This window comes from Suncus etruscus, chromosome 6, assembly GCF_024139225.1.
Source record: "Suncus etruscus isolate mSunEtr1 chromosome 6, mSunEtr1.pri.cur, whole genome shotgun sequence".
Taxonomy (NCBI): domain Eukaryota; kingdom Metazoa; phylum Chordata; class Mammalia; order Eulipotyphla; family Soricidae; genus Suncus; species Suncus etruscus.
Window position 1 is genome coordinate 68,799,134 of NC_064853.1, and position 72,089 is coordinate 68,871,222.

At 35.6% G+C, this 72,089-nt stretch overlaps 1 non-coding gene across 1 annotated transcript; it reads right to left on the reverse strand.

Annotated features, from left to right (window-relative positions):
• Nucleotides 1-16,845: 16,845 nt before the first annotated feature.
• On the reverse strand, nucleotides 16,846-17,273 carry LOC126012704 (small Cajal body-specific RNA 2). Its single transcript, XR_007497124.1, has one exon. It is a non-coding gene; the product is annotated as a small Cajal body-specific RNA 2 (non-coding RNA).
• Between the last annotated feature and the right edge of the window lie 54,816 nt (nucleotides 17,274-72,089).

Below are 72,089 nucleotides of genomic sequence, written 5' to 3' on the forward strand. Positions count from 1 at the left end.
GTCTCAGCCACTGCCAAGTGTACATGGGTGAAATTCCTGTGTCCTGCATATTGTCACTGACTGAGTGTCTGAATTTGGCCTGATCATTCTGCCTGCCTGGGCTTCCAAAACCTGATTGTATTCTGTCACCTTCCCCATCCTACAAGCTCTACCAGCCTCCAGTCAGTTGTTTAGGTGGATGAGCCCTTACCTAGTCTCCCTGGTCATATGCAAAGAGAAAAGGAGAGTGTCTGACAGAGGGCTTCCTTTTATCTGCTGCTATCTCGCACCCCCCCCCAACTAAGTTCCTACTATCCATTTTTGACTGGATACCTTTTTAGTGGACAAGATTTAAACTGACCAGCTAAATTCACCTAAACTCCATCCTTCCAATCTTATTGGATCAGAAGTACTTGAGGCAATTCACTAGGAATATAAAATGTCACTGGACATTTTGTGAAATATTTGAAAATTAAAATTTACTGGGGAAGGGAAGTTGCATTTGAGGCATATTTATTACTCTTCAAGGGCCACTTCTGGCTCGGAGCTCAAGAACCAATCCAGTAGTACTTAGTGAATCATATACAGTGTCTGTGATCAAACATGATGCCTGCATGCAAGGCAAATATTGAACATTTTCACTTAGGTCTTGGGATATATAATATAACCTTCTTAGGTTATATAAAAATGCAATACAAAAATCCCTTCCTTGCACCTATATTCATTGCATCCCTATTTACAATAGCCAGACTCTGGAAGCAACCAAGATGCCCTTAAGCAGATAAATGGCTAAAGAAACTGGTGCATATACACAATGGAATATTATGCAGCCATCAGGAGAGATGAAGTCATAAAATTGTCCCATTCATGGATGGACATGGAATCTATTATGCTGAGTAAAATAAGTAAAAAGAAGATAGACACAGAATCGTCTCACTTATCTATGGGTTTTAAGAAAAATAAAAGACATTATTGTAATAATGCCCAGAGATGAGGGCCAGAAGGACAGACTCATGATATGAAATGCACCTCAAAGAGGGGTGAATGCAGTTAGAGATAATAACACACCAACAACTACCATGACAATATTAATGAGTGAAAGTAGAATGCCTGTCTTGAATACAGGAAAATGTGGAAGGAGGGAGATAGGGGCCTCATTGATGGTGAGAATGTTGCACTGGTGAAAGGAGATGTTCTTTTTATGAATGAAACCCAACTAGAGTCATGTTTGTAGTCATGGTGCTTAAATAAGGATAAAAAATGGAGGCCAGCGAGGTGGTGCTAGAGGTAAGGTGCAAGTGCTAGCCAAGGAAGGTTCGATCCCCCGGCATCCCATCTGGTCCCCCCAAGCCAAGGGCAATTTCTGAGTGCTTAGCCAGGAGTAACCCCTGAGCATCAAATGGGTGTGGCCCGAAAAAAAAGGATAAAAAATGGGGTGTCCTATTGTTTCTCACATATTGCTTAATACCAAAAGTACACACACTTTGGTTTGAAAGAAGCCAAGTTGAATATCTTTAAACTCAATACTGAAAGCTAGATGGTATATAATCTATATATTGTATTTTCTGGAAAGACCATGGTTTTCCTTGAAGTCAGTGCATTCCTTTTCTAAACTGAACTGCATCACATGTGGCCAAGTGAGAAGGTTTGATTATGATGCAGCCTAAGGTTTGCAAAACACTTTCCCATACTTAATTTTCAGCTCTGTCTAATATGCAGGTTTCAGTTACCAAATGGCTAGATTTTAGTGAAAAGTAAAGTAACTTGAAATCATACCAGTGATAATTGTAAAGTACTTGTACTGAATCCCCCGTCTTAAATTCTACGTTCTGTGGAATGTTTATTAAGGAGGATAATGTGAAAATATTTAACACTACTATTTGGTAAAATACACAATTTTCAATTTACAGAATCTGAAATTTGAAAGTGACATAATATTGTTATTACATAATATTTTGTGTAAAATAATTCGACAATGATAAAATAAGCACTACCTGAGAAAAAAGATATAAATTCCATATACTTTTATATTACTGTGCTAAATAGTAACTGAAAGAACAGAAGCTTCATAGGGCAATGAAAGCTACTTCTTTTGTGTGAATGCAATATTAGACTTTAGAATAAAAAGGGGGAAAACAGGAAAAATATGACATTTTAATGGCCTCATCAGGAATGTAATAAACATCATCTGATCTGAGCTAAAACATTATTTTAATGTATAAGTTCCTTTAATAAATCTTATCAATATGAGTAAAATAGTCTGCAAATTTTGTTATATAATAGTCTTCTATAACATTTTAAGGCCCTATTTAATGATTAGTTAGTAAAAAAACTGTTACATATAAAAGCCTTATAACTTTATGAAAATCATGACACATTTCAATAAGATTATATTCATTAGATAAAGCAAATAGCTAAAGCACATCTGAAAAATAAGAAAAAGGCTTCAAGTAGGTCTACACTTTATTATTTCATTCTCCCAGGAGAGACACAACACTTCATGGGTCATCTGGGGCCTGAACCCAAAACAAACATGAAGACAGTAAATTACCCCAGCAGGTCCTCAATGTCTTTATCAGATTTGCCAAGTGTCAAGAAAAGAAAAACAGTTGCTAGCACATCAAGGGATTCATTTTCCAATATGTCAACTTTTTGTTGAAACATTATATATTAATAACTTAACATTATTTTTATATCTAATTATCTTAGAAAAGAGGGAGAAAATTCTCATGTGATTCAGGTGTAAGGGGTGATTGATTTATTACTGTGTCAATTAGAATTAGCCTTGTACCACTCTGTATAGATTTTCAATCTTCTAGTCATATAGTTTTAAATTTTTATCATATATACTATAGTATTATTACTTTTCTTTTAAACCTGGGAGTTGCTAAACATTTCCTGTGAAGATTCCAATCATAAATATTTAGAATCTAAGGTCACACAATTTAGATCACAACTATTCAGCTTTGCTGTTACATTAAAAAAATTGAGCAGGGAAATAAAGGGATGGACATGATTGTATTCTGATAAAAGTTGATAAAAGAGGACATGGGTTGAATGTGACACACTGACTGCACTGTTCCAATACCTATATTGGACAATAATGTGTCCTTTAGATAAATTAAGCAAAAAATACTAATAGTTACCCACAAATTTATTATCTCTTTAATGATTCCTTTCTTCCTGCAGATGTGAGCTTCCATCTGGTTTCATTTTCTTTCAGCTTAAAAATGACTTTTAGTGTAGGTCATGGGCAAGGCATATCCTTTTAGTTTTCTTTCATGTGAAAATGTCTTTATATTGCCTTCATGCCTGAAAGATGTTTTTGCTGGATATAAAATTCTACTTTCATAGTTATTTTTTCCTTTCAACACTTTAAAGATATTCCATTTTCTTCTGATCTCTATTGTTTCTGATGATAAGTCAGTGATGTGTAATTACTGTCCCTCTGTTCATCTTTAATATTACAATATTTTAGCTATACCTGGAGCATATTTTACTCTAATCTATATAGAGACTTGTTGGGGCATTTTCAATAACTACTTGATGGCACCATCAGAGCCTAATACTTGGTAATAAATAAGATTCAAATCACATTTTTTGCAATCAATTATGAAATTAATTCGTTCCCCTTAGTAAAAATTAATCTGTCCTAGACCTAGCATAGATTTTTTTCCCTGATATTCTGAGGAGTAAATTGTGGAGAATGAACTGTGTACTCTTTTTTGGGGGGAAGGGCACACCCATCAGTGCTCAGGGGTTACTCCTGGCTATCTGCTCAGAAATAGCTCCTGGCAGGCACGGGGGACCATATAGAATGCCAAGATTCGAACCAACCACCTTAGGTCCTGGATCGGCTACTTGCAAGGCAAGCGCAGCTGTGCTATCTCTCTGGCCTCCTACTCTTAATCACAACAAGTCTTCAGGGTTAAAGAAGAATGAGCTTTCTGCTTTCTATTTCTTCACCAACAAGACCATTTTTTGGCACCAAATATGGCTCTGCTTTCTAAAAACCTGTACTTCTAAGTGCCTCTACTAGTGATCCCTAAACAAAAAGCTAGGGGTAAACCCTAAACCTCAGCTGTATGTTGTTCAAATATCAAAACAACAAGCAAAAAAAAAAAAAAGACAGTGTCTTAATAATAATCTTCATCATGTGTCATGGATGCCAAGGGCCATGTGTTGTCTCACATGAGAGGGAATCCATCCTCACTTTTTTACTGCAAGAGATAAGTTCTGTGCACTATCTTTGTATTGGCCCAAGTTAAGGTTACTTAGTTTATAGTTCCTTTTCTGGTCATGATCATGAACTATCCTGAGGATATGTAGTCAGGTAATGTATATGATGGTTAAACTTCTTTTGTATACAAATAGAGGAAAGCAAAAATCAAACAAATTTCAGTGTTAATAAAAAGCAATTTATTGTATTAGAGTATTTCAAAATGTTTCCTGGTTGACAATATGGATGAATCCAATATGAATGAATCCCAGTCTCAATAATCTCAAGATACAAATTTAGTTCTAGCTATGAGCTTAATTTCACCAGGTGTGATATCACCTATTTACCAATTATTCATATATGGACATTTAGAGATGCTTTAAATCTGCCTGCCATACATTTGATCACCAATTCCATTCTATCATTGGCCAAGGGAGTGAGTACTACAGAACTAATGTCACATGCACTTGCTCTGTGCCCTTCCACAAATGTCTGACAGAGACAACACACCCATTCATAAGGAAGCACGGTATATTGGAGAAACATAGTCATGTGCCTATGCATCCGCATTATTTATTTGTTCACCATCACTAGTAGTTGGTTTTCTGTTGGCCTCTGAATTAAACACCTGAGCCTTTCCAATCTATAGGCTGTTTACTTGTTTTCACCTTTATTTACCTCAAAACTACATTGAGTTAGCCTCTCCTATAGTATTACTTCTCCTTATACCTGCACTTTGGTCATTTAATTTGCTTTTACTTTTTGTTACATAGGTGTGTAATGACCAGACTGTCTACATCTTGACCATTTTTGGCACCAAAAACGCTACAGCTCCCTAAAAACCTGTACTTCAAGTGCCTCTACTAGTGATCCCTAAACAAAAAGCTAGGGTAAACCCTAACCCTCAGCTGGATGTTGCCCAAATATCAAAACAACAAGCAAAAATTAATACATGTTTTGAAATAACATCATGCTCCTTATGCAACTCTTTACTTAACTCATTAGATAATTTGGATTAATTTCAATCTTCCGAAAGTGTTGATGCCTATGGTTTTAAAATACACAGTACTAACTTTACCTCTATACCACAACTCAGAAATATTTTTAATTTTATTAATTTATTTAAATGCCATGGTTACAAGGTTATTTATAATACAGTTGATTTTTATTCACAGATACAAAGCTATTCATGATAGAGTTTCAGTTATGCAATATATAACACCCCTCACCAATGCACATTTCTCACTACCAATAACCCCAGTTTCCCTCCTTCCTGCCTATGGGGCAGACATTTTTACTACTTACTCTCTGTTTCTCTTTCTTTCTCACTCTCACTTTCCCTTTCTCTTTTTCTCTCTAACACTCTTTCTTTTCCACCCTCTTTAAGACACTATAATTTGCAATATTTTTACTCAGGGGTATTGCATTTATCACTTTATCTCCTTTCAGCACCTAATTCTTGTCCAGTTATAATTTCCAATTATCATTGTCATAATAGTGCCTCTCTGCCTTAAATGCACTCTTCCACTATTTGTGGCAAGTTTTGTATAAATGGACTGGTCTTCCTAGCCCTTGTCTCTATTATCTTGTCAGAATTTATTGATCAATTTTTAACACTACCTCCAATATACCTCATCAGAGTCCCTGCACACTTCTCACTTTACTTGGGATATTTCAGTTGTAATTCAGGGTCAAGTATTTTCTATTATTTGATATTTTCCATTCCTTTAAATTTTTACTCTGTATACAACTCTATATATCACAGTGAGAAAACCTACTAATATACACTATATATAGTGGTATTACTGTGATAAAATTCAGTAATTTCTTCTTCCTCTAATTTACTTCAGAGTTCTTGTCATTTCTTCATAATATTTGGTTGTTAGAAGTTTTTTTCCCATCAGCCAGACATACAGAATTTCAGCACCAATTCCACACCAGTGTCAACTTCCCACCAATATTCCCAGATTCCTCCCATCCCATCAAAATCTGTTATCTTGACAGGCAATTTTTGTGTTATTGTTCAAGTTTAGGACTCATTATTTTATTATTACTTACTCTGTAGTTTGGATAACTAGCTGTATGTTTCCTTAATACCAATATGGCTTCAATTCCACTTTGTACCTGTCTTTCATTGCTTTTTATCTGTCTCCTCTACCAAATCCACTCAATTCCCTTCTTATACTCTGGGACAATGTGTAATCTAAGCTTCATCCCAATGCATTATCTCATATAATATTCTAAACACCACATAAAAATGATATCATACTGCGTTTATCTTCCTGGTTTCTTCATTTTGTATAGTATCTCTCAGTTCCATCCATGTTGCAGCACATTTCATGAGTTAATTATTTATTATAGTTACGTACTATCCTGTTATATATATACAACTTCATGTAAATGTTTAAAAGAAAAGAATACATTTTGCTCTTAAAATTTCTACACTAGGAAAATTTTTTACAGACACACTGAACTATTCACATTGGTTTCTGAATAAAAACTTATTGGGTAGCAGAGGTATGTCTTCAATAAAATAAAATCAGGCATACATATATATGTCACTTGAAGTGTATAAAATACTCATTTGCTTTGGGAATTTCCACATTTAATTTTCAGAGTAATTCTATTTAATAATTTTATTTTATTTTTAATATAAAAGTTTCTTATCAGTAAGGACACTTGCCTATTTCATTGAGGAAAAATAGATTCTTGAATAAACAAAGAATATATATCACCATATAAAGATATTTATATAAATACATACAGCCAGAAACTTAATATCATATTCTATGTTGGATAGCTGATATCCTATCAATTGCCTTTAATTTCCTACCTTCTTATTTTCCTATGTAAACTCTGTCTTTGTGTGTATGTCATGTGACTTGCATGTGAGTGAGTGTGAGCCTACATTCATGTGCTTCCTGAATCAAATTGTGTGATTGCATGTGCATATTTTGTGCTTATATGTAACAGTATGTATTTTAGACCATGAAAATATGTGTGTGAAATGGTTTGGGTTGTGTGTTCCACAATCCCCAGTGACAAAGAAGAATTTCCCATGCCTCAAGTACAAGTAGAACAAGAAGAGCAGATCCAGGAGCAATTTCGACGCAGGAAATAATTCACACACAGTTGGAAAGAAATAGCAGGCCAGAAACTCACACCACAAGCTGTTTACTCCTAAGACAGCTGTTAGGTGATATTTAACACATTGCCTCCTAAAGCCCAAATACACAGAATTTTCACTCTTAAATTTACCTGTGAAACTTTTATTATATTGGCTCTTTTCTATAAAATACTATATATAATCTCCTTAACTCCAGAAAAGTATTTTATTTAATCCTGTGGCACCCCAAATCACCAATTAACCCTACCCTAGCAGAGGCAAGTACTGAGTGATTGGAGGTCTACTATACTCCAGTATTATCCAAATGCAGAGTAAACATCGCGATCAACCAGTGATCAAAAGGCCAACAATCTAGACTTTCTCATAGGGAGGAATATTTTATTAGACACTGTCAACCAGGTGGATCCCTGTGGATCCACAAGTAGAACTGCATGAAAAAAATAATTTTATGTGTTTCCCTTAATATCAAGGAATATAGAAAAGTTATTCAATATTAGATTTATATCTATCTATAGAGGTCTCTGTGGATTGATACCAAAAAAAAGTTAACATAATATAACATAATAAAATAGAAAGAATTCTGAAAATGGCCTTGGTCATGAATTTGCTGTATGATTTTGGAAAATTAAACTTCTCAGGCTCCTTTTTTTGAGATTTTTTCATTCAGTATTTTCCAATATTTCATATTTCAGAGAAATATCATAGCTCATTAGTAACTCTCATTTTAGTTGTAATTTTCAACAAAGAAATAATAAAATAAAAGAATGTTCAGAATTTTGGAGAAACTATAATGGCAATTTGAATAATTTTCATCACAATTACTTCAGTCTATACATACTCACATTCATCCATATACATACTCAGAAGAAATATACACAATTTATATTAAATAGTTAAGATCATTTAAGATTCTTTGCTTTTTGCAATCTCCATTTCAAAGCTAGTTTTTTGTTCCAAGCTAGTTCAGGTCTTATCCTAATTCAGGTCTATTTAGAAAATTTCATTCAATAGTTTAAATTTGGAGATTACATCAGCCTCCTAAGTGAACTTTCTCATAAGTTGGCAACACAGACATCCATAATCAGATATAAGTAGTTCTCAGATGGGTGGCTTTAATAGTCTTCTCTGGGAATCTTTCTTAGAACAGGGTAGGGGGTGGGTATGTGTGTGAGAGAGAGAATGTGAGGAGGGAGAGAGAGAGAGAGTGAGAGAGAGACAATGTGTATTGGTGGAGGGTGTACTCTGGCAGAAGCAGGAGAAGAAAAAGCAGATTTTTATAAATTTATTTATGTTTGATTGAGGCCTTCTATCAGAATTCTATCCAGAGGGAATAGGCATGAAAGAAAATTATACATTTTAAAACAAAGTTCAATTCTTGGTTTCTTTTTGTCATTACTGTCTAAAGTTCATAGTCTACTTAAAGGCATTAATGGAAAAAAAGAAAATTCAATCATTCATATTTATTTATTCATATATTTATAGTGTATGAAGTCTTTTTGACGCAATTATTTGCTTACCGAATAATCCCAATAAAAATCACATTAGTAAAAATAAATCGCATTAAACATTTGCATACCCCGAGTAGTTCCATTCAGGGTATGCAAATGTTTAATGTGAATTTATTCTTACTAATGTGATTTTTTTCTCTTTTATTTAGTTTATTTGAAACTTTTTTCTTTATTTAAACATCTTGATTACATATATGATTGTGATTAGCTTTAAGTCATGTAAAGAACACCCCCTTCACCAGTGCAACATTCCCACCACCAATGTCCCAAATCTCCCTCCATCCCACCCACCCCCACCTGTACTCTAGACAGGCTTTCCAGTTCCCTCATTCATTCACATGATTATGGTAGTTCTCTGTGTAGTTATTTCTATAACTGCATTCACCACTCTTTGTGCTGAGCTTCATAAAGTGAGCTGGAAGTTCCAGCCCTCCTCTCATTGTCTCTGAGGATTGTTGCAAAAATGACTTTTATTTTTCTTAAAACCCATAGATGAGTGAGACTATTCTGCATCTCTCTCTCTCCCTCTGACTTATTTCACTCAGCATGATAGATTCCATGTACATCCATGTATAGAAAAATTTTATGACTTCATCTCTCCTGACAGCTGCATGATATTCTATTGTGTATATGTACCATATTTCTTTAGCCATTCGTCTGTTGAAGAGCATCTTGGTTGTTTCCAGAGCCTGGCTATTGTGAATAGTGCTGCAATAAATATAGGTGTGAGGAAGGGGTTTTTGTATTGTGTTCTTGTGTTCTTAGGGTATATCCCTCGGAGTGGAATAGCTGGGTCAGATGGGAGCTCAATTTCCAGGTTTAGAAGGAATCTCCATATCGCTTTCCATAGAGGTTGGACTAGACGGCATTCCCACCAGCAGTGGATAAGAGTTCCTTTCTCTCCTCTTGAAAGATTTGAAAAAAATTATTAGGAAATCCATCTGGACCTGGGCTTTTATTTTTGGGCAGATGTTTGATTACAGTTTCAATTTCCTCAGTAGTAATTGGGGTGTTTAGATATGCTACATCCTCCTTACTTAAATGTGGAAGGTTATAAGTGTCTAAGAATTTTTCCATTTCTTCTAGGTTCTCATGTTTAGTAGCATAAAGTTTCTCAAAGTAGTCTCTGGTTACCCTTTGGATCTCTGCAATATCTGTCATGATCTCCCCCTTTTCTTTTCTAATACAGATTATCAGATTTCTCTCTCTCTTTCTTTGTGAGTTTTGCCAATGTTCTATAAATCTTATTTATTTTTTCAAAGAACCAACTTCTGCTTTTATTGATTTTTCAGGTTGTTTTTGGTTTTCCACTTCATTGAGTTCTGCTTTCAGCTTCGTTATTTCCTTCTGTATCCCTATTTTTGGTTCCTTTTGTTGGTCATTTTCTAATTTTGTGAGCTGCGTCATTAAGTTATTCAGGCCCCTTCTTCCTTCCTGATGTGTGCTTGTAGAGCTATAAATTTTCCTCTCAGGACCACATTTGCTGTGTCCCATAGATTCTGGCAGTTTGTGACTTCATTATCATTTCTTTCAGGAAATTTTTTATTTCCTTTTGGATTTCATCTCGAACCCACTGGTTGTTCAGTAGCAGGCTGTTTAATTTTCAATTGTTAAAGTTATTCTTCTGTGTGGCTTCGTAGTTCACATATAATTTCAGAGCCTTATGGTCAGCAACGGTATCCTGCAAGATTTCTATCCTCTTGGTTTTATGGAGGTATGTTTTATGTGTCAGCATGTAGTCTATTCTGGAGAATGACCCTTGTACATTGGAGAAGAATGTGTATCCATGTTTTTTGGAATGGAGTGTCCTATATATATCTACTAGTCTTCTTTCGTCCATTACTCTTTTCAGGGCTAGTATGTTTTTGTTGGGTTTCAGTCTGGTTGACCTATCAAGTGTTAATAGGGCTGTGTTGAGGTCTCCCACAATTATTGCGTTATTATTGATTTATTCTTTCAGATTTGTCAGTAATTGTATTAGATAATTTGCTGGCCTTTCATTGGATGCATATATGTTTAATAGTCTGATTTTTTTCCTGTTGCACATATCCCTTCATTAGTACATAGTGTCCGTCTTTGTCTCTTACCACTTTTCTGAGTATAAAGTTGGTGTCATCAGATATTAATATGGCCACTCCAGCTTTTTTATGGGTGCTGTTTGCTTGGATGATTTTCCTTCAGCCTTTGATTTTGAGTCTATGTTTGTTCTGACTATTCAGATGTGTTTCTTATAGGCAGCAGAAGGTTGGATTCATCTTTTTGACCCATTTTGCCACTCTGTATCTTTTAATTGGTTAATTTTGTCCATTGATATTGAGAGAGATGATTGTCATAGGATTTAATGTCATCTTTTAGATAAATTTGCTGTTTGTTGGTCTCTCTTGTCTTAGAGTAGACCTGTCAGTTTTTCCTTTAAGTCTGGTTTATCATCTGTGAAGTCTGAGCTGTTGTTTATCCATGAATCTATGTATTCTTCCTTCAAACCTGAATGTGAGTCAGACTGGGTGCAGTATTCTCAGTGAAGCATTCATTTCATTTAGTCTTGTCACAATATCTCACCACTGTCTTTTTGCCTTGAGAGTTCCTTGTGACATGTCTGCTGTAAGTCTTAGTGATGCTCCTTTGAATGTAATTTCCCTTTTTGATCTTGCTGCTTTCAGTATTCTATATCTGTGGTATTTGTCTTGGGGTGTTTTTGTTGGGTCTCTTTTAGCTGGTACTCTTCGGGCATGCAGGATTTGATTGCATGTAGTCTTTAACTCTGGGAGTATCTCTGTGATGATGTCTTTGACAGTTGATTCTTCCTGGACATCTCCAGTCTCTGGGACTCTAATAATTCGTACGTTATTTCTGTTGAGTTTATCAAAGACTTCTATTTTCATCTGTTCGCATTTCTTGAGTACTTTTTCCATGGCCTGATCATTTGTCTTAAGGTTCTATTCCAATTTCTTCTGTTGTGTTGAGTTTTTCTGCATCATATCTTCCAGTACTCCGATTCTCTCCTCAGCTGCTGATACCCTGCTGGCGAGGCCATCCATTGAGGTTTTCAGTTGAGCTACCGTGTTTTTCAGATCTGTTATTTTAGTTTGGAGTTTTCTGATTTCTGTCTTTGTGTTCTGTTCAGATCGATCTATGCTTTCTTTGTATTCTTCAAACATCTTCCATATTGCTATTTTAAGTTCCTTATCTGAGAGGTTATTCAGGTGGTGGAATGTATAAGGTCATTTGAGCTTTCATCTTCATTCTCTGTGCATGGTGTTTGCCTGTGAGGTTTCCCCATCGTCACACTTGTAGTTTGATTCTTCCTGCATGTTGTTGTGGGGTTCATTGGTTAGAAGACCTCTAGTTGACAGTTCTTTGGGGGGTATTCTCCCTAGGCCTCTGATGAGACCTTCAGGGATTCAGAAACATAGGCCAGTGTATCAAGTCTTCCTGGGGTACTCAGTGCTTAGTGTTAGCTCTGCATTTAAAATCACTCCTGGTAGACTCTGGAGTCCATATTGAGTACCAGAGATTGAATCTGGATCAGCCATATGAAACGCAAACACCATTACTATTGTACTCTAGCTTCAGCACTCAATCATTCATTTTTTTCAAAAAGGTAAATAGTTTGTTTTTGAAAAGAAGTTGAAACTGCAAACTACTAAGTAAACTTAACTTGGGCCAATACAAATATAGTGCACAGAACTTATCTCTTGCAATGAAAAGTAAGGATGGATTCCCTCTGAATGTGAGGCAACATATAGCCCTTAACATCCATGACTCATTATGAAGATTATTATTAAGATGCTGGAGGCCCCTTATCTGATGGTATTGGGTGAATAGTTTCTCCCATTTTGCGGATGGCCTTTATGTCTAATTCACTATTTCCTTTGAAATGCAGAAGCTTCTCAATTTAATGTAGTCCTATTTGTTTAACATTGCTTCCACTTGTTTAGGCAGTAGTACTTCATCCTTAAATATGACTTTAGATTCAATGCCATTGAGTATTCTGCCTAGGTTTACTCCATGTACAATTTCTCAAGGTCTTTAATCCATTTTTATTTGACTTCTTTGAATTATTTTAAGAAGAGGTATAATTTCATTTTTTGCATGTTGTTGAAGAGTTTTCCCAGCACCACTTGTTAAAGGGGCTTTCCTTGCTGCACTTTGTATTTCTTGCTTCTTTATAAAAATTAATTGTTCAGAAACCTGCAGGTCCATCTCGGGATATTAAAGTAAATTCCATTGATCTGAGGATTTGACTTGATTCTAATCCTAAGCCCTTTTAAAGTCTGATGCTTTATAGTACAGTTTAAAGATTGGAAAAGTTATACCTACATCTTTTGTCCCCCAAGGATTGCTTTACCTGTTCATGGAAGATTGTTTCTCCATATAAAATTCAGGAGTATCTGATCTATAACTTTGAAAATTGTCTTGGGGATTTTTATATGCATTGTACTAAATTTGTATAATGCTTTAGGAGGTATTGACATTTTAATGAGATGTATATCTTTCTAATCCATAAGCAAGATATATGTCTCTATTTTCTTGTGTCTCTATTATTACTTGAAATAGTGTTTGTAGTTTTCTTTGTATAGTTCTTTAACTCCTTTTTAAGTTGATTCCAAGATATCTGATTTTCTGAGCATAAACTGTGAACGGGACTTTTTTTTAATATCTTGTCTCTTTAATTCTTTGTGTACAGAAAAGCTTGCCTCTTTATATTACAAGTCTATTGTTTCTAGAAGCTTTCTTGTAGAATCTTTAGAATTATCTAGATACATTATGTCATCTAAAATCAATGACAGCTTCATATACCCTTTCCTATGTGGTTGCTTTTGATATCTTTTTCTTGCCAAATAGCTATGTCTAGTACTTTCAGTACTATATTGAGTAGATGTGGTGGGAGGGGGCATACTTTCCTGTGCTAGATCTTAGTGTAAAGACTTTTAGTTTTTTCCCATTGACTATGATGTTTATAATGGATTTCTGAGAAATGGAATTGAAAATATTGAGGAACGTTCCTTGAATTTCCAGTGTTGATAATTTTTTATAATGAATGTGTGCTGGACTATGTCAAATGCTTTCTCAATATTTATTAATATCATGCAGTTTTTGTTTTTTCGCTTGTTAATATGGTGTATTATGTTGATTGACTTGCATATGTTAAAACATCCTTGCATTCCTGGATGAATCATATTTGTTCACAGTATATAAGCTTCATGGATTCTGAAGCTACCCAGCGAGCGGGTGAGTGAGTAAGAAATGGCTGACCATGGGGACTGCCAGGTGAAGTGCTGATTGCTACACCTGCGGAGTCTCTGCCTGGCTGTGCTTCTTCTGAGGAAACTGAGGACCTGAAGGGAGCCCTGTCCTGTGCTTCTCTGTCTTTTCTGAGTCCTTGAAGCTCTCCTCAGAGCCCTGGAAGCGAACCCCCAAAAACTGCATTCTGAAGCTACCCAGCAAGTGGGTGAGTGAGTAAGAAATGGCTGACTGTGGGGACTGCCAGGTGAAGTGCTGATTGCTACACCTGCGGAGTCTCCGTCCAGCTGTGCTTCTTCTGAGGAAACTGAAGACCTGAAGGGAGCCCTGTCCTGTGCTTCTCTGTCCTTTCTGAATCCTTGAAGCTCTCCTCAGAGCCCTGGGAAGCAAACCCCCAAAAAACTGCATTCTGAAGGTACCCAGCAAGCGGGTGAGTGAGTAAGAAATGGCTGACCATGGGGACTGTCAGGTGAAGTGCTGATTGCTTCACCTGCAGAGTCTCTGCCCTACTGTGCTTCTTCTGAGGAACCTGAGGAAACTTAGGACCTGAAAGGAGCCCTGTCCTGTGCTTCTCTGTCTTTTTTTCTTTTCTTTTCTTTTTTTTGGGGGGGGGGTCACACCCGGCAGTGCTCAGGAGTTATTTCTGGCTCAGAAATTGCTCCTGGCAGGCACGGCGGACCATATGGGGCGCCAGGATTCGAACCGATGACCTCCTGCATGAAAGGCAAATGCCTTACCTCCATGCTATCTCTCCGGCCCCCATGCTTCTCTGTCTTTTATGAATCTTTGAAGCTCTCCTCAGAGCCCTGGGAAGTGAACCAAAAAAAAATGCATTCTGAAGCTACCCAGCGAGTGAGCGAGTGAGTAAGAAATTGCTGACTGAGTGGGGCCCGACTGTGAAAAACTGTGAGTGCTACCTGAGTGTGTCTGTCTACTGTCCTCTTTGGTGAACCTCTTGGTAGTGGGCCGAAAAGGGGCTCTAGCAGAGCACTTAGCTCCACTTCACTACACGGCCATGCATTCTTTCTAAGAACAGAACACCATTGCAACAAGAAGAAAAAATCACACTAAGAACTGTGCTGGATCACAGAAGCAAGCATTTCTCTCTGGACTGTCTTCTCTGCTGCATGCTCGGGCCTAAGATTTGATCCTGTGTGAGGCTTCATCCACAGGGGACTCCCCTCCCTTAGAGGCAAGTCGGCCCATCCAGAAAGGGCGGAGTCAGAGGAGTGTGCTGCCTGCATGATATAGCCAATGAATACCACCACAACACGTAGAAAAACCCACAATACAAGTGTGACAATGGGGAAACAACGCAGGCCAGCATCAGACATAGAGAATGAAGATGACAATTCTGATGATCAGATAATGACCAACCAACTAATCAACCTCTCAGATAAGGACTTTAGACTAGCAATATGGAAGATGCTCAAAGAACTCCAAGAAACCATGGATCGAGTTGAACTAATAAGAACCAAGAAAATATGAAGACAGAAATCACAAAACTCCAAACTGAAATAACATGCCAACTAAAAGGTCTGAAAAAGTCAGTAAACAAAGTGAATGACAAAATGGATAAGCTCTGAGACAGGGTAGCAGAAGCTGAGAATAGACTTGGTGCTGTGGAAGATGAGATACATAACAATTCCATAGAGCAGGAGAGATTGGAAAAAAAACTTAAAGCAAATGAACAGACAATGGAAAAATTAGTCAAAGAATGGGAACAGATGAACATAGAAGTCTATGATAAGATCAACAAAAACAATTAAGAATCATTGGAGTCCAGAAACCCAGGAAGAAAATTTCCAGGAAGAATCAATAGTCAAGAACATCAATAAAGAGAAACTTCCAGAGCTAAAAAATATATGTGATCAAATCCTGCATGCTCGAAGAGTACCAACCAAAAGAGACCCCAGAAAAACCACCCCAAGACACATCCTAGTCACAATGACAAATCCCACAGATAGAGACAGAATTCTGAAAACAGCAAAATCAAAAGGGGAAATTGCATTCAAGCAAGCATCCTTGAGATTTACAGCAGACCTGTCACCAGAAACACTAAATGCCAGAAAACAGTGGTGGGATATTGTGACAAGACTGAATGAAATGAATGCTTCACCTAGAATACTGTACCCAGCAAAACTCACTTTCCGGTTTGACGGAAGAATACATGGTTTCACAGACAAAAAAAACAGCTCAGAAACTTTACAGACTCAAAACCAGTCTTAAGAGAAAAACTGAAAGACCTAATCTAAGACAAGACTGACCAAAAGACACACAAAATTTCGATATAAAGATGGCATTAAATCCCAGGACAATTCTTTCTCTCAACGTCAATGGACTAAATGCACCAGTTAAGAGACACAGAGTGGCTAAATGGATCAAAAAACTCAATCCAACCTTCTGCTGCCTACAAGAAACGCACCTGAATAGTCAGAACAAACATAGACTCAAAATAAAAGGTTGGAGAAAAGTTATCCAAGCAAACAACACCCATAAAAAAGCTGGAGTGGCCATACTAATATCAGATAATGCAAACTTTATACTCAGGAAGGTTGTAAGGGACAAAGATGGACATTTTATATTAATCAAGGGGTATGTAGAGCAGGAAGAAATAACTCTCCTAAACATATATGCACCGAATGAGGGGCCAGCAAAATATTTTAATACAAGCTTCATGAGCTGTTGGACTCTATTTGCTAGTAATTTACTGAGGATCTTTGCATCCATATTCATAATATTATGGTCCTATAATTGTCTCTTTTTTTTCAGATCAAAATTGCCTTTGATAAATCAGTGCCCCCGGGGTGTACCTACGGCCTCATCTCTCTGATCAATTCATCACATCCGAGCACTGGACCCCTTGGAACTGACTCTGGGCCGGACCAAACTAGATGCCACCACCTCCAGGAAGGCCTCACTACACAGGGCCCAAGCAGGGGGACTTCGCAGAAGGGAAGTTTTTCTCATCTCAGGTTGAACAGGGTGGGTCTAGGAGGTGGGGGTTCGATTCATCAAATAAGATCAAGGTGAAGGCAGGGGAGGGTCTCTGGGGTGGGCACACACACTCGCCTTGCACACTCACTCACACTCACACTCATGCTCACACACTCATTACCAGGTCGCACTGCCCCTATACGGTATTTGCCAGCGTATAAAATGACTGGGTGTATAAGACGACCCCCTAATTTTGCAGTTAAAACATAGGTTTAGACCTATATTCGCTGTATCAGACCGAAGTTTCCTGTGCTGCAACAGTATGTACCACAGTGAGCCAATCACAACAAGCAAAGGTTCAAAGCTTATACTGTAATAGACTTCCTCTCTGACTCTGGCCAATCCAAGCAGGCTTTTGACAGTGTAGATTCGGGTCCAGAACATTGTCTAATTTGCATGCATCAAAAGCCTGCTTGGATTGGCTGAGTTAGAGAGGCATTCCAAGTAGCCTTGCAGTGATTGGTGCAGGATCGAGTTGGAAAATTCGTTTTGTGGCAATATTCAGACAGTTTTGTTTAGCGGCATATCAAAACATTTTTCGGGATATACTCGTCGTATAAGATGACCCCCAATTTTCGGTTGACTTTTTTTGTTTCAAAACTCATCTTATACGCAGGAAAATATGGTAATTCTCTTTTTTTGTGATGTCTTTGTTTGCCTTTGGTAGCAGGGTGATGTTAGCCTCATATACACTATTTGGGAGTTTTCAATTTCTTCAATTTCCTGGAAGAGCTTGAATAGTATGGGCAGTAGATTCTCTTTAAAGGTTTGAAAGACTTCACAAGTGAATATTTCTAGTTCTGGACTTTTATTTTTGGGAAGGCTTTTGATTACCCCATCATTTCCTCAGGGATGGTAGGTATGTTCAGGTTCTCTTGATCATCTTGGCTCAACCTTGAAAGATTGCAGGAGTCCAAAAATGTATTCATTTCTTTCAGGTTCTCTTAGTTGTTGGCATAAAGATTCTCAAAATAATCTCTGATTGTCCTTTGAATTTCTTAGTATCTGTGGAAATGTTGCACTGGTGAAGGGAGGTGTTCTTTTTGTGACGGAATCCACACTACAGTCATGTTTGTAATCACAGTGTTTAAATAAAGATATAAAATATTCACTTTTTTATTTCTGATCCTGCTTATTATTTCATTGTGAGTATTCTTGATGGTTTATAAGTATGCTTTAATATTTTTAAAGAATCAACTATTGCTTTCATTGATCTTTTGGATTGCTTTTTGGTATCCAATTTATTAATTTCTGGTCGTTTTGTTTAATTTTGGCTCATTTTGTTGCTCTTTTTTCAATAACTTCAGCTGTGCCATTAAACTATTTATATTGCCTTTTTTCTATTTGATGAATGCTTGTAAAGCTATAGATTTTCCTCTTAATATGGCTTTTTCCTTGTCCCACAGATTATGATAATTCTTGTCTTCATTTGCCTTTGTTTCCAGAAATTTTTTTATTTTCTCTATGATCTCATCTCTGTGCACTGGTTGTTTAGCAGTCAACTGTAAAATTTCTATTTTTTAAAGTAATTTATCTTTGTCTGCTTGTAATTCATCTATATTTTAGTGCATTTAAATCTAACACTATAGCAGAAACAATTTCTATTTTCTTGGTTTTATAAAGGCTAGTTTTTTTATTATTGTATTGTATTATTTTATTTATTTTACAAAATTACAAACTGAAGGTTAAGAGGGTTAATCTTTTTTTTTATTTTTATTTTGACCAAATTGGATTACAAATCTTTCACAGTAAATTTTAGGTACATAGTGGCATTAAATCAGGGGCTTTCCCACCACCAATGTTGTCTTCCTTCCACCCCTGTTCCCAGCATGCCTCCCATATCCCCCTCCTATACCACCTGGGTTGCTAGTATAAATGGTCCCCTCTGTGTCTATCATGTTGTAGATTGGGTGTTGATTCTGTTGTCATTGGTTTTGGATTCGGTGTTTAAGTCTGATCATTTTTTTTTTATTTCTACTTAATGTTCATACTACTGTCTGGTCTTGGTACCCTCCATTATTTCACTCTCAATTTATGAGGTGAAATAAGATGGTTCAAATTATGTGGTTCTGTTTGAAGAAAAGAAAAAAATAAAATGAAATGGTTTGGTGGCCCAGCTTGTGATCTTTATTGGAGAATATCCAAGGTACATTGGAGAAGACTGTGTGTTCATTTTCTGCGATGAAGAGATCTCTATGTCTACTAATGCACTCTTTTCTATTTCTTACTTTAGAACCAACATGTCTTTCTTAAATTTAAGACAGGTTAATCTATCAAGGGGTGATAACAAAATGTTGAAATCTCTCATTATTATTGTATTGCTATTGATGCAATTCTCAAGGTGTTTTTAACAGTTTTTAATGATTTTTTTTATTTAAGGACTATTGTTACAAAAGTGTTCATAGTTGGGTATCAGTCACTAAATATATACCTCCCATTACCAGTGTAACTTTCCCTCCTTCTCTACCCACTGCCTTTCATCAGGTCAGGCATTTTATTTCTTTCACTCACTATCATTGTCATGGTTGTTGTTTGTGCAGTTATTTCTCTAACTGTGCTCACCACTCTTTGTGGTAAATGTCGTATTGTGAACTGGTCCTCTAAGCCAGCATCACTGTTTCTGTGCATTATTACCTTCCTGTCTTTTATTTTTATTAAATACTACAGATGAATGAGACTACTCTCCCTCTGACTCATTTTACTCAGCATGTTAGTCTCCATGTCCAGACATGTAATGGCAAACTTCATTACTTCATTTTTCCTAAAAGTTGCATCCTATTCCATTGTGTAAATGTACCACTATTTCTTTTGCCTCTCTTTTGTCACACACATGGGTTGTTTTCATTTTCTAGCTATTGTCTATAGTGTTGCAATAAAAATAGGAGTGCAGAGGACCTTTTCTAATTGCGGGTTGTTTGTTGTTGTTGTTGTTGTTGTTGTTGTTCCTAGGTATATTCCTAGTAGTGGTATTGCTGGGTCATATTAGAGCACAGTATGAAGATTTTTGAGAATATCCATATTGTTTTCAGAAAGGATTGATTAGACTACTTTCCTACCAGCAGTGAATGACAGTTTGTTATTCCCTGCCTATATGCCAGCGCTGGTTGCTCTTGTTTTATGTAATGTGTGTCAGTCGATGTGGCATGAGATGGCACCCATTGTTGTTTTGATTTGCATCTTTTTGAAATTAATGATGTGGAGCATTTGTTCATGTGCCTTTTGACCAACTGCATTTTTTCTTTGAGAAAATGTCTGTTCTTTTCTTCACAGTTTTAGAAGGGGCTAGATGTCTTATTCTTGTTTTGTCAATACCTTGTATAGCTTAGATATTAACCCCTTATCTGATAGATATTGGGTGAATAGTTTCTCCAATTCCATGGGTGGCCTCTGTATACTAGTCACTGTTTCCTTTGAAGTGCAGTAGTTTCTCAGTTTAATGAAGACTTATTTCTTGGTTTCCACTTGTTTGTACAAGGTGTTTTCTCCTTGGAGATGCCTTTGTCTCAATATAATGTAGCAATTTTCCTATAATCTCTTGTATAAATTTATAATTTTAGGTCTTATCAAGGTCTTTAATCTATTTTTCTTGAGTTTTGTGCATGGTGTTATTATAGGTCTGAATTCACATTTATATACAATATTGTTATTATTATATGTAGCTGACCAATTGTTCCAACACCATTTATTTTTTGTTTGTTGTGTTCTGTTTTTATTTTTTATTTTTACCTATTTATTTATATATTTTATATTTTATTTATATATATATTTATATATAATTTTTATATTGTATTATTTAATTTATTTAATAATGTATTTAATTAAAATTATTTAATTATATATTATTTATATATTTATATTTTATTTATATTTATATTTTATTTTTATTTTGTTTTGGGGCCACACCCAGTAATGCTCAGGGGTTACTCCTAGATTTGTGCTCAGAAATCACTTCTGGCTTGGGGGACCATATGGTACACCACATGGGACATATGGGGATCAAACCAAGATTTGGACTAAGTCAGTTGCATGCAAGGCCCCTCCAACACCATTTGTTAAGATGCTGGAGTCGGGTCCTCATGACACATGTTCAGGGTGGGAGGTGATCCTGTATTATAAAATGTAAGGGCTTTTATCCTTAGTAGATGAGTTTGTTTCTATACATAAGATTTCCCCCTTTTTTAGTATGCCTATGCAAAAGGAAATGGTGACATATTACATTGTTGGTGCATTTGGGGGGTAAGAATAACATGCTATTCTTTCTCTTTGCAACTGTTCTAAATTTTAATCTTTGATTTGTTGAGTCTTTGAATCATGGTTAAATTAATTTACTAGGTACTAGAGATAAAAAAGTATTATACTGAGTAAAACAGTTGTTTTACATAAGCATTAAATTCATTAATTTTTTAGTGCTGCCTCTTTATATTTGATAAGGTAAACAAAAAATAAAATAAGCAAATGAAATTATATAAAACTAAAAGCTTTTACACAGCAAAGGAATCCATCACAAAATGCAAAGGAGTCATATGGAATGGGAGTAGAAACTCATAAATTATCCCATAAGGGATTAACACTGCAAAATATACAGAGTTTATGAAACTCAAAATAAAATTTAAACTGCTTGATTAAGAGTGTTAGAGAGAGCTGAAGAGACCTAGCAGTTGTTAGGTCTTGCTTTTAGCCAAGTACATGGCAATCCCATCACCCAATCTACCCCAGTATATAGGGATATACTGAAAGAATTATTCCTGACCACTGAGTCAGGAGAAAGTCTGAAACTACAGATGTGACCCCAAATAAACCAAAATTGGGCAGAAAATTGGAAAAAACACTTCTGTCAAGATTTACAGATAACAACAGACACATGAGTAAAAGTTCATTATCTTTTAAAAAATCGAAAAATGCAGATAAAAGGCATGGATTATCATGTCCCAACTATAGGAATGGTGAGAATTATAAGTGTAAAAATTGTATGTTTTTATATTTGTATAAAATATAAAAATAGTAGATACAATATAAAATCCATGATGATTCCTCACAAAATTAAAAATAGTTTCATATAACATAGCTACCCCTTCTGGGTATTTACCTCCAAGAAAACATAAAAAAGACCTAACACAAATAGGTATTTGTATGCTTGTATTGCCTGTAAAATTTAAAACCTATAAACAACTTAAATTCTCATTGACAGAAAAAGTGATAAACAATGTGACATATAAACCAGCTCCAGCTCTGCAAAAATACTTAAAACAATTGCTGATATGCACCCAAAAAAGAATTAAAAATAAATATCTCTGGTGAGCACACAGAGACAAAGATCCTCAACAAAATCCTAACAAATAGGATCTAACTTCTTATCAAGAGGGTCATAAAACATGACCAAGTAAAATTCAACCCAGAGATGGCTTAACATATGCAAGTCAACTTCACCATATTAACAAAAAGAAAAATAAAAGCCATATGATCTTATCAATAGATGCAAAGATGCATTTAATAAGGTCCAACACACATTCATGATAAAAAAAATCAACAAGATAAATTGGAAGGAACTTTTCTCAATATAGCTAAGGTCATTTACCACAACACCATGGCCAATATTATACTCAATGTAGAAAAACTTATAGGCATTCTTCTAAAATCTAGTATAAGACAAGGCTGTCCCTCATATCAAGATGGTACTTGAAGCACTTGCCTAGCAATTAGGCAAGAAAAAGATATCAAGGGCATCCAGATAGGAAAGGAAGAAGGAAAACTTTCTCTGCAGATGGCATGTCATATTCTTTTATTTATTTGGTTTTTGGCCACAATTGGAGGTGCTCAGAGGTTACTTCTGGCTTTGTGCTCAGAAATCACTCCTGGCAGGCTAAAGGGACCATATAGGATGATGGGAATTGAATCTGGGTCTATTCCAGTTTGGCTGCATTGAAGGCAAAGGCCCTACTGCTGTGCTTTCACTCCAGATCCAACACTATACTATATTTAGAAAAACACTACTCTACCAAAAGGTTTCCAGAAACAAAAGATTCATATAGAAAATTAGCAGGCTACAAAATTAACACACAAATACCATGGCCTTCTTATACACAAATAATAATAATAATAATAACAATAATAATATGATGATGATGATGATGAAAAAGACATTAGTAAAACAATCCCATTCACAAGAGTACAACAGAAAATCAAATACCTTGGATTAAATTTAACTAAAGAAGTAAAGGACCTACACACACACACACACACACACACACACACACACACACACAAACTACAAAATACTGCTTTAATAAATAAAAGAGTACACAAGGAAATGGATACACATACCCTGTTTATGGATTAGGAAGATTAGTAAAATGGTAATATTCCCCAAGCATTGTACATATTTATTGCAGTTCCTCTAAGGATATCAAAAAAATTCTCAAAGTGAACCAAACACTCTGGAAATTTGTTTGGAACCAAAACTGCTCATAATAGTTAAAGCAACCATTAGAAAAAATAAGATGGGAGGCATCACTTTCCCCAATTTTAAATTGTACTACAAAGCAAGAGTCATTACACATCATGTTATTGAAATAAAGCCAGAACTTCAGATCAATGGAATTGACTGAGTATCCACAGAGTGACCATAAAACATACAATTAATCTTTGATAAAGGGGCAAAAATGTAAAATTGAGCAAGGAAAGCATCTTAACAAATGGTGTTGGAGGGGCTGGAGTGGTGTTGAAGCTTGTTGTAGATTGGGTATCGATTCTGGTGTTGGTGACTTTGGGTTTGGTGCTTAAGTCTGATCATTTTTTTTATTTTCACTTAATATTTATATGACTGGTTGCTCCTGGTGCCATCCATTTCCCCGCTCAATCTACAACAAGCTCTCAACAAAGAAGATCTGTTACACTAGCAGTCCATGGGGCAAAGTGGGAAGGTATGGGATGCATGCTGGGAACAGGGGTGGAGGGAGAACAAAACTGGTGGTGGGGATGGCCCTAGTTCTTGGGGCCAGGACCCATCCCACACTAAAGAGCCTACTGAATGTATAGCAACAGAGGTGAGCTGCCCACTCAAGAGGGTGGAGCCTGATCCCCACCACATGCATTTTAATGCTGGTGCCATCCCAAACTATTGCTGCTGGTGCAGGGACCCACTCCACCATGAAGAGCTTTTGAAATACACAGCAGCAGAGGTGACTGACCTTGCCATGAAGGGTGAAGCCAGAGGAGTCTGGCTCCTCCACTTCATGGCTGAGCATATCTCCTAATCAATGAGCCCAAGCAAAATGCACAGAAAAGATCACACTACAAACATGACAATGGGGAAACAATATAGGCCTCTACCATGCATAGAGACTAAAGATAGCAGCTCTGATGACCTGAAAAGTACTACCACCCATATAACCTCTCAGCAAAGGACTTTAGAGTAAATATGGTGGATCCTCATAGAACACAAAGAAAATCATGGAATGAATGAACTGAAGGGACCACAAATAAAAATCAAGAGGATATAAAAATAGAAATGAAAAATATTCAAACTGAGATAACAGGATCAAAAAAAACTTTGTAAAGGAAATATAACCCTCACAGAAAAGCCTTTCCAACAGAATGGCAATGGCTGAGGACAGAATAAGTGAGCTGGAAGATGAGCTATACAACTCTCTACAACAGAAGAGATTGGAAAAGAGCCTTAAAACAAATGATCAGACAATAAAAAAATTCTTAAAGTATGTGAACAGATGAAAATAGAAGTTTATGATAAACTTAACAGAAACAACATAAAAAGAGTCCCAGAAACCTGGGTAGAAAATCCCCATTATTAAAAAAAAAACAAAGAATAATTAGTCAACAGTGACCATCCAACCCAGAACCCCAGATACAGACGTGAAACCAACACAGATCCCAACAACAGCACCAGGAACCAAACTCATCTATGTGAAAATCCTAGTACTGCTCTGGCACCAACTTGTCCCAGTTTTGATAGGACATCCTGAAAAAAGGAAATGGCAACAACTTGATCTAAGAGAGAGTTGTCCTATCTCATCACCTTATGGTATGATGAAATCAGAAGACATGTAATCCACTGCTCTATGCAAAAGCCAAAATCTCTAACTATAGAAGACTGACTTTGACAAACATGGACTGGGCAGAACCTAACGAAGGACCAATGAAAATGATCCTAGCTTAGGCCTCGGCCTAGGACATACAAAAACAAAGATCTCTAATTCCAGAGGTCTGACTTTGACAACTGAGATTGAGCAGAACTTCTAGAACCATGCTGAAAGACTCTATCCTAAGCTTTGTCCTAGGATCTGAGCAAAAACCAAGACCACTAGTTACAGAAGACTGATTACAGCAATGATAGAACAGAACTTCAACCGTAAAGAAAAACTTTCTCATAACCTTCATCCAATGACCTATATAAAAACCAAAATCTCTAGCTACAGAGGTCTGATGTTATCATCCACAATTGAGCAAAAAGTTTCCCTAATACCATAAAAAGACCTTGGGGTGTGAAAATGAGCATGTATGAAGCCTGTAGATGTTCTCATGGCAGTATGCTTTAAGGGCAATGAAACCGTGTATCTTTTAGACCAAGGGAATTCCCTAATTTCCTTAATACTGTGCCTTTGCAAAAAGAATGAAAGAAGAAAGAAAGAAAGAAAGAAAGAAAGAAAGAAAGAAAGAAAGAAAGAAAAAAAGAAAGAAAAGAAGAAAGAAAGAAAAGAAAGGAAGGAGGAAGGAAGGAAGGAAGGAAGGAAGGAAGGAAGGAAGGAAAAAAGAAAAAGAAAGAAAGAGAAGAAAGAAAAAGAAAGGAAGAAAGAAAGAAAGACAAAGAAAGAAAGAAGAGAGAAAAGAAAGAAAGAGAAAGAACAAGAAAGAAAAAGAAAGAAAGAAAGAACAAAGAAAAGAAAGAAAGAAGAAAAGAAAGAAAGAAAGAAAAGAAAGAAAAAAGAAAGAAAGAAAAGAAGAAAGAAAGAAAGAAAGAAAGAAAGAAAGAAAGAAGAAAGAAAGAAAGAAAGAAGAAAGAAAAAAAGAAAGAAAGAAAGAAAAGAAGAGAAAAAGAAAGAAAGACAAAGAAAAGAAAGAAAGAAAGAAAAAAAAAAGAAAGAAAGAAAGAAAGAGAAAGAAAGAAAGAACAAAGAAAGAAAGAAAGAACAAAGAAAGAAAGAAAGAAAGAAAGAAGAAAGAAAGAAAGAAAGAAAGAAAGAAAGAAAGAAAAGAAAGAAAGAAAGAAAGAAAAGAAAGAAAGAAAGAAAGAAAGAAAGAAAGAAAGAAAGAAAGAAAGAAAGAAAGAAAGAAAGAAAGAAAGAAAGAAGGAAGGAAGGAAGGAAGGAAGGAAGGAAGGAAGGGAGGAAAGGAAGGAAGGAAGGGAGGAAGGAAGGAAGGAAGGAAGGAAGGAAGGAAGGAAGGAAGGAAGGAAGAAAAACACAAACCTTTTTAAGTAGTTGCTGGTTTGTTTTTTTTGTTTTTTGGGGTTTCTTTTTTGCCTTTTTTGGTGTTTTGGGGTTTTTTTGATTAGGGGTTTTGACTGGTTATATTGTTGTCATTGTTTTGTCTTGTTTTTGTTTTCTTTTGTTTTGCTTTGTTTTGTTCATGGGGTTTTTTGTTTGTTTTTCGTAATTACTAGTTTTGGTTCTTTGTTTTTATTTTTTGTATTTTTGTGGCTACTGCCTTGTTTTTTGTTTTTGTCTTGTTACCTTTTCTTCTTTTTTTCCTTTCTTCTTCTAATTGATATTGATAACACGTAGATGAACTCCTCCTATTCTTTTGGGTTTTTTTTTTTTTGGTTGGTTTGTTTTTTTCTCTTTTCCCTTTTCTTTTCTTATATCTTCAACAGAACCACATTGCTGGAACCATCTTGTTCAGTCTCATAATTTGAGGGGGGAAGATGGGTGATACCACGACCAGAAAGTTGTATGAACATTTAGTGGAAATTAAAAATAATGATCAGACATGAACACCAAACCCAAAGTCAACGACAACAGAATCGATACCCAAGCTACAACAAGCTGTATAAATGGGGACCAGTTATACTAGCACTAGGGGTGGGAGGTTAAAGCAGGGGGATATGTGATGTATGCTGGGAACAGGAGTGGGAGGACAACACTGGTGGTGGGATTGCCCCTCATTCATTGTCACTATATTCTTTAAAGACTACTTCGAAAGATTTGTAATTCACTTTGGCCACAATAAAAATTTAAAAAAAAAAAGAATAATCAGTCAAGGATATCACTGCAGAGAACCTTCCAGAACTAAAGATTGCATGCAAACAAATTCTGCAGGCTCGAAGAGTACCAGCTAAAAGAAAAGCAACCCAAGGCACATCCTAGTCACAATAAGAATTACACATATAGGAATAAAATACTGAAAGCTTCAAGATTAAATAGGGAAATTACAGGTCCGGAAGAGTTTCGCAGTGGTTGGGTGTTTGCCTTGCATGTGGCTAACCTCGGACGGAGCGGAGCATAGTTTGATCCCCTGGTGTCTCATATGGTTCCCCAAGCCAGAAGCGATTTCTGAGCACATAGGCAGGAGTAACCCCTGAGCGTTACCATGTGTGGTCCAAAAACAAAAACAAAAAAGGGGGGAAATTACATTCAAAGAGGCAACCTTGAGATTTATAAAAGACCAGTCACAAGAAAGCCACAAGGGGTGGCCGGAGAGAAAACATGGAGGTAAGACGTTTACCTCACATGCAGAAGGTTTGAATCCTGGCATCCCATATGGTCCCTTGAGTCTGCCAGGAGAAATTTCTGAGTGTAGAGCCAGGTGGAACCCTGAGCACTGCCGGTGTGACCCAAAAACCAAAAAAAAAAAAAAAAAAAAAAAAAAAGCCTCAAGGGCCAAAGATTGTGGTACTATATAGAGACAAAATTCAAACAATTAATGCTTCACCAGGAATACTTCACCCAACTAGATTTACCTTCAGACTTAAAGAAATAGCTTCATGGATAAACAATAGCTCAGAAACTTCACAGACTCACAACCAGCCTTCAAAGACAAACTGACAGGTATACTTTAAAAGAAGACAGACCAATAAACACACCAAATTCCTACATAAAGATGACATTAATCCCATGACAATTATCTAGATTCATGGACTAAATGCACCAATTAAGAAACACAGAGTGACAAAATGGATCAAAAATCTTAGTCCAACAATCTTCTGCCTAAAAGAAACACATCCCAATTGTAGAAAAAATCATGACACAAAATCAAACGTTGGAGGACAATCATCCAAGCAAGCAATTCCCATAAAAAGATGGGGTGGCCATATTAATATCAGATGACAGAAACTTTATAATAAAAAAAGTTATGAAACAAAGATGGATATTTTGTAATAATTATGGTATATGTACAACAGAAGAATTATACTCCTAAATATATATGCACCCAGTTAGGGACCAGAAAAATATTTAAAACAATTGTTGACAAAACTTAAATACATAAATATCAACACAATAATATTGGGAAAACTCAACACCACCAATCAGGATGAAATCTAACAAGAATATACTACCTCTGAAATAAGAAATGGAATAAAGTGACCTACTAGGTATATATAGGGCTCTCCATTAGCAGAAAACTGGATACATAGTCTACTTCAATATACATGGGTCATTCTTCAGGATAGGCCACGTGCTGACCCATAAAATATACCTCCATAAAATTAAGAGCATAGAAATTGTACTAACTTCTCAAATCATAATCACTAAAATTAGAAGTGAACTATAGTCACAGAGTAAAAATTTTAACACCTGAAAATTAAAAAACTCACTACTGAACAACTAGTGGGTTAGAGATGAAATAAAAGAGGAGATCAAAATAATCCTGGAAACAAAGGTGAACTAAGACAAAAATTATCAGAATTTGTGAGACACAGCAAAAGAAGTATTAAGAGAAAAATGTATAGCTTAACAAGCACTCATCAGAAAAGGAAAAGGGTCCTATATAAATAATGTAATGGCACAGCTTATAAAATTGGAAAGTGATCAGCAAAATAAACAAAAATTAGATAGGCAGAAAGAAATAAAAAGGTTAGAGCAAAAATTAATGAAGTGGAATCAATCAAACAACCTGAAAGATTTATAAAAGAAAAGTTTTTTTTTTTGAAAAAATAAACAAGATTGATGAACCACTGGTAAAAATTACAAAGAAAACGGAAGAGAGAAACAATAAACAGAATTAAAAATGAAAAGAGTGAGCTTACTACAGATACTAAAGAAATTCAAAGGGTAATCAGAGACTACTTTAAAAAACTATGCTACAAAGCAGAGAACCTGAGATAAATGGATAGATTCCTGGACTTTTATATTCTCTGACAATTGAACCAGGATGATCTAGCATATCAAAATAGACCAATCACTATTGAGGAAATTAAAATCGTAATCAAGTCTTCCCAAAAACAAAAGTTCAGGCCCAAATGGATTCATTAACAAATTTTCTCAAGCCTTTCAAGCCTACTAATTATACTTTTCAGGTTCTTCCAGAAAACTGAAGAAACACAATCACTTACAACTAGTTTTTTACGAAGGTAACAACATTCTGATTCCAAAAGCAGAAAGAAATGAAGAAAGCTAAAGACCAATATTCCTGATGAATACAGATGCAAAGATCATCATCCAAATATATATATATATATCCTAGCAAATAGAAACCAATGTCTATCAAGAAGGTCATACACCATGATCAAGCAGGTTTCATTCCAGAGATGCAAAGATGGTTAATATATGCAAATCAATGAAATACATCATACTAACAAGAGAAAAAAAACTTCATCTGATCATACCAATAGATTCAGAAAAAGCATTTGATAAGTTCCAATGACCATTTATGATAAAAAAAATCAACAAAATGAGAATGGAAGTAACTTTTCTCCATATATTCAAGGCCAGTTACTACAAGCCAAAGGCAAATATACTCAATAGAGAAAAACTGAAAGCCATTTCTTTAAAATTTGGCACAAAACAAGGCTGTGTGCTCTCATCATTACTTGCTGAGCAATAAGACAAGAAAAAAACATCAAGGTCATCCAGATAGAAAAGGAAGAATTCAAACTCACACTGTTTATAGGTAATATGATTTTATATTTAGGAAACCCTAAAGACTATACAAAAGAAACTAAGAGAAACTAAGAGAAAACATATATTTGTATAGAAAACTGCCAGGCTACAAAATAACACACAAACTTTAATGGCCTTTTTATACACATAAGATGATATAAAAGTCATTGAAAGAAAGTCCTATTTACAATCATGCCACAGAAACTCAAATACCTTAGAGTTGGCTTAACTAAAGAGGTGAAGGAAGTACCTATACAAAAAATATTGTAAAATACTGCTTCAAGAAATAAAGAGGACACAATGAAATGGATAAACATACCCTGTTCATGGATTAGGAAGAGTAACATCATTAAAATGGTAAAGCATTGTACATATTCATTCCAATCTCTCTAAGGAAACCAAAGAAATTCTTCAAAGAAGTGGATCAAACACTCCTGAAATTCATTTGGAACTAAACATAAATAGCTAAAGAAACTGTTATTAAAAAATTAAGATGAGAGGCATCACTTTCCTGGATTTTAAACTGTATTACAAAGCAATAGTTATTAAAACGGCATGATATTAGAATAAATACACTCCCTCAGATCTATTGTATAGACTTGAGTATTCACATAATGTTTGCCAGATATACAATCAATTAATATTTGATAAAGGGGAAAACACAAATGGAGCATGGAAAGCCTCTTCAACAAGTGGTGTTGGAACAACTGGTCAGCCACATGCAAAATTGAGAATTCGGATCTCTAGCACCATGAACAAAGATCAAAGCAAAATGGATTACAAACCTTGATATCAGACCTAAAACCAGAAAGTACATAAAAGAAAACATAAGTAAAACACTCCATGACATTGAGACTAAAGGCATCTTCAGGAAGAAAATACCACTTTCTAAACAAGTGGAAGCAAAGATAAAAAATGAGATTACATTACACTGAGAAGCTTTTTCATCTTAAAGAAAATAGTAATTAGGACACAATGGCCACCTACAGAATGGGAGAAACTATTCACCCATTAGATTCACCCAAGATCTAAGATATACAAGGTACTGACAAAACAAGAAAAAACATCTAATCCTTTCTAAAAATGGGGAGAAGAAATGAACAGACACTTCCTCAAAGAAAAAATGCAGATGACCAAAAGGCACATAAAAAATGTTACATATCTCTAATAATTATTGGCACACATTACATACATTACATACATGTCATGCAATGCAATACATATCTCTAATAATAATTGGCACACATTACAAAAAAACAAGAACAATCAGTGCTGGTGAAAATGTAAGGGACAATAAACTCTTATTTAATACTGGTAGGAATACCATCTAGTCAATTCTTTCTGAAAACAATACATATATTCCTCAAAAAACTGGAAATTGAGCTCTCATATGATCCAGCAATACCACTTTTTGGAAGATATACTAGGAACAGAGAGCAAAATAGCAAGTTGCCTTCTGCACTCCAATTTTCCTTACAGCACTATTTATGTAGCTAGAGTCTGGAAACAACCCAGAGGCCTGACAACAAATGAGTGACTAAAGAAACTATGATACATATACACAATGGAATACTGTGCAGCTGACATGAAGAAAGAAGTCATGAAAATTTCCTATACATGGATATACATGAAACTATTATATTGGGTGAAAAAAAGTCAGAGGGAGAGATATAAACACAGAAAAGTCTCACTCATCTTTGGGATTTAAGAAACATAATACTCACGATGGTAATAACACACAGAGAAAATAGAGATGAGGGCCAGAAGGACCAGTCCACCGCAGAGTGGTGAGTGCAGTTAGAGAAAGAACTAAACTAACAACTACCATGACAATGATAGTGAGTGATAGAAATAGAATTACAGGCTCAAATACAATCAGGGGGTTGGGGAGAAAGGATATTGGGACCATTGGCGGTGGTAAGGATACATTGGTGAAGGGCGACGTACTATTTATGACTGAAATCCAACTACACACATTTTTGTAACCTTAGAACTTAAATAAAAATATCATTATAATAAAATAAAAATTTGAACAATTGCACACCAGTTACCTAAAGAATTTTAGTTTTGCCAAACAATTTGATAATAGAAAGTGATTACAAGACTATTAGTCATAATTTTAGACATTAAACTCAATTGCACAATCTTTTCCTTAATAACTCTGCAAAGATGCTATTTAAAAATTTCTCTAAGTTTACATTATCATTGAAATGTTCTAGACTATTTTTCTTGTCTTCTATATTTTTATTTTTCATATAAATTAGCTTATTTAATGACCATGTATCACATAGTTAACATAGTTCACCATAATACGTTTGTTTTCAGGTAAGTGAAGCAAAATTATTTTAATTTTAATTTAATTTAATTTAATTTAATTTTATTTTTGTTTTTTCGGGCCACACCCGTTTGATGCTCAGGGGTTACTCCTGGCTAAGCGCTCAGAAATTGCCCCTGGCTTGGGGGGACCATATGGGACGCCGGGGGATCAAACCGTGGTCCTCCTTGGCTAGCACTTGCAAGGCAGACACCTTACTTCTAGCGCCACCTCGCTGGCCCCACAAAATTATTTTTAAAAAAGGGGAAAAACAATAAAAAGAAAGAAAAGAAAAAATATGCCAAAAAGAGGGAGGGACTTCAGAGCATAAAAACCGGCTAACCTTTGCAAAAGCTGGCTCCCTGTGTGTGACACCAGGCGGGGAAAATCCGCGAAAGTACACCGGCCCAGTGGGGCTCAGCTGTGAAAGACTGTGAGTGTGACCTGTCTATGTCTGTCTACTGTCCTCTTGCATGAAACTCTTGCGAGTGGGGCAAAAAGAGCCTCCAGAAACCTCGCTCGCCCAGATGCCATTTTCAGGGAGGGACTTCAGAGCATAAAAACCGGCTAACCTTTGCAAAAGCTGGCTCCCTGTGTGTGACACCAGGCGGGGAAAATCCGCAAAAGTACACCGGCCCAGTGGGGCTCAGCTGTGAACAACTGTGAGTGTGACCTGTCTATGTCTGTCTACTGTCCTCTTGCATGAAACTCTTGCAAGTGGGGCAAAAAGAGCCTCCAGAAACCTCGCTCGCCCAGATGCCATTTTCAGGGAGGGACTTCAGAGCATAAAAACCGGCTAACCTTTACAAAAGCTGGCTCCCTGTGTGTGACACCAGGCGGGGAAAATCCGCAAAAGTACACCGGCCCAGTGGGGCTCAGCTGTGAAAGACTGTGAGTGTGACCTGTCTATGTCTGTCTACTGTCCTCTTGCATGAAACTCTTGCAAGTGGGGCAAAAAGAGCCTCCAGAAACCTCGCTCGCCCAGACGCCATTTTCAGGGAGGGACTTCAGAGCATAAAAACCGGCTAACCTTTGCAAAAGCTGGCTCCCTGTGTGTGACACCAGGCGGGGAAAATCCGCAAAAGTACACCGGCCCAGTGGGGCTCAGCTGTGAAAGACTGTGAGTGTGACCTATGACTGTCTACTGTCCTCTTGCGTGAAACTCTTGCGAGTGGGGCAAAAAGAGGCTCAGAGGAGCACGGCCGCTCCGCTTCGCTACGCGGCCGTGCACTCTTTCTAAGGAAAGAACTCCATTGCAACAAGAATGAAAAATCACACTAAGAACGGCGCTATATCACAGAAGCAAACATTTCTCTCTGGACTGTCTTCTCTGTTGCATGCTCGGGCCTAAGATTTGTCCCAGTGTGAGGCTTCATCCACGGAGGACTCCCCTCCCTTAGAGGCAAGTCAGCCCATCCAGAAAGGGAGGAGCCAGAGGAGTGTGCTGCCTACATCATATAGACAATGAATACCACTACAACACGTAGAAAAACCCACAATACAAGTGTGACAATGGGGAAACAACGCAGGCCAGCATCAGACATAGAGAATGAAGATGACAATTCTGAGGACCAGATAATGACTGAACAACTAATCAACCTCTCAGATAAGGACTTTAGACTAGCAATATGGAAGGTGCTCAACAGACTCCAAGAAACCATGGATCAAGTTGAACAGAACACTAATAAGAACCAAGAAAATATGAAGGCAGAAATGACAAAACTCCAAACTGAAATAACATGTCAACTAACAGGACTGAAAAAGTCAGTAAACGAAGTGAATGACAAAATGGATAAGCTCTGGGACAGGGTATCAGAAGCTGAGAATAGACTTGGTGCTGTGGAAGATGAGATACATAACAATTCCATACAGCAGGAGAGATTGAACAAAAAACTTAAAGCAAATGAGCAGACAAAGAAAAAATTAGTCAAAGAATGGGAACAAACGAAAATAGAAGTCTATGATAAGATCAACAGAAACAACTTAAGAATCATTGGAGTCCCAGAGACCCAGGAAGAAAATTTCCAGGAAGAATCAATGGTCAAGAACATCACTAAAGAGAAACTTCCAGAGCTAAAGAATATATGTGATCAAATCCTGCATGCTCGAAGAGTACCAACCAAAAGAGACCCCAGAAAAACCACCCCAAGACACATCCTAGTCACAATGACAAATCCCACAGATAGAGACAGAATTCTGAAAACAGCAAGATCAAAAGGGGAAATCATGTTCAAGCAAGCTTCCCTGAGATTTACAGCAGACCTGTCACAAGAAACACTAAATGCCAGAAAGCAGTGGTGGGATATTGTGACAAGACTGAATGAAATGAATGCTTCACCCAGAATACTATACCCAGCAAAACTCACTTTCCGGTTTGATGGAAGAATACATGGTTTCACAGACAAAAAACAGCTCAGAAACTTCACAGACACAAAACCAGTCTTAAGAGAAAAACTGAAAGACCTAATCTAAGACAAGACTACCCAAAAGACACACCAAATTTTGAAATAAAGATGGCGTTAAATCCCAGGACAATTCTTTCTCTCAACGTCAATGGACTAAATGCACCAGTTAAGAGACACAGAGTGACTAAATGGATCAAAAAACTCAATCCAACCTTCTGCTGCCTACAAGAAACACACCTGAATAGTCAGAACAAACATAGACTCAAAATAAAAGGCTGGAGAAAAGTTATCCAAGCAAACAACACCCATAAAAAAGCTGGAGTGGCCATACTAATATCAGATAATGCAAACTTTATACTCAGGAAGGTTGTAAGGGACAAAGACGGACATTATATATTAATCAAGGGGTACGTAGAGCAGGAAGAATTCACTCTCCTAAACATATATGCACCGAATGAGGGGCCAGCAAAATATTTAATACAACTGTTGACAAATCTGAAAAATAATATCAACAACAACACAATAATTGTGGGGGACCTTAACACGGCTTTGTCAACACTGGACAGGTCAACCAGACTGAAACCCAACAAGAATATACTAGACCTGAGGAGAGAAATGGAAGAAAGAGGCCTAGTGGATATATATAGGACACTCCATCCCCAGAAACCTGGATACACATTCTTCTCCAATGTACATGTGACATTCTCCAGGATAGACTACATGCTGGCACATAAAACATACCTCCATAAGATCAAGAGGATAGAAATTTTGCAGACTACCTTCGCTGACCACAAGGCTCTGAAATTATTTGTGAACTCCAAAGGGACTCAGAAGAAACACTTTAACACCTGGAAGTTAAACAGCCTCATGCTCAATAACCAGTGGGTCCGAGATGAAATCAAGGAGGAAATCAAAAAGTTCCTGGAAACAAATGACAATAAAGACACAAACTCTCAGAACTTATGGGACACAGCAAAAGCAGTACTGAGAGGAAAATTTATAGCTTTGCAAGCACACATCAGGAAGGAAGAAGGAGCTTACCTGAGTAGCTTAATGACACAGCTAATAGAACTAGAAAATGCTCAACAAAAGGACCCAAGAATAGGAAGACAGAAGGAAATAACAAAGCTGAGAGCAGAAATCAACGAAGTGGAAACTCAAAAAACAATCCGAAAGATCAACGAAAGCAGAAGTTGGTTCTTTGAAAAAATAAACAAGATTGATAGACCACTGGCAAACCTAACAAAGAAAGAGAGAGAGAGAAACTTGATAACTCGTATCAGGAATGAAAAAGGAGAGATCACTACTGATATGACAGAGATTCAAAGGGTAATCAGAAACTACTTTGAAAAACTCTACGCCACTAAAAATGAGAACCTGGAAGAAATGGATAAATTCTTGGACTCTTATAATCTTCCACGGTTGAAGGAAGAGGATGTAGCATATCTAAACACCCCCATCACCATTGATGAAATTAAAACAGTAATCAAATGTCTGCCGAAAAACAAAAGCCCAGGTCCAGATAGATTCACTAATGAATTCTATCAAACTTTCCAAGAGGAACTACTGCCAATCTTGGCAAGACTCTTTCATGAAATTGAACAAACAGAAACACTTCCAAATAGCTTTTATGAAGCCAACATCACCTTGATACCTAAACCAGACAGAGATGCTACCAAAAAAGAAAATTACAGACCAATATCACTGATGAATGCAGATGCAAAGATCCTCAACAAAATCCTGGCAAATAGGATTCAATGCCTCGTTAAGAAGATCATCCACTACGATCAAGTAGGTTTCATCCCAGGAATGCAAGGCTGGTTTAACATCCGTAAATCTATCAACATAATACACAACATCAATAACAAGAAAAATAAAAACCACATGATCATATCAATAGATGCAGAGAAAGCATTTGATAAGGTCCAACACCCATTCTTGATCAAAACTCTCAGCAAGATGGGAATGGAGGGAACCTTTCTCAATATAGTGAAGGCCATCTACCACAAGCCAGTGGCAAATATTATCCTCAATGGAGAAAAACTGAAAGCCTTCCCTCTAAATTCTGGCACAAGACAAGGCTGTCCTCTCTCACCACTCCTATTCAACATAGCACTGGAAGTACTTGCTATAGCGATTAGGCAAGAAAAGGATATCAAGGGAATCCAGATAGGAAAGGAAGAAGTCAAGCTCTCACTGTTTGCAGATGACATGATACTCTACTTAGAAAACCCTAAAGACTCTATCAAAAAGCTTCTAGAAACAATAGACTCATATAGCAAGGTGGCAGGCTACAAAATTAACACACAAAAATCAATGGCCTTTCTATATACCAATAGTAATAAGGATGAAATGGACATTAAGAAAACAACCCCATTCACAATAGTACCACACAAACTCAAATATCTTGGAATCAACTTGACTAAATATGTGAAGGACCTATACAAAGAAAACTATAAAACTCTGCTCCAAGAAATAAGAGAGGACACACGGAAATGGAAACACATACCCTGCTCATGGATTGGCAGGATTAACATCATCAAAATGGCAATACTCCCCAAGGCATTATACAGATTTAATGCCATCCCTCTAAAGATACCCATGACATTCTTCAAAGAAGTGGATCAGACACTTTTGAAATTCATTTGGAACAATAAACACCCTCGAATAGCTAAAGCAATCATTGGGAAAAAGAATATGGGAGGAATTACTTTTCCCAACTTTAAACTGTACTACAAAGCAACAGTTATCAAAACAGCATGGTATTGGAATAAGGATAGGTCCTCAGATCAGTGGAATAGGCTTGAATACTCAGAAAATGTTCCCCAGGGATACAACCATCTAATTTTTGATAAAGGAGCAGGAAATCCTAAATGGAGCAGGGAAAGCCTCTTCAACAAGTGGTGTTGGCACAATTGGATAGCCACTTGCAAAAAATTAAACTTAGACCCCCAGCTAACATCATGTACAAAGGTAAAATCCAAATGGATTAAAGACCTCGATATCAGCCCCAAAACCATAAGATATATAGAACAGCACATAGGCAAAACACTACAGGACATTACAGGCATCTTCAAGGAGGAAACTGCACTCTCCAAGCAAGTGAAAGCAGAGATTAACAGATGGGAATATATTAAGCTGAGAAGCTTCTGCACCTCAAAGGAAATAGTGCCCAGGATACAAGAGCCACCCACTGAGTGGGAGAAACTATTCACCCAATACCCATCAGATAAGGGGCTAATCTCCAAAATATACAAGGCACTGACAGAACTTTACAAGAAAAAAACATCTAACCCCATCAAAAAATGGGGAGAAGAAATGAACAGACACTTTGACAAAGAAGAAATACGCATGGCCAAAAGACACATGAAAAAATGTTCCACATCACTAATCATCAGGGAGATGCAAATCAAAACAACGATGAGATACCACCTCACACCCCAGAGAATGGCACACATCACAAAGAATGAGAATCAACAGTGTTGGCGGGGATGTGGAGAGAAAGGAACTCTTATCCACTGCTGGTGGGAATGCTGTCTAGTTCAACCTTTATGGAAAGCGATATGGAGATTCCTCCAAAAACTGGAAATCGAGCTCCCATACGATCCAGCTATACCACTCCTAGGAATATACCCTAGGAACACAAAAATACAATACAAAAACCCCTTCCTTACACCTATATTCATTGCAGCTCTATTTACCATAGCAAGACTCTGGAAACAACCAAGATGCCCTTCAACAGACGAATGGCTAAAGAAACTGTGGTACATATACACAATGGAATATTATGCAGCTGTCAGGAGAGATGAAGTCATGAAATTTTCCTATACATGGATGTACATGGAATCTATTATGCTGAGTGAAATAAGTCAGAGAGAGAGAGAAAAACGCAGAATGGTCTCACTCATCTATGGGTTTTAAGAAAAATGAAAGACACCCTTGTAATAATAATTTTCAGACACAAAAGAGAAAAGAGCTGGAAGTTCCAGCTCACCTCAGGAAGCTCACCACAAAGAGTGATGAGTTTAGTTAGAGAAATAACTACATTTTGAACTGTCCTAATATTGAGAATGTATGAGGGAAATGTAGAGCCTGTTTAGGGTACAGGCGGGGGTTGGGGGGGGAGGAGGGAGATTTGGGACTTGGGTGATGGGAATGTTGCACTGGTGATGGGTGGTGTTCCTTTTATGACTGAAACCCAAACACAATCATGTATGTAATCAAGGTGTTTAAATAAAAAAAAATTAAAAAAAAAAAGAAAAAAAGAAAAAAAATATGCCAAAAAATAAAATTACGTAAAAATTATTGCTCTCACATGAGGTTATTAAGTCATTTTCAAGTGGTTTAATAAACTCTTGTAGCTAGCTGATGTTTCTTTTATTTATGATCATCAGGTGGCTTCAGAATCACATTGAATTCTAAATAGGTGTGTTCTTATAGGGATGATGGTCTTAAAAATAAATTAGAGTTGTCATGCAATGCAATAATTCCTTGCACCATTGTGGAAACTGCAAATTTTGTGAGTTGAGTTTTCAGCGGCCAGAGTTTTGGAAGTATGAGAAGACAGGGGAGCATGTCTATATTTACTCCCCAAAAAGTACTGGTGAAATCAGCCCCGATACCACCATACCTGGAATTTGATTAGAGTGGTTTCTGGACAGCTGTTGATGACTGGTGATGCAGAGCCATTGGCAAAGCAGTTATTGTGGTTGATGAACAGAATAAGTGTGGTTTGGGCAGGAGTGGGGACTAGCCCACCTTCTTCTCCCAAGATTGCAAGTTTTCAGTGTGTGGCCAGGGTACCCATGATTTTTCATTTCTTGTTATACATACCATTCAATAACAGAGTGAATCTAAGAAGCTGGCCTAATGCAGACATAGTGACTATGTTTGTGGACATGTTTTTGGTTGCTAGGGCTCCGAGAAGTACAAGAAGGAGGGCAGGGAAGAGAATGGCTCTTCTCACTCCAAAAAAGTACTGGTGATTTTAGCCCTAATATGACTTAATCGGAGTTTTGGTCAGATTGATGTCTCTGCAGAAAGACATCTAGACAAATTGTTAAGTGACTTCAAACTCATTAAGAAATTGTTTCACTTTTCTAGTCATCACAAACTTTAAAAAACGTCCCCAAAAGTGCACTTAGAGAGCTTTTAGTTAGTGACAGAAAAAAGTGAAGTCCTAGATCAAACCTCAAGGAGACTTCTATGAGGTTTTTTAATATTAATTTACCCATTATTGGAAAAATATATATTTTGATAATATTACTGAGTTCACCAATAAAGTGACATTACAGGTTTTCTTCTATTTAAAACAAAAACATCTGTTTTGACCCCTTTCTCAAGGAATTTTCACTCTCTTATGTATCAAGCTCTAACTGTTTCAAAGAACCTGAAATAAAGCTGTTTGTATGCATTTTCTCCAACTTGCTCAATTTTACAGTAAGTGGCATGCAAAAATAGAAAATATAAAACAACTACAGGAACCTAAAAAAAACTTTTTTTGGTTTATGGGCCACACCCGGTGACACTCAGGAGTTATTCCTGGCTATATGCTCAAAAATTGCTCCTGGCTTGGGGGGCCATATATGACGTGGGGATCAAAGCGTGGTCCATCCTAGGCTAGTGTGGGCAAAGCAAATACCTTACCACTTGTGCCACTGCTGCACTTCAGGAGCCTAACATTTATTTAAAATATTGCTAAGGCATTATAAAGTATAGATTTTTGTTATCAAAGGGATTCCAATTTATTTCCTGACAGGTGATCTCAAGTTACAAAGCAAGGTTTCTGAAGTTTAAGGCCAATCTATCAGCAAAAGTAATGGCAACCAAGATTTTTTGACATTCCATCTGAAAGGCACAGAGAAACCACCTTGAAGAATTTCTTCTCTCTGGTTAAGGTTCTATCTATGGTTTTCATTTTGAGGTATTTGCATTCTAAAGTTTCTCAGCTAGTCAAAGTGAAAAGGTAAATAGGATGCTTATACTCAGTGAATATGATATCCAAAAAGAAAAAGACAATTAGATCTGGAGAATTGGATTGAAAAGACAACTGTGCAGGTCACATTCTGTAGCTAAGTCTTGCAACAGGAGCTAAACTGTAACATCTTTCAAAGAGTCCTCATGGGATCCATATGTGCAGACTGCTAAAACTGTTAGCATACACAATTAGCTTTTAATTTATCTTAGTTTCCTCAGTCCTGCCATTAAAAGTTACACCACTGAGCCATCAAAACTAGAATTACCAGCCTCACAGTTTTGTCAGGTGTTGTCCAATAAGTGGAACTAGACACAAGTTACAGAAATTGGACCTTATTTAAGACTAAGATATGTTGAAATGGGTCAGAATCATTTACCCTGGACATCTGCTTGACTCATAACCTAAGGAAAAAGTTCCTTAGCAAAACAAATAAAGTTTTCCACATTCCTAAGGACAAAAACCATGTAATCTACTTATACAATTCTTCCAAGAACGTAATATTTTGGCAGGGTGTATAAGTCAGTAAAGTCAGAAGTTGTGAGATTTATAGAGGTTAATTTATGTGTGGTTCTGTAAAAACCTATTCAAGGTATTTATGCTTGCTTTGGGTAGCATTTTTCCCTCCCATACACTTGTATTGTTTCTATTTATAATAGCAGCATTCATTGTGAGATCATTGATTGCCTAGCACAAACACATGGCTGATCCATTTATTATGGCAGGTATCAACAGCTCCAATGTCCCTTTGGATGTTCATGCTGCAGGTGATGAAATCATGTATTTATATACAACTTATTAGACTTGTTTGATTGACTCAAAATCCATTTTTGTTCAACCAACTGTGCTAGTTTATAAGAAGGAAGTTGCTGGGTACACTACAGCGATGTTTCAAAACAGCGGTTAAAATAATTATCTTAATATGAGACCACTGGGTCTTTCTTAAACACATGTTGGAAAAGCACTGAAGACAGTGCTTAGACTAAAAATACAAAACACATGGAAAAGTCGTTGGGTCTAAAGGCACTGAGGTTTCTTTATGAATTAAGAAGGGTACAGTAAACGTGTGGGATCGCTCAGGCCATCAGTGGGCCTTTCCTGCCATCAGTGAACTTGTGACCTTTTTTCCTTGGAGGGCTGTTAAAGGGAAGTCAGAGGGCAGAAGAGTTATTTGCAAGTACCCTTTTACTTGTGTGGTCTGAAGAACTAACATATTTATTCAAAAGATGGACAGTATGAGCCAGTAGAAAGAGTATAAGCACCTGGTTAATTCAGCTTTGGGCTCAAATTACAAAACTTAAAGACAAGGAGCAGAGGTGCCTTTTGGTTTCACAGATGCAAGTAGTTTTCTTGTCTTGTTCCCACCATATAGACTAGGGTTCACAAAGACTCTAGACATCCTTACAAGTCTCCGAGTTCCTATGATAAAGGATGAAGACTACCCTCCCTACTAGGAGCACACAGGAGACCTGCATATTTCCATGTAAGGAAAGAAGACAGAGTGGACTCCTGGAATGCATGACTGCTACATCAACTGCTCTCACAGCCAGGAGCATCTGCATAAACTTGACATCTTGGAAACCTCAGGCCAAATGGATTTGGTAGATTTCACCAATTTCACATTTGAGACAAAATTAGAAAATGACATGTAATTAAAGGGAAGGTGAAGCATTTAGGAGAAGGGCGTGTGGGCTGAGGCTTATGAGGCCTCCTTGCATATGTACCCAAATAAATTGACATAACATTATACATGATTACTTTCATAATAGAAAAAATTATGACAAATTAATTATCAATTTAATTTTTTAAAGTATTATTCTCAACATATGAAATATAAAACACAATCAGTAATTTTAATATACATCCCTTGAATTCAAACTGCCATATTCACAGATTTCTGAGTTTTACTAAATTTTTATTTTTATTTTTATTGGTAATTGGGTCACACCTAGTGTTCAGGGGTTTCTCCTGGCTCTGAGATCAAAAATTGCTCCTGGCAGGCACGCGGGAACATATGGGATGCCGGGATTCAAACCACTATCCGTCCTAGATCAACTGTGTGCAACGCAAACACACTACTGCTGTGCACAATACAAACACACTACTGCTGTGCTATTTCTCCAGTCTTCAAGTTTTACTAAGTTCTTAAGTACTGAAAAATCAAGTTTTCCAGTGTCTTTAAATTGGCAAATTGCATGCTTATAGTAAGTTTCAGGTTCAATTTATGAGTCAGAAGTTTTTTAAGATAGAAGAAATAACAAAATGACATAACAGATTATTTTCAATAGTAAAACAATTTTTATCTTCAGTGTATCATTCATTGAACTTGATGTTGTTCTTAAATGTACTTCTTGCAATGAGTCATAAACAAAATGTAATAATAACTATTTCAGTCCAAAAGTTTCTAAACCTTGCAGGAAAATACAGAAAGCATTTGGAGTCTCTAGAAAATACATACAATAAATACTTCCAAAGTTTGACTTCAGCCAAATTCATTAGATAATCAGAATTTGAAGTCTTAAAATTTTCAAATGTTTCTAATGAAGCCATATTTTCACAAATCTAGAACTAAGAAGAAAGTACTTAAATTGACAAGGGTAACTGAAACCTAGAAAACCCATCTGAGTACCCCTGAACTATCTCAAATGTAGTATAAGAATCCTATACACCATGCTGCCTAGCTTTTCATAGAGCAAGGAAACAAGGTTAGCAGTGTCTTCACAAGAATAAAATATAAATGGCGGATTTATTCCAATTCATCTATTATCTTATTTGAGCTTGTAGGACTTCACTGTCTAACATCAATATTATGAAAATTTTAAATTAGGGAGCACATTAAAATATTTTTATTTTTTTTGTTTTTTTTTTTTTTTTTTTTTTTTTTTGCACTCAGAGGTTACTCCTGGCAGGCTCGGAGGACCATATGGGATGCCGGGATTCGAACCACTATCCTCCTGAGTCTAAGACAAACGCCTTACCACTGTGCTATCTCTCCGGCCCCATAAAGAGTTTTTAAATAAGAGAAAATAATAACAATTTAATAATAGAAATCTAAACTATCCTCAGTTGATATAAACAACTTAAAAATGTAGAATATATATTTTTCATATTGATTTTTTGAAATCCCACTTGTGTTTTACAGTCTGGAATACAGGCTAGATTTATTTCAAAGCTCAGTGGTAACATGTATATCATGTATCTATATGAACAGTGGAGGTTTTAGATGTAAGAGACACTGAAGACAGTTTTTTTTAAAAATTATATACTTTTTGGGCCTGGAGAGATAGCACAGCGGCGTTTGCCTCGCAAGCAGCTGATCCAGGACCAAAGGTGGTTGGTTCGAATCCCGGTGTCCCATATGGTCCCCCGTGCCTGCCAGGAGCTATTTCTGAGCAGACAGCCAGGAGTAACCCCTGAGCATCGCTGGGTGTGGCCCAAAAACAAAAACAAAAAAATTATATACTTTTTATATAAAACATTGCCATACGATTAATGCCAGAGTTTTGTGTGTACAATATTCCAATATCACACATTCCATCAGAGTGTCTGTGTCCCTCCATCATTGTCTCAGGATCATCGTAATGCCAACCACATGCCTTGCTAAGTTCAATTCAATTTTTTAATTATTTAAATACTGTGGTTACAAGGTTGTTAATAATACAGTTGGATTTTTTCATAGAAACAAGTTGTTCATGATTGGGTTTCAGTAATATAATGTACAACACCCTTTATCAGTATTCATTTCTTGCCACCAATGTCCTCAATTTCCTTCCCTACCTCCCTTTTGCCTGCCTCTGGAGCTTGACTTCTCTTTCTCTCTCTCCATCTTTCTGTCTTTTTTTTTTAAACATTCTGGTTTTCACTATTGTTCATGAACAGTTACCATGCATATTGTTTTATCTCGTTTCAGCACCCAATTCTTGTCCAGCATGGTCATTTCTAATTATCATTGTCATAGTGGTCTCTCTCTGACCTTGACTATTTGTGGAAAGCTCCATACCAAGAACTGAACCTCCTGACCCTCATCTCTATTGCGACTGGATATTATTACCATACTGCCCTTTTTTGGTATCCCCAGAATGAGTGAGATTGTTCTGTGTCTATCCCTCTTCCTCTAACTCATTTTACTTGCATTATAAAACTCTCACGATCCATCAATATATATGCAAATTTTATAACTTCATTTTTCCTAACAGCCATGTAGTATTCCATGGTGAAGATGTCCCACTGTTACTTTATACACATATCTGTTCTTGGGCACTTGTGTTGTATCAAGATTCTGGCTATTGTGAATAGTGCTACAATGAAAGCAGAGTTCAGAGGGTTTTTCAGCATTGTGATTTTTGAGGTACATTTTGGGGGTTTTTAGGGGTACATCCCTAAGAGTATTATTGCTGTATTATATAACATAGAAACTAAATGAAGTTTCTAGTGTTTTAGCGAATATCAATATTATTTTCTCAAAAGAAACATTGTTTCCTTGACATTGTCACCATCAATGAATATGTTCCCTTTCTCCCAGCTTCTGAAACAATGCCAAAAAGTACTATTTGTGCATATGGGGGTAAAATAACTATCAAATCAATCCCTATAACCTGAGTCTAACATGAACTCAGAACACTAGAGAAACTTATTTAACTAGAATTCTCTACTAAATATATAAAAAAAAGAATGGGGAAAATTGCTGCTACATATGAAGATAGACAATAAGGGTTATACCTATTAAGGAAATACATCTAAAGAAATAGTCAAAGGAGATATACATGTTCCCTTTAAATCTTTTGAAACAATCTGGGGGGTGAGGATAAAATCTGGAGCATAGTTTTAGCCTGTGATATTTTCTTGTGGAGTCAAAAAAATGTTTCTCAGCAGTCACATATCAAGAAATGTCATTAAGTTGGGAACTTTGTAGAAACCAAATATGGTAGTGAGCAACAGTCCACAGTGAAAGGAAGTAAGGGAAAAAGGGCCACTGAAAGCAAATCAGGAGCAGCGGCATTGGCAGCTTCTTCTCAGCTGAGAGTCTATCTTTGGGAGCTGCTTGGCAACTGGCTGGGGTGGGGAAAATGTTTCACTTCCTGGGGAGTTAAGAACTGAGGGTAAAAAGAGTTAAATGGAGGGGGAATAATAGATGGGGGTGTGAGAATGAAGGGCTAGAAAAAATTTGTAAAGCGGTAAGCAAAGGGGGAAAAGAGGGGCTATATGTAACAGGGAGAAGGGCAGTATAAAACATAGACATACATTATGTATATTACAGACAGACATTGAGGTAGTCAACACATACAGCCATATGCACACATAGACAGACACTGAGTATGGATCTATGGGTTACAGATGTAAAGCTAACCCAGGTTAAATGGGACAGAATGCTTAAAAAAATATAAAGCCAGCAAGTCAGATGGAAAGATTTTCTATTTTCTAGACCAGTCATGATTGATGAGGTAAAATTTACTGAAGAAAGGCTTTGTGGGTTATATTGTGTATAGAGCATTCTTTAAAACAATCATAATTTGGGGCTGGCACGATAGCACAGCAGTAGGGCATTTGCCTTATATCTGCTGAACCAGGACAGACCTTGGTTTGATCCCCAGCATCCCAAATGGTCCCTAAGCCAGGAGCAATTTTTGACCATAGAGCCAGGAGTAACCCCTGAGTGTCACAGGGTGTGGCCCAAAAATAAAATATACACTCACAAAATCATAATTTTTATGTCTAGAAAACTAAGTGATTAGGAAATGAGCACTGTAAGAAGAATATGCAGCATGAAATATTGTCTAACAGTTATTTTGCATCCAGATTTCTTTCCTAAAAGCAATCTAAAATTATGAGCATTATGGTATAATGGTAAACTACCTACAATTGAAAAGACATTAAAATAACATAGTCAATGAATGAGCTCTGAAACAAGAGTTCATGGCATGCAGTTGCATATTCCATTGCTATCTCTGGACAGAAACTTTAGATTATATTAGCAGGAATAATCAAGTAGAAAATGAATAGATTAGAATTTTTGTCGTGACATCATAAAGAGCCCTGTCTTCTGAGTCTAATATAGTATAGCATTGAATTTGGAACTGAGGTGACCAACATATATCTTCAAGCACTACTGTGGGCATAAAGATCAAGAAGTTATTATAGATATAGTAAAATTACATTAAAATTACTTATTGTGAGCACTATAGTTGGAGTCCATGGCTTGCAAACACATTCTACCCATTTCTGTGAATAAAAGCATTAGAATATTATTATAGACATCTATAAAAAGAAGTTGACTGGACACCTACTCAATTTAAACAGCTGTATCTGTTCTTAATGGGAGAGTTTAATCCATTGACATTTAAGGAAACTATTGACAAAAAGGGCTGTTGTGACATTATATTGTGTAGAGTTGTTACAATTGGGGATTTGACTTGTGTAATTGCTCTTTGAATAGCTTATTTAGGGTTGGTTTGGTTACAGCAAATATTGCAAGTTCTTTTTGTCTGAGATTGTTTTTAATTCTTTCTCCCATGCAAATGAGAGTATTGCTGGGTAGTGGACTCTAGGTTGAAAGTTTCTTTCATTTAGTAGTTTAAATGTCATTTCATTCTTTTCTTGCCTGGATTGTTTCAAATGGAACATCTGGTTTGATTCTTATGTTGCTTTCTTTATTTTTGAGAATTTTTTTTTCCTTCCTTACTGCTTTAAAGAGTAGATCTCTCTCTCTCTGTTTTTGTTTTGTTTTGTTTTGCCGTTTGGATTACTAAATGTCTTGGTGTTGTTCTGTTATGGTCTATTTTTTTGGCACTCTTTTTGCCTCTCGGATTTGTAGAGAAATCTTTTTTCCCAAAGATAGTTAAGTTCTCTGCTATTAGCTCCCTCACTACTTGTTCTTCTCCTTTCCCATTTTCATTCCCTTCTGAAATTCCTATAATTTGAGTTTTTTCCTCCTGTCTTTTTAATTAAATGCCTTGCATATTCTTCCAGGGTTTTGTATCTCCTCTCTTTTTTTTTTTTTTGACTTCTTTATCACTGCTGGTTTGTAATTTGTCTTCAAGTCAGTCTATGCAATTTTACACCTGTGTAATTATACTACTATGACTTGCTAATCTGTTTTTGAGTTCCTTTGGTTCCATTTGTATGGATTCTCTTATCTTCTGAAAGAATTCTTCTTTGAATTGGTTGAATTGTTCATCTATAAATTTTTTTATTTCACAGGCTAGTGACTCCTTGATTTTCACTGCTAAACCATTAATTCTTGATTTTAGAACCTCATCTATAATGTTCAGGCATTTGGGTGGACTTGGAGATTTTCCAGGATTTCTCTCTATATCCCTAGCTGTAGATGTCTTCTTTAGTTTCCCATTGATCTTTGCATTTAGTGATTTGGAGTGCTGAAGTGTCAATGTTAGATCCAATCTTCCAGGAAGTCTGGCTGGCCGGAAAGGGCTGATGAACATTGGTGGCACTGGAACCCAGAAGACTTAAGGGAGGCTGGAGAGGAGGCCCTGTTTAAGCTGGGTAAAGAGGAATAGAACTGGATCCTCCCTGTTCCTGCCCAGACACAAGCCTCACTCTGCTGTTTTGTTCTTTTTTTTTTTTTTTTTGTTCTTAAAGATGCCTTTAGCTTCAATATAATGGAGTATGCTGCATAAATTTTCATTTGTGTACCATATGGTTTTAAGTCTGATTCGAAAGTCTTTAATCCTTAATTTCACTTTTGTGCACAGAATTAGAGAGATCTGAGTTTACTTTTTTGAATATAATTGACTAGTATTTTCTACACCACTTGTTGAAGATGCTTTCCTTACTCCACTTCATATTTCTTGCCACTTTCTTAAGATTAACTCATCATATACTTGATGCTCTGTCTCAGGATATTCAGGTCTATTCCACTGATATTAGGATCTGTTTTTATTCTAATATCATACTGTCTTAATAACTCACTTTGGAGTACAAATTGAAGTTTGGGGATGAAATGTTTCTCAACTCCTTTTTCCTTAAGATTGATTTAGTTACTCATGGATTATTGTTCCTGTTAAATATCAGGAGTATTTTATCTATTTCTTTGAAAAATGTAATGAATGTCCTTAAAGGGAGTAAATTAAAACTATAGAATGCTTTGGGGAATATTACCGTTTCAATGATATTAATCTTCCCAATTCATAAGCAGAGTATGTGTTCCTTCTCTTTTTTCCTGCCTGCTTTTTTCTTCCTTAAAACGTTAATTTAATCAATCTAATTAAATGTTAATTAATTTAATTTAATGACAATTTATTAATTTGATTAATTTAATTTAATGTTATTTTAATTAGATTTCAATTCATTTACTTTTTTATTTTATTTTTTATTTAAACACCTTGCTTACAAACATGATTGTGGTTGAGTCTCAGTCATGTAAAGAACACCCCCCCTTCACCAGTGCAACAGTCCCATCACCAATGTCCCAAATCTCCCTCCTCTTCACCCCATCCTTGCCTGTGCTCTAGATAGGCTTTCTACTTCCCACATTCATTCACACAGTTATCATAGCTCTCAATGTAGTTGTTTCACTAACTTCACTTATCACTCTTTGTGGTGATGTAATGTAGTTGTTTCTCTAACTTCACTTATCACTCTTTGCGGTGATGTCATGAGCTGGAATTTCCTGCCCTCCCCTCTTTTGTCTCTGAAATTCATTGCAAGAATGTCTTTTATTTTTATTAAAACCCATAGATGAGTGAGACCATTCTTCATACATTTTTCTACCTCTGGTTTATTTCACTCAGCATAATAGATTCCATGTACATCCAAGTATAGGAAAATGTCATGACTTCATTTCTCCTGATGGCTGCATAATATTCCATTGTGTATATGTACCACAGTTTCTTTAGCCATTCATCTGTTGAAGGGCATCTTGATTGTTTCCAGAGTCTAGCTATTGTAAATAGCGTGGCAATGAATATAGGTGTGAGGAAGGGATTTTTGTATTGTATTTTTTGTTCCTAGGTTATATCCCTAGGAGAGGCATAGCTGGATCGTATGGGAGCTCAATTTCCAGCTTTTGGAGGAGTCTCCATATCGCTTTCCATAAAGGTTGGACTAGAATTCATTCCCACCAGCAGTGGATAACAGTTTCTTTCTAGCCACATCCCCACCAGCACTGCTTGTTCTTCCACAAGAAAGAGTCTCTGTATCTTTTCTCCCACTTTTTGATAAAAAATATTTCTGGTTCTGGTTAAGTTTTTTAACGTTATTAAATCACCAGAATAAAGCTGCACAGTTTAGTTTTAGACATAAAATAGTCCTTCACTAATCACTCAAGCAGTGTCTCCAGGTTCTTACCCACCACTCATTCCAACCTGCTTTGTTAAAAGGTACGTTTTATTGCTCATGATTTCAGTGCAGACTCTGTGATTTGGATATTCAACTCTGTCATTTATTAACACCACCATTGTACCTGAATACCATTAACTCCCTCTACTGTTTTTATTATCTATCTCTTCTCCCTTGATACACTCTGTTTTTTGAGGAGTCACACCTGGCAGCACTCAGGGTTACTCCTGGATCTACACTTAGAAATCCCTCCTGTCAGGCACGGGGTACCATATGGGGCAGCAGGATTTGAAACACCATCTGTCCTGAATTGGCTGCATACAAGACAAATGCTTTACAGCTGTGCTATCTCTCCAGTCCCTACACTCTATTTTTTTCCTTCTCTCCCTTCATTTTGGGGTGAAGGGTGTACTTTATAAAACACTACATTCCTTCATTCAGTTATCTTAAATATCACATATAAGTGACATCATCCTGTGCTTATCCTTATTCTGGCTTACTTCATTTAACATGTTATCTATCAATTCCATCCATACTGCACTGGATTTCATAGTTCATTAAAGTTATGTAGAATTCCTTTTTTTAGATACATTTTCAGGACCCACTCATAGTCATTCAAAATCAAGGTTGATTCCAAATTTTAGCTATTATACTGAATGTTACAATGAATAAAAATGTGCATACATCCTTTTGAATGAAGTTTTTTTCTCCTGAAAATAGACACACAAAAGTGAATTTCTAGATCACAAGGCAGCTCAATTCTGAATTTTTCAGAGTCTTCCATAATGTTTCCAATGAGTTTGAACCAGACAAAATTCACTTTAGCAGTTAAATAGAGTTCCTTTTCAGCATATTCCCAAACAACACGGATTGCTTTCAGTATTTTTTACATATGTTATTCACACTGGTGCAAAATAATAACTCATTGATTTATTGATTTGTATTTCCTTAATGATAATTGACTTTTTTTCATGTTCTTACTGGCCACATGACTATATTCCTCTAAGATATGTTTGTTCATTTCCTGTCCCAATTTTAATAGAGTTTGTGACATTCTTTGTTAACCTCTGTGATTATTTTATATATTTTGGATATTGATTCTTTATCTGAAATGTTAAGTGCAATTATTTCCTCTCATTCAACTATTTTTTAGTTTTAGCTTATGTTACTTCTTGCCATAAAAATGACTTTAAGTCTCTTGTAGTCCTGTTTATTTAGTTTTGATTTTTTTAGCCTTTGCCATCACATTGTTTTATTAGAGACTCCTTTGTGGTCAAGGTCTGTATTTCTCTAGAGAACTTAATCAAATCAATTCTGATCTCAGATCTTAAACCACATTGAGTTGATTTTTATGTAAGATAAGATATGGATCCAACTTTAATATCTTTTATGTGGTTATCAAATTTTCTCAAGACCATTTGTTGAAGAAACTATCGTTATTATAGTTCAGACTCTCAGCTTCTTTGTCAAAAATTAACTGATCATAGGTGTGAGTGATGTAAGAATTATGCTATGAGAAACCATTATTAATAGTATTGCACAAATAAAATTTTCAATTAAAATAGCTTTTACTTATTGAGGTTTGACCTTATAATATTTGTTATAATCCATTGGTCAGAATGTCTGTTTTTATATTAATACCATACTATTTTTATTATTGTGGCTTTATAATATAGCATTAAACTAAATGATTTTTCTACCAATTTTTTCAGTATAATTTTGGCTATTTGAGGTCTTTTGCAAACCATAAACTTTGTAATTGATATATTAGGTCCTTGAAGAATGTTATCTTAATTTGGAAAAGAGTTGCATTGAATCTATACAGGTAGACTGATCACTTTAACAATATTGATTTTTCAAATCCATGAGCATGTGATGATTTTCTGTTTTCTAAAAGGTCTTCAGTTTCTTAAGTGTTTTGAATATTCATGGTATAGAGTCTACAACTTATTTTTATAAGTTGATTCATAGGTACATAAAATTTTGAACACTATATTAAATGGAATAGACTCTTTGATCTCTCTCTCCTCTGATTAGTTATTTATATGTAGGAATGTAACTGCTTTTTGTGTATTGATTTTATACCCAGCCACTTTTCTGTATTGAGTCATTATTTTTAGGAGAATTTTTTTAGAGTTTTTGAATTTTCTATTTATATCATTGTGTCTGTCATCTACAAATAGAGAAAATTTGACTTCATCTCCAATTTGAATCACTTTAATTTTATTTTCTTGCCTTATTGCTGTTGCTAGCACATATAATATGTTGAATATGAGTAGATACAGTGGACATAATTGCCTTGTGCCTTATCTCTCCACATGAATGCTTTCAATTTTTCACCATCAAGAATAATATTGGCAATGGACTTTTTATACAGTTATTACTTGGTTGAGGAAGTTTCCTTCTACCCTTATTTTACTGAGGGTTTATTTTTTATTGTGAACGGTGTTGAATCTTTGTCATATGCTTTCTCTGCATCAATTGATATGCTCAGAAGTTTTTATTTCCTTTTATTGATGTGGTAGATTATTTTAATTGATTTGTGTATATTAAAGCATTTTTTCATCTCTTCGATAAATTCTACTTGATCATATTATATCATTTTTACATTATGTTTAATTCTATTTGTTAAAAAATTGAGTATTTTTGCATCAATGCTCATCAAGAAAATCAGTCTGAATTCTTCTCTTTAATCTTTTTGATACTATCTCTGTTATCTATGAGTATCAGTGTAATGTTAGCTTCATAGAAAGTAGTATGAAGGATTCCTGTTTATTTGATATTTTGGAAGATCTTAATGATCAGCAGTAAAAAGTCTTCTCTGAAGGTTTGCTAAATCTCACCTATAAATACATCTGGACCAGAAATTTTATTTTAGTAGTGATTCTTATTTACTGTTTCAATTTCCTTGCCTGTGATTAACCTGTTCAGGCAATCTACTTTTTCCACATTCAAAACTGAATTACATGTTCCCAGTAATCTTTCCAATTCTTCTAAGTTTTCTAGTTAAACAGAAAAATGTTGTTCATAGTAAGATTTTGTGATATCTTGGATTTCTGGGACTTCTAGTTCAATATTCCACTTTTTCTTATTGAATTTATTTGAACACTTTTTCTTTTTTCTCATGAGTTTTTCCAATGGTTTGTCTATATTGCTTATTCTTTCAAACAACCAGCTCCTGTTTTCATTGATTCTTTGTTTTGCTTTTTTGATTACTATATCATTAATTTTTCTTTTTTTTTTCAATGAATTTTAGACTTGTTTGTTGTTGGTTCTTCAGAAATTATCAGTGTGTGTTTATATTTTGATTATTATTATTTTCTTATTTCTTCTTCTTCATATGTAGGTCCATATTTCTATGAGTTTTCTCCTAATTTCTGATTTTGTGGTCCCTATAATTTTGTATTTTTATTATCATTAGTTTTAAAGGATTTTTATATATTTCCTAATTTTTCTTTGATTCAGCTGTTATTTGATTCAACAACCTGTTAAGTATACAGTATTACAGTTCTCCACATCTTATTTTATTATAATATGCCTCTTTATTTTACTTATTGGTGAATTTAGGTTTAGAAATTATTCAAATATATTTTCTTTGTCTTATATTTCACATAGAATACAAGTACATATTCACCTTATTTTCTTCCCTGTTTTATTTTAATCTATCTGCAATGTATCATGGAGCAAATTATATTTAGATATTACTCTTGAATTCTGTGTCATAATATTCCTGACTTGTTCTATTTTTATTTTATTCTATTTATTATATTCTATATATAGTTTTCATGCAGGAATTCTAATTCTCTGCACATCTGAATTACTTACCCTGAATAGGACATGGTATATAGTATATAAGCAAGAAAAGTGCAACTGTTATAAAGGTTAGAGTATAAAAGAGAAGACACAATGTGAGAACAAATTGAACTATTAATTTGTACATATAAGATACTTTGTACATATAAAATATACATCTGTATATATGAGAACCTCATATTTTAAAAGAACTGTAATAATGTGCTATAATATTTTATTAGCAAAGTGCATTTTTTTGTCTATGTTATGTGGCATTGTGCTTTGTTTGGATACTTGGTATAACTCCTATGTTTGTGAATTTATGTTAGACTTACATGCTAAATGTGATGTAGTCTGAAAATATTGCACAGACAGTAGAGAAGAACATTTTCAACTTTGTCAGGATACAATGCCTTGTATAAACTCTTCCAGTTCCTCATTTTGGGCTCCCATGTCCTTACTGAAGTTCTGTCCAGTGGATCTATCCAGTGGTGACAGTGAAATGTTAAAGTTTCCTGTAACTATTGTTTCCATTAATGTGATTACCGTATTTGCCAGCATGTAAGATGATCAGGCGTATAAGACGACCCCCTAATTTTGCAGTTAAAACATAGGTTTAGGCCTATATTCACTGTATCAGACAGAACGTTCCTGTGCTGCATGTGTTCCTGTGCTCATGTATCACAGTGAGCCAATCACAACAAGCAAAGGTTCAAAGGTTATACTGTAATAGACTTCCTCTCTGACTGGCCAATCTGAGCAGGCTTTTTACAGTGTAGATTCGAGGTCCAGAACATTGTCTAATTTGCATGCATCAAAAGCCTGCTTGGATTGGCTGAGTTAGAGAGGTGGTCTGAGCAGCCCTGCAGTGACTGGTGCAGGATCGAGTTAGAAAATTCATTTTGTGGTAATATTCAGACAATTTTCGTTTAGAGGCATATTGAAACATTTTTCAGGATATACTCAGCGTATAAGACGACCCCAATTTTCGGTTGACTTTTTCTTTGTTTCAAAAGTCATCTTATATGCCGGAAAATACGGTATCTAGGTTTTGAAAAAAAGTCCTAAAAACTTTGATAATCTAATTTTGGTGCATATATTTTGCATATATATTTACTTGTTGGTCTACTATTCTTTGATCTATAAGTAGGTCCATCTATGCCTCCATTTATTTTCTTTAGATTGCTTGCAATTTGGTCTAAGTATGGCTTTCCCAGCTTTTTCATGTTTTCCATTGTATGTAATTATTTTCCATGCTTTTACTCTGAACTTATTTCTATTCTTTGATTTTGGATGTGTTACATATAAGAAGAAAATGAATGGGTTTGTTTCCTGATCCATGTCTGCCTCTAGATGGTTAAATTAGTGCACTGACACAATAGGATATTATTGTATGAGAGGGCTATGTTACCATTTAACTATGCAGAGTTGTTGCCTCTAAAATTATCTGTTTGGTTTATATAAGTGGCTTTTCAATAATTCTTTTATGGCTGGTTTGATTATCACAAGTATCACAACTCTTGTTTGAGAATGTTTGTATCCCTCCCTACTATCTAAATGAAATCTTTTTTTAGCTAATCTTCATCTACAGAGTGGCCATTTTTATGTTTATTAACAATTCCTTAAACACAATATAATGTCTTTGTAAATTATAGGATGGTTGCTCTGATGATGTTTCCTAGAGTAGAGTGTGGAAACTGGAATTAAATAACTGGTTCTTCAGTTCAGATAATTATTACATCCTTGACTGGTAGAGGTTTTTTTGTATATTTTGTTTTCTTATATAAAATAAACTCTTAACAACTTCACATGGTTGTACTCTAAAACTAGTATAATTGCGATTATAAACACTATTAAGGAAATAGTTATAATCATCGAGTAGAAAATGAAAATTGTACATTATCACCATACAACAAATATTTCTACATGTCTTAATTTTAAGAAAGGGGAATTAAATACGGTTCACTGCATTCATAAAATTAGATATACTATTCACTTTGGAGGGCTAATTAAAAGACAGTATTATAATGTGACACTCCTGTGGGGCTCCACATGTCATACTTCAAATTCCAAACAAATACTCCAAATTCCAAATCTAGACCCAGAAAATAGGTATTGAGAAGGGTCACCACAGGAAATAAACCAAGCCAGGCTTGAGAGAGTGAAACTCTTGTGGTCAGGGAGCTTTCAACTTTGTGGAGAGAGAGAGAGTTCTGCCTGCCAAAATCAGTCATTTTTTATTAAAAGCCTTCAATCCCCAACTGCCCAGGGGAGGTAAGCAAGTGATAGACAAAAGGCTTATATTGAGCTAGTTCCATCCAGGTGGGTCTTTGACATGTAGAGGAAAAGAGTAGGGAGGCGAAAGGGCAAAGAAGCCAGGAAAGTTGTAAACCAACATTATCCCCAAATTTAAAAGAGCAATTATTTGGTTTTCAATGAGTCCTACATAGCTAGTAACAATTTACTGCACGAAAGTTCATCAGTATGGACACCAATTAATTTTAATTATTTGTTTTAATTAATACATTTTATTGAGTCACTGTGAGATAGTTATAAAGCTGTTCATAATTGACTTTCACTCATACAATGTTTCAAACCCATTCCTTCACCTGTGCATATTTACCACCACCAATGTCTTCCAGCCTAAACTCCACCTGCCTCTATGATACATATTCTCTCTATTCTCTCTCTCTCTCTCTCTCTCTCTCTCTCTCTCTCTCTCTCTCTCTCTCTCTCTCTCTCTCTCTCTCTCATGTACATGGCTTTCTACTTTTGTTTTAGGTATTATAGTTTGCAATCTTGTAGTGAAGGTATATCATGCAAGTCACTTTATCTCCTATCAGCACCCATTTTTTTGTTCCAGAGTCAGTCATAATTTTCAACTACTTTAGTGGTCTATTCTCTACTCTAATTGTACTCCTCCACTCTTTTGGCAAGCTTTCTACCTTGGATTGGTCTTCTGGGCCTTCATTTGTATTGTTTTTTGGTATTATTGTATCACAGAAGGTTCTTAATAGAAACAAAATTTAAGAAAAACATAGATCTTACTATGTGAATAATCATAATTTAGAAAATATAACTTATTGAAGGTTATCTATAATTAATCTATAATACACCATTTAATAAATGATAAGTTCACTTAAGAACTTATTAGGTTAATTAATTTCTTTCATTCTCTCTACACATATTGATTTTTATACAATACTTAGATTTTATCAAGTTTTTATACCTGATGCTCACTATATCAATAGGTTTGTAGGCCTGTCACGTATCACTTGTATTTATTTTCAAATAAACTGCATCAATTAAAGTCACTATTAAATTTAACCAAGTATTTTGCACAGTGATAAAATTAGATTAAGTAAATATAACATAACTATAAACACTCAGTTGAACACTTTGAAGACTATATACTGAATTAGTAAAATTATTGAAATTTAAATTAGTCGTGTCAAAAGCAATTGAAGTATAAAAAATATAAAATGATTCAGCACCCAAATCTCTTTTAATTCATGCCTTGGTTTAGAGAACACCAAACTAAAAATTAAAGAACATATAATTATGTGTATTGTTTTGCAACAAAGACAAAGCAGAACTCCCTTTAACTACCACACATTCAAAGTGAAATTTTGACTCTCCACCAAAAGTCTGGTAAATGAGTACATGTTTTTATGCTTTAACTTAAATAAAATGTTGTGTATGTGTGCATCATTTATGATGACTCTAAAATTAACATTTGGCTTAATAAATAGTGTCTAATCCATATAAATTGAAATAAAAGTCCTCTATTGTAGATAGAGACTTGATCTTTATAGAAGTCAGTAATTCTGATATATTCACAAAATAGTATTTATCATTTGTCTCTAATACTATTTTCCATTATTACTTTGGGAGACAATACAATCTCAAAAGAATGCATGTTGATATGTGATGCTTTAGTTAATAATGGTTCTCTTAGTATACAGGTTGCATAGGATTATCTCATGAAAAAATATCTGGCCTAGGTCTGCTTGTATTAATCCTCACCCATCCCAACTTTTACTACTGAGAATAAAATTCCCTAGAGCTTAACTAGTTAGTCATGGCATCAAGTTCAAAATAAGATCATGTACAGACATTTCTCCTCATGGTCTCATGAGCTTCAAACACATGTTCCTCTTCCAATCATGCATACAACACCTAATGTGAATCACACAAAATGCCAGCAACTACTTTCAGCTGTTTCCTTGTGATGAAATGTTTCAGACATATGGTAACAGAGATTAATATCTGTGCAAACCACGTTTGAAACAGCCTAGAAATTATTTGAGAACATGTGGCATTAGACAAATTTAAATTTTGAATCTAGCTTTACCTCCATGTGCCTTTTCCTTCTACACCTGGATTTTCAGAATGAGTCAGAAAGTAAACTCTGAGAATGAGGATAAAGAACTGCATATTAGCACATGTTCAATTCTGAGCCACTGGACATAAATTCCTGGAGGAGTTGTTAATCTTAGTGAATCACAAAAGAGGTAGGTTGAGGAATAACTAGTTCATTCACTCTTCTTTTTTCTTTTAATCCTCTCATGTCAAAATTAAATGTCTTCCTGCAGTTTTAGGACCTGTATTCTAGGGATTATCTCAAATAATTAGGGGAGTCAAAAACATTTTCCTAGTTTTTTTTTCATTCTCAGAAGACTACATATCTGATATCTAGTGTCTTCAACAGACTATCTCTCAAACAATAAATTTCGAAATTATCTGTGACATTATCCTAAACATGTTTATTATGAAAAGAGGAGGGAAAAGTGACACAAATCTCAAGTAAACAAAAGACCTGCATAGTTTAACATGGTAGCTGCTGGCTGCTCAAGAAGTTCCACACACTCAGGTGATGCCAGACCTAGAAGCCTGTCCTTCTGAGCCAGTAAATCATAGATCACATCAAGATAACCACTTACTCAATTAAATTTTTCTGTGTTTTCCCTAGCAGAAGGTAAATTTGACAGTGTCATAAAGAAGAAGCACTATGAGACTAAAAAATAACCATAGTAAAGCAGCAAAAAATCCCACAACATCAGGAAGAAATTGCACTACTAAACATATATGCACCCAATGAGAGTCAGAAAAATACTCAAAATAACTAATAGACTTGAAGAAAAGCATTATTAACAACACAGTAGTGGTGAGAGACTTCAAAAATCTCTGGCCTCTTAATAGATCAACCAGGCTAAACCTCAAAAAAATAGAAGACTGACTTTGAAGGAAGAGAGGGGCTGTGTGTGTGTGTGTTGTATATACACACATGTATATTTGTATATGTATATATAAAGAGAAAGAGTGAGAAAGAGGAAGACACTTTTCATCCCCCAAAATAATACAGTCTTCTCCAGTGAACATGGGACATTTTCCAAGATAGACCACATACTTGGTCACAAAACATAATTCCATTAAATCAAGAGATGGAAATGTATCAACTATCTTCTTAGACCATGATGCACTGAAAATATAAAGGAATTACAAACAGAAACATAGAAAAAACATTAACACCTTTAAAATAAACAGCTTACTGGTGAACAACCAGTGGTTCAGAGATAAAATCAAATGATTACTGGATACAAATTAAAATGAAGAAAAAAAAGATTGAGGGACTCAGCAAAAGCAATATTAAAAGGAAAATGTATAGCTTTGCAAGTATTCATCAGGAAGAAAGGGTTACATAAATAATTCAAAATCACAGCTTAAGAAATTGGAAAATAATGAACAAAATGAGCCAAGAATATCGGCAGTAGGAAGGAAACAATAGACCTAAATATCAGAAACTAGCAGAATATAGCAGAAATTAATGCATTGAACTCCCAAATTCCAAAAGATTAATTACAATGTCAATCCTTTGACAAAAATCAATAATATTGATAATAAATTAGGGGGAGAGGAAAGATTGATAATAAATTAGTAAGAGTCACAAAGAAGGAGAGTCCTAATAAATGAAATCAGAAACAAAGAGGTATCATAACAGCCACTACAGAAAATCAAAAGATAATCAGATTACTTTGAGAATCTTTGTATTATAAAATAAGGAACCTGGAAGAAATGGATAACGTCTTAGACTCCTATAACATTCCAAGATTGAAACAAAATGTACTAGCATACTGAACAGACTATCACTTTTGAAGAAATTAAAATGGTAACCAAAAGGCTTCCCAAAAATAAAAATTCAGGCCCAGATGGATTCATTAGTGAAGTCTTTCAGACCTAAAGAGGACCTACTGCCAATCTCTTTTTTAGGCTCTTCCAGGAAAATGAAGATACAGAAATACTCCTAAATAATTTCTATGAAGCTAACATCACACTGATACCAAAAGTAGACAGAAACACCACCAAAAAAAGAGAATTACAAGTCAAACTCCTTATTGAACACAGATGCAAAGAACCTTAACAAAATGATATCAAATAGAATTAAACAATCAAATTGTTCATACACTGTGATCAAGTAAGAATCATGCTAGAGATGCAAGGATAGTTTAACATATACAAGTCAATCAACATAATGCATAATATAAATTAAAAATTGGTGATGGGAATATTGCACTGGTGAAGGGGGTGTTCTTTACATGACTGAAAGCCAACCACAATCATGTTCATAATTAAGGTGTTTAAATAAAGATATTAAAAAATAACAATCATAATATCATAGCAATAGATGCAGAGAAAGCATTTGACAAGATCCAGCACCCATTCATGACAAAAACTGAACAAGTTGGTAATTGAAGGAACTGTCCTTAAAGTTTACCACAAGCCCATAGCAAAAATCATACTGAATGGATGCAAACAATTCCTCTCACCTTCATCCCAAGGGAAAGGGGTAGGGCCACAGTTGGAAATAATCAAGACTAAGCTGGAACGATGAAACATGGGTCTAGAGAACTTTCCACCACTAGGAGAAAGTTATCTGCCCAAACCACAGTCTTTATTGGGAAGAGTAGATCCACCCCACTAGGTGGAGAAAAGTTTGGGGTAGAGAGCCTATCCAGAGGTTTTTCCCACCCAGTTGGTATTTAGATATGTAAAGAGGAAGGAAGTTATAGAGGTTAAGGGAAATGAAGTCTGATAAGCCATAGTGATCTAAAGAAAGTCTGATTATACAAATGTCTCCCCTTCCTGAGATTAGTAAAATGCAGAAATATGAGGGATGTGCTAAAGGAATGAGATACCAGGAAAAAAATCATATACTAATGTTTTCTACAAACTGTAGAAAATCATAATAGGAGCTAAAATGATGGCAATATTTGCATAGACCCAGGAAAATCTGAGGAAACAAAAAGAAAAGAAAAAATTAGCAGAAAATAAATGAGTACATCTTCTAATTCCTAGAAATTACTGCTGATGAGAGTAGACTTGGTTGTAAAAGCATCATAGGTTAGATTCTGCATACATCATTCTCAAACCAATCAATTTTCCCAAATCCTTTCTTAATTGTGTCACATTTTTTCATAGACTTTACTGAATATAAACATTAGGACCTTTCTGCAGGTCCTAATTTGAAAATAAATTCTCTAACATTCTTACAACAAGTATTGTAATGAGTCTAAGAGCATCCAAATTCTTTTCCATAAACTTCTCTAAAGAAAATAATAAGACAATTTCTGCAGATATTCAGAGTTTGAAAATAAGTTTGATAAAACATTGTTTTAATGAGCACTGTAATACAAGTATATAATATCCAAGATCTTTTTCTATAGACTTACATGGACAAAAAATTTGAACATTTTTGCAGAAATACTTAATTTGGAAAAATGCTAGTTGATATTGACAATCAAGTATCACAGCAATTGAGAAACATTCACTGGCATAGACAAGAACCATTAAAAATCTAACAACAGTATGCATTTCCCAGTAACTGTGCAAATTAATATTAAAGTACTAGAGTTTGATACATAATTATCTGTCTGTAGTGGGACATAGAACAAAAGCTATTAAGATATATAAGTAGAACACACAGTTTAACCATCAATATAGTGGCGAATGCAATAAGATCAAGAGAGTAATATAGAATAAAGTATTTTGGAAGTGACCAGGTGCAGGAAGCTCTGAAAGAAGTTTCTCCTCAGTGGGTTTTGGCTGGGCATAGTTTCTTCATCTCCACCTTCTGTAGTAGGCCATTGAGATTGCATGGACAGAAAGGCTTTTGGTAACTTAGTTGGAATCTTAATAGGGGATCCAATCATCTCCCTAATGTTGGTCCCCTTCCACTGGTCCTGTTTGGCTTCTACCCCATAAGTGATTCAATAAACTTCTTCAGATTGGAGGCCCAACATCTTCATAAAATGTGCCTCAGTAGAAGAAAGGCAGTGGCTATTGACATATGAATGTTTCCCAGAGTCTTCAGCTCTCTCTCTCTTTTTCATTTTCTTCTTGCTTCTTCTGTCCCAAATGAGGGGTCCTCTGCCACCATGGGTGGTTGGGCAGCTGAGCTAGGCCAGAGGATGAATTGGCATAATCTAAATTGATATGCAACATAGCGGCTACATTTCACTAGCACCCCCATAAGGTCAGAATATGTTGGCAGTTTCTTTTTTTTCTTTATTTAAACATCTTGATTATAAATATGATTCTGATTAGGTTTCAGTCATGTAAAGAACACCCCCCTTCACCAGTTCAACATTCCCACCACTAATGTCCCAAATCCCTCTCCATCCCACCAACCCCCACCTGTACTCTAGACAGGCTTTCTAGTTTCCTCATTCATTCACATGATTATGATAGTTCTCAGTGCAGTTATTTCTATAACTGTACTCACCACTCTTTGTGGTGAGCTTTATAAAGTGAGCTGGAAGTTTCAGCCCTCCTCTCATTGTCTCTGAGGATTGTTGCAAAAATGACTTTTATTTTTCTTAAAACTCATAGATGAATGAAAGTATCCTGCGTCTCTCTCTCTCTCTCTCTGACTTATTTCACTCAGCATGATAGACTCCATGTACATCCATGTATAGAAAAATTTCATGACTTCATCTCTCCTGACAGCTGCATAATATTCCATTATGTATATGTATCACAGTTTCTTTAGCCATTTGTCTGGTGAAGGGCATCTTGGTTGTTTCCAGAGCCCGGCTATTGTGAATAGTGCTGCAATAAATATAGGTGTGAGGAAGGGGTTTTTCTATTGTATTCTTGTGTTCTTAGGGTATGTCTCTAGGAGTGGAATAGCTGGGGGCTCAATTTCCAGATTCTGGAGGAATCTCCATATCGCTTTCCATAGAGATTAGACTAGACGGCATTCCTACCAGCAGTGGATAACAGTTCCTTTGTCTCCACATCCCCGCCAACACTGTTTGTTCTCATTTGTGATTTGCACCAATCTCTGTGGTGTGAGGTGGTATCTCATCGTTGTTTTGATTTGTATCTCTCTGATGATTAGTGACAAGGAGCATTTTTTCATGTGCCTTTTGGCCATTTGTATTTCTTTTTATCAAAGTGTCTGTTCATTTCTTCTCCCCATTTTTTGATGGAATTAGATGTTTTTTTCTTGTAAAGTTCTGTCAGTGTCCTGTATATTTTGGAGATTAGCCCCTTATCTGATGGGTATTGGGTGAATAGTTTCTCCCACATGGTGGGTGGCTCTTGTATCCTGGGCACTATTTCTTTTAATGTGTAGAAGCTTCTCAGCTTAATGTATTCCCATCTGTTTTTCTCTGCTTCCACTTGTTTGGTAAGTACAGTTTTCTCCTTGAAGATGACTTTAGTCTCAATATCATGGAGTGTTTTACCTATGTATTGTTCTATATACCTTATGGTATCAGGTTTGATATCAGGTCTTTAATCCATTTGGATTTTACCTTCATACATGATGTTACCTGGGGGTCTATGTTTGCTTTTTTTTTTTTTTTTTTTGGTTTTTGGGTCATATCCAGTGCTGCTCTGGGGTTACTCCTGGCTGTCTGCTCAGAAATAGCTCCTGGCAGGCACGGGGGACCATATGGGACACCGGGATTCAAACCAACCACCTTTGGTCCTGGAGCGGCTGCTTGCAAGGCAAACGCCGCTGTGCTATCTCTCCGGGCCCTATGTTTGCTTTTATTGCAAGTGGCTAACCAGTTCTGCCAGCACCACTTGTTGAAGAGGTTTTCCCTGTTCCACTTAGGATTTCTTGCTTCTTTGTCAAAAATTAGGTGATTGTATGTCTGGGGAACATTGTCTGAGAACTCAAGCCTACTCCACTGATCTGAGGGTCTGTCTTTATTCCAATACCATGCTGTTTTAATAACTATTGCTTTGTAGTACAGGCTACAGTTGGGAAAAATAATGCCTCCCATTTTCCTTTTCCCTAGGAGTGCTTTAGCTATTCGAGGGTGTTTATTGTTCCAGATGAACTTCATAAGTTTTTTATTCATTTCTTTGAAGAATAGCATAGGTATCTTTAGAGGGATCACATTAAATCTGTACAATGCTTGGGGATTATTGCTATTTTAATTATGCTAATCCTGCCAATCCATAAGCAGGGTATGTGTTTCCATTGCCATGTGTCCTCTCTTATTTCTTGGAGCAGGGCTTTATAGTTTTCTTTCTATAAGTCCTTCACATCTTTGGTCAAGTTTACTCCAAGATATTTGAGTTTGTGTGGCATTAATGTGAATAGGATTGCCTTCTTGACTTCCATCTCTTCCCTATCATTACTAATGTATAAAAAGTCTATTGATGGGGCCGGAGAGATAGCATGGAGGTAAGGCATTTGCCTTTAATGCAGAAGGTCATTGGTTCAAATCCCCGCATCCCATATAGTCCCCTGTGCCTGCCAGGGGCTATTTCTGAGCAGATAGCCAGGAGTATCCCTTGAGCACCGCCGGGCATGGCCCAAAAACAAAAAACAAACAAACAAACAAACAAACAAACAAAAAGACCATTGATTTCTGTGTGTTAATTTTGTAGCCTGCCACATTGCTATATAAATCTATATTTTCTAGATGCTTTTTGGTAGAGTCTTTAGGGTTTTCTAAGTAGAGTATCATGTCTTCTGCAAACAGTGAGAGCTTAACTTCTTCCTTTCCTCTCTGGATTCCCTTGATATCTTTTTCTTGCCTGATCGCTATAGCAAGCACTTCCAGTACTATGTTGAAGAGGAGTGGTGAGAGTGGACAGCCTTGTCTTGTACCAGAATTTAGAGGAAAGGCTTTTAGTTTTTCTCCATTGAGGATATTATAATATTATAACAATATACCCACTTTTCTTCAAGAAATCAAACTCTACTGTCTCCAACTCTACAGAAACTTCCTGGAATTGTTTCTCTTAATACTTGTCCAATGAACAAAACATCTTCTTTGGTATCGTGTCTCTTGATAAATTAATAACCATTTTGGACATTGAAATATTTGACAGTGGCTATTATTTGGATTGCCAGCTTGTCCACCTGATTCTGGGCTTGGAGTGTGGGGATATCTTTGGTCGAGCCATTTTAGACTGAATATCCAGAGCGGTAGCTGTTTTATCGTCCTTGGGAGATAAGAGTTTTTCTGTTTTAGTGCCAGGAGTGAATGATAAATGATCAACCATGTGAAGGGCTTTAAATTGAGAACTTTTCACCACTTGGAAGTCATCACTCCCCTCTTGTGTCATGTGCATGGGAAATATGTAGAAATCCTGGCACATACAGTCCCGAGCAAGAAATTCAGGTAGATGGACCAGAGTAACATAAAGTTTTTCATATGGGGAGCCATGTGCACCATGTTACAGTGAAAGGCATGGCACATTCAGTCCAACTCAAGGGGCCAGTCATAGTGAATATCTACCAGAGGGTCAAGTCACTCACTATCATTGGGGTCTTCTTAAGTCCTTGCGTCCCTGTTTGAGAGCCAGATATACATAATTCCTCTCACCCCAATTCTGAGGGTAAAAGGAAAGTGTGTCTGGAACAGGGCCAATGCAGGAAATTATCCAAAAAAAGTCTAGATTGATGAAGCATGAGTCTGAAGACCATTTCATCATGTGGAGAGGAAGAGGGATATCTGCCTGAACCACAGTTTTTATTGGGAAAAGTAGGACCACCCCAATGGGTGGAGAAAAATTTGGGGCAGAGAGCCTATCCAAAGGTTCATATCCAGAGGTTCTTACCACCTAGGTGGTATTTAGATATATACAAAGGAAACATAGTGGTTAAGGAAAATGAAGTCTGATAAGTAATTATACCAACAAATGGGGAAAAACTAAAATTCTTTCTTCTAATATCTGATACAAGTCAATCTTCCCCCTCTCTCTTCTATTAAATATAGTTCCTAGTATTTTCCATAACAGTTAGGCAAGGAAAATATATAAATGACATTCAGATGGGAAAGGAAGAAGTCAAGCTTTCACTATTTGCAAATAACATAATATATTTAAATAATTCTATAAATTACAAAAAAGCTTTTATAAACAATTAATTAGTAAAATAGCAGGCTACAAAATGAATATGCAAGATTCAGGGTATTTCTACATACAAATGAATAAAGAGAAGAAATGGATATTGAAAAAACATTCTCATTCACAATTTTGCCTCAGAAAATCAAGCATTTGGAATCATCTTAACTGAAGGGTGAAAGGTATTTACAAAAAAATACAAAATACTGCTTCAAGAAATAAAAGAGGGCACAAGAAAATGGAAACACATCACCTGCTCATGGATTGGTAGGATTAACATTATATCATTAAAATGGCAATTCCAAAAGTATTAAATAAATTTAAGGCAACCCTTATAAGAATATTATATGATATTTTAAATAAATAGATCAAACACTTTGGAAGTTAGTACAGGACAATAAAGGCCCATTAATAGTTAAATAAATCCTTGGAACAAACAAGATGGGGACATCACTTTCTAATTAAATATAAAACTAATACAAAGCTTTAGTTATTAAAAGTGGTAATAGAATTAAGACAGACTCTCAAATTAATAAAATATCCTTGAAATATCCTGAGACTGACCCTCAGGAATAAAAAAAAATATTCTTTGGAAAGGGGCAAGAACTATGAAGTGGAGCAAGAAAAGCCCCTTCAACAAGTATTGTTGGGAAAACTGGCCCACTATATGTCAAATCTGAGCACAGATTTCTCTTTAATACTGTGCAAAAAATGTCAAATCAAAAAGGATTAAAGTACTTTATAACAGATCTGAAACCATAAAGTACATATAAAATACCATAGGCAGATGGGTTGGAGGGATAGCATGGAGGTAAGGTTTTTGCCTTTCATGCAGAAGGACAGTGGTTCGAATCCCAGCATCCCATCCTATATGGCCTCCTGTGTCTGCCGGGGGCGATTTCTGAGTATAGAGCCAAGAGTAACCCCTGAGCGCTGCTGGGTGTGACCCAAAAACCAAAAACAAACAAACAAAAACATAGGCAGAATTCTCTGTAACATTGAAGCTAAAGGCATCTTTTGAAATGAAAAAACATTGCCCAAGAAAGTTTGAACAAAGATAAATAGAAAGGACTACATTAAACTGAGATACTTTTGCATCTAAAAAAAAATTGTGACTAGGATACAAAGACTCCCCATATAATGGGAGAACTATTCACCTAATATCATTCTGATAAGATGATAGATAGATAGATAGATAGATAGATAGATAGATAGATAGATAGATAGATAGATAGATAGATAGATGATAGATAGATGATAGATAGATAGATAGATAGATAGATAGATAGATAGATAGATAGATAGATAGATAGATAGATGATAGATAGATAGATAGATGATAGAGATAGAGATAGAGATAGAGATAGATAGATGATAGATAGATAGATAGATGATAGAGATAGAGATAGAGATAGAGATAGATAGATGATAGATAGATAGATAGATAGATAGATAGATAGATAGATAGATAGATAGATAGATAGATAGATAGATAGATAGATAGATAGATAGATAGATAGATAGATAGATAGATAGATAGATAGATGGATAGATAGATAGATAGATGATAGATAGATAGATGGAGAGAGAGATAGATGGATGGATAGATAGATAGATAGATAGATAGATAGATAGATAGATAGATAGATAGATAGATAGATAGATGATAGATAGATAGATAGATAGATAGATAGATAGATGATAGATAGATAAAGGCTGGTAGAGATCAACTAGAAAAAATAATCTACTCCCATCAAAAATGTAAAAAAAAATGAATAAAAACGTTTTCAAAGAAGAAATGCAAGTGGCCAAAAGTCACAGGAAAAAAATGCTCCACATTATTAATCATCAGGGAGATGCAAACAAAAACAATGAGATATCATTTCACACCACAGAAATTGGCACACATCACAAAGAACAAAAACAACCAGCACTGATCTGGTTGCAGAGAGGAGACTCTCTTTCATTGCTAAAGGGAATAACTTCTAGTCCAGCCTTTCTGGAAAATAATATGGATGGATATTCCTCAAAAAACTGGAAACAGAACTTCCAGTTTGGAATGGAATAGAATATCACTCCTCATAGGGAGGAGCCCCAAAACACAATACAGAAAAGCACTCTTCATTACTATCCACTATTCATAATACCCAGAATCTGGAAACAACCTGAGAATATGAGAAAAGATGCACAGATTAAGAAACAATGGTACATATACACAATTTAATACTACACAACTATTAGGAAAAATAACATCATGAAATTTATTTATTCCTATAGGGTTATATGTGTGTGTGCATAGAGTATTATTCTGAGTAAAATGAGTAGAAGAAGAGGGATAGGCATAGAATAATTGCACTTATTTATGGCATTAAAAAAGATAATATGGTAATAACATTCAAAGACAATAAAGACAAGGCCCAGGAGACAATCCATGGAAGGAAGTTTGCAACAAAGAGTAGAGGAGTGCAGTAGACAGAGCAGGAACATTGTGACAATGAGAGCTAAAAATAATCACTCTGGACAATAAATGGATACAAAAAAAGGTAAAATAATATGCATGATACCCCATCAGGAGCAATATTGGAAAGCATGGTGTCTAAAGGAAAATAGGAGAGATACATACAGAAAAAAAGAGAGAAAGAGAGAAAAGAATGTCTGCCACAGGGACAGGCAGGAGTGAAGAATGGGGGGTGGGGAACAGAAAGGATATTGGCGGTGGGAAATGTGTGCTGTTGAAGAATGTTGGATGTTGACATTATATGACTGAAAATCAACCATAAACATCTTTGTAACTATGGATCTTACAGTGGTTCAGTTAAATCATTTATTTTTTGAAAGTTTTCACATATATATTGAATAAAAATGATTTTTAATTTGAAGAAAAATCATTTATATCTTAAATTCAGCATAGATTACATATGACTCTAAAGCAATTAAGATTCTTAAATACTAAATATATAGTGGTGGAAGTGCCATAAATATCACATATGTAGCAATTATTACTTTTGTTAGAAAGATAGAAGTTTCTCATGCTGAAAAACATTTTTAAAATAGCAGATTTTAATATTTTCTTACATCCCTTGTTCAATCAATGTTAAGTATAAACCAGAAAGAAGAATTGTGAGGTTGTTACAACAATAGAAAACACATTTCTTAATCTGAGAATTCATGTAATTCCTTTGGGGATACAATATCCCCCTTATTAAGTAAACAATACCTAGCTATATTTAAATGAGAATTGTTGGTTATGTTGTCAACTAAATATACACAAACTAGTTGAAAGAAGAGATATCAAAATTCAATATATCAGATGTTTGTGAAGTGAATAACCATAGCCTTCATTTTATTCTCAAAATATGCTAACTAATTGTTTTCAGATATGTGTACCATAACTAATAGCATCATTTATTTACCTCATTCAAAATGCATTTCAAGTCTTTGCTCAATTAAAAAATCTTCTTTCATATCTAGGATGACAGATAATCTTTGCAAACTCAAACCATACTTCCCCCTTTCATATTATATTCAGACATAATTAAAAACTGAAGTCTTATTGCCCCGGTCTTATAAAGTATGAGAGAAGGTCAGACAGCCCAAATAGAAATAAGTGACCATTATAGGTTTCCGGGTACTGGTTCCATGTGATGAGATTGTTGAGTGGAAGGCAGGAGTGACTTTGTAGATGACTGAATCTTGGGTAGGAAGTCACTGTATAAATAGTAGCTGAAGTTTTTACTATAGTATAAATAATCTGAAAAGGTAATTTTAATGTGTTTTTGAGTAGCTTCTCTTGGAAAATGTACTTGAACATAACATGGAGCAGTGTCAACTGTAATATAAAATGTCCTAGAAACCTTGAAATTTATTAGTTTAATGGCACACCTGAGGATTACAAAGTTTTTTCCATCCACACAGAGTGTCTCAATGACTGATTTAACAGAGAGGAAGCAAGATGGATAATCCTGATCACCTTCTAACATTTTTCCTCTCTGGCTGACTTCAGAGATTTAGGGGTGTAGTATTTGTAGATTTTGTATGTCTTTTTGGCCATATTTTAGAGTCATTCTCAAGAGATTAAGTAGAAGGGTTTTAGATTTTCATATTCAACTTGCAATGTAGTTTTTTGGATATTAAATCCTTGCTCAGCAAAACTATTTATTTTGATTTCTATGAGCATAAAGGGGTTTATTGTGTATATAAGATAATATGTAAACAATATATGTATTCATTTTGTTAACTTATTTTATTATAAAATTTTACAAGCTTAATTTTAAAACCCTATATGTATAATTGTTACCAGTTTCATGACAAATGTTTGAGTGCTTTCCCATCGCACAAAGACCTCTCTGTGCTTTTTTACCCATTTTTTGATTACCACCATAGTTTTCACTGAATGTAGAAATGTGTTGTTTCACAACAGTTTTTTTATTCTATTCATTTGTATTTTAGTCATCTGTGGAAAATGAGTGTAAGAACTAAAACACATAATGTAGACTATTGATATAGATGTGCATGTATGTATTTTAATAGTATAAATTGAAATGATAAAATAAAAAACTTTTCTGATAATATTATTCTTTTTTTTCATTTTTTTCTCTTTATTTGAATATCTTGATTACATAAATGATTGTGATAAGGTTTCAGTCATATAAAGATCACCCTTCTTCACCAGTGCAACATTCCCACCACCAAAGTCCCAAATCTCCCTCCATCCCACCCCACCCCCACCTGTACTCCAGACAGGCTTTCCAGTTCCCTCATTCATTCACTTGATTATGGTAGTTCTCAGTGTAGTTATTTCTATAACTGTGCTCACCACTCTTGTGGTGAGCTTCATGGAGTGAGCTGGTGTTCCAGCTCTCCTCTAATTGTCTCTGAGGATTGTTACAAAAATGACTTTTATTTTTCTTAAAATCCATAGATGAGTGAGACTATTCTGCGTCTCTCTCTCTCTCCCTCTGACTTATTTCACTGAGCATGATAGATTCCATGTACATCCATGTATAGGAAAATTTCATGACTTCATCTCTCCTGACGGCTGCATAATATTCCATTGTGCATATGTACCAGAGTTTCTTTAGCCATTCGTCTGTTGAAGGGCATCTTGGTTGTTTCCAGAGCCTGGCTATTGTGAATAGTGCTGCAATAAATATAGGTGTGAGGAAGGGGTTTTTGTATTGTATATAAGGCAGTAGATTTGAATATGAAATACATTCTTTATTGATAAGGAGAAATAGAAAATTTTCATTCTTCATTGCTTTCACATTGTTAAAAACTGATATCGTTCCTGAGTTTCCTTAATTCTAATATAATGTTCTCATTTTTTTAAACTTTATTTATTGGTTGGTTTGTTTTTGTGCCGTACCTAGCAGTGCTCAGGGTTACCTTAAGCTCTTCACTCAGAAATTAGCCCTGGCAGGCTGGGGGACCATATGGAATGCCAGGAATCGGGATCAGCCACATACAAGGCAAACGCCCTACTGCTGTGCTATATCTCTGGCCCAATGTATGTATATGTATATATATATATACATACACACACATATATATACATATATATACATACACATATATATACATATATATATACACACATATATATACATATATATAACTTGCTAACTTGTTTTGGAGGCCATACCCAGATTTTCTCAAAAGTTATTCATCGTTCTAAACTCAGTAATTACTTCCTGGTGGGCTTGGGGACCCATATGGGATACCAGGGATAAAAATAAGGTTGGCAGCATGCAAGACAAAGGTACAAGTAGTGACCTGCTATACTATTGATCTGATTCCATAAAATGACAATTAC